Genomic DNA, 72089 nt, shown 5'->3' on the forward strand with positions numbered 1-72089 from the left:
ACCCTGGAGATTTTACCTCCTGGAGCTATCCAAGAAAGGATGCTCCACATTCACGAATGCCAGACAATAGAGGGAACAAGCGCACAGTTAATAAGGGGATTGTCTAAAGAGCCCAGTTAAACTGTGACTAACCTCATTTGAACATTTGTCCTCTCTAAATCTCCTGTTTGAAAGTAGAGCTGCAAAACTGAAGGTGGAGCCTGATGAAAGGTATTTGGGTCGTGGGGCTAGATCCCTCATGCACCGCTTGATGCCATTTTGGTGGTAATGAGCCTTTTCACTCTATTAGTTTCTGTAAGATCTGATTGTTAAAAAGAGTCTGGCACTACCCTCTGCCCTCTCTTGTTTCTCTTTCACCATATTATCTGCACACACTGGCTCCCTTTCCCTTTCTGCCATGCATAGAAGCTTCTTGAAGCCCTCAAAAGAGGCAGATGCTGCCTCTATGCTTCTTGTACAGCTTGCAGAACCCTAAGCCAAATACACTCCTTTTATTTATAAATTACCAAGTCTCAGGTACTTCTTTATAGCAATGCAAATGGCCTAACACAGTGATCTTCCCCAGTTTAGCTCCCAGATTACTGGCATTCTGCCACTCAGCATCTGGAAGAGAAGTAAAAGATTCCTCTTTGAATTAACTTACCATAAAAGAACAATGATATCTAGAGATTCTCCAATGAAATAGTAATTTATTTGCCCAGTGATTCTCAGTGAAATTATCTGCAAAGAAAACTTCCAGTAATTTCCTCTGTACCTTAATTTCTTAAGAATAAATTAAAAGGCAAAGAGAACTTGAGATTTTGAGGGAAGTCTCCAGCATAAAAGTCAGATACCAGTAAACAAATTGGTAAAACAAAGAAATAATTGCTTCAGAAGCAATATAGAAAGCAGAATAAAACATCAAAGTAAGTTATTCCTATACATACACATTTGTATATAGATTGTTATATTTAAAAGAATTAAGAAATAGGGTAATTTTTTGGTCTCCTCTAGCCATAATTGTTTGAACTACAACAACAGCAATGCTCAAATAATATCTTTGTTAGCTTATCAAGTAAATGAGAGGTAAATTACTTCTCTTTCATTTTGGTTAAATTAGGCCTGCTCTGTACTTTCTTGTGTAACTAGACATCAAGCAGTTGTTAAGGATCTCATTTAATTCTGCTAAGAGCTTCCTTCTAAAGCAAAACTCTAGTATACTTGTAAACAATATCCTGAGTCCTTTGAAGCAGCTTCTCTTGTTTTCTTTTTCTTGTTAAGAAAAAGAAGTCCTCTGTGTTTTTGACAGTGCCGTCTTTACTCAGATCGCTTTATTTTATTTTATTTTTTATTATTATTTATTTTTGAGACGGAGTCTAGCTCTGTTGCCCAGGCTGGAGTGCAGTGGCACCATCTCAGCTTACTGCAAGGTCCACCTGCCGGGTTCACACCATTCTCCTGCTTCAGCCTCCCGAGTAGCTGGGACTACAGGCGCCTGCCACCACGCCTGGCTAATTTTTTGTATTTTTAGTAGAGACGGGTTTCACAGCGTTTGCCAGGATGGTCTGGATCTCCTGACCTCGTGATCTGCGAGCCTCAGCCTCCCAAAGTGCTGGGATTACAGGCTTGAGCCACCGTGCCCGGCCTACCTCAGACCTCTTTAACTTCGCTTTCTCAATTTTCTGTTTAATAATTCTTCACAACCTGATTTTTGATGGAATATTTTAGAACCAATAACAGTTTAAATACTGTTAAGTTGTATATGTGTTCACAATGTCACAAAGCTTGCCTGTTAGAAACTTCATGAGTGACATACATAGTACAGATCTCATTGTCTGATCCTTTCCCCAGGTTTCTGGATAAGTTAGAAACAAGCCTGAATTAACCAATGATTCTCAGTGATTCTGCCGATTTTAAATATATAAGCCTCGGCTATTATAATTTTATAACTAAATTTTATCACATCTAGCTCATTGATAGTGAATTCATCTTAATAGGCACTTGGTTGAATTATCTTTAATCAAACTATATTTATTTTTGTGATTTCATTTAATCAAAGAGTAAAAGAATAATTTAATGTTTAGATTAAATTCTTCCATGATAAATGGTTACGCTGTTCAAATATGAAGTTGCTGGCCAACTGTCATGGCTGCTGGGTGTTCATAGAAGTGTATATCATCTGTCTGAAGAGTCTGGGCTTTGTGTTCTGCTATGTTTTATAGCACTCAATCACCATGGGGCTTAGTAATCAGAATTTGGTGTTTATGGCTAAAACTTGAACAGCTACCTCATCAGAAGGAATGAAAGTACTTCACCTTGAATCTAACATACAGTCATTAATTACAAAGCAGATGTATTTTTAAAAACAATGAAAGAAGTAAGGAAAATAATTTTTATTATATTTAAAGCCTGAAGTTATTGTCTAATTCTCATCACAGTATCAGTTTTTACACGATTTCTCTTCTGAAGTTTTGGATTTTATGGTCATTTAAAATTAACAGTTTAAAATTACATCCAAAATATCCAAAGCATGAGTTGCTCTACAATAATTTGTGTTGTCTGTAGTTTCCATTTTGCTATCTTGCCTTTCCCTTGACATTTTGTAGATTTTGCATTATTTTTAACTTTTTTTCCAGGAAGCAACACTAAAGAAAAACACTGCTGGTGTCAAAATTCCAGCTGAGTTTTATTCACTTTGATTTACCCCATAACTAGACTCAGTGTCTACAAGCAATGGGAACTAGCGAGTTGAACAGTTAGCTACTGAATATTGTCCCTGAAGCTACTTTTCTCCCAGTTGTTTCTTAGTGTTATGATTATCAGAACAATTACTTCTTCTTTCATAGCGTATATGTAGCAATATCTCAATCCCTGTGGCACAAATATTTAATACAATGATCTTGGGGTGGTAGAATTTTATTGCTGAAAAAGTATAGCTTCTGATCATGTTCCTAAAATAAAGGCATATGTTATCTATGTAACATCTTGCGTGAAAGCTACAACAGAGGAAGCTTACATTTTATAACAGGACTTCTCAGGTTTTCTTTTGGAATATGTTTTTAGTAGATGAGAAAAAAAATTTTGAATTTGTGTTGTGATTACCATGTAGAAACAGGATAGACTCTCCGCATCCAAAGTTTGGGTCAGATTTCAATACTGGTCATGCCATACATGCACCAAGAAGATATGAAAAGGTTTAGTACTCAGAAAATGAACGTTTTTCAGAGAATAGAGTGGCTCTTAATGGACACAGAATGGCTTGAAAGAGCAGATAAAGGAGACTGGCTTGGGGTTTTTATGATGGTAAAGGTAGGTGGACTGGGGCAAGGTTTGTCTTAGCAGGATTTATGTGGTTTAAATTTCTTACCAGTGCCAACAGAAGGAGCACTGGGCTTTCTTATCAATTCGCCCAAGTTTAAGGCAATAAGGGAAGAGGGATGGTTATAGCTTAAAAGCTTCAGCCGTCAAATTGGAGGCAGACTATTTTAATTCGCTTATATCATTCTGTTCTTTATGAATATTTGGTCTTAACTTACTGATTATACTTGGCAAAGTTTCTAGAACTCTTATTAGTTGTTGACTAGAAGTGACTTGTTTGTAAGGTAGGGTGTTAACATGGCTTAGGGACTAGAAATAAATGCTGTGCAAGTTGTTATCTATAATGATGCTTATTTGCCTGTTTTAATTTATTTTCTTTTTATACTTTAGGGTGTTTCTTTATTACCTATGTTGATATAGAGCAGTGTTTTCCAGACTTTAGGCATGACTAAAAATCACCTGGAAACCTTGTTAAAACAGAGAATACTACATCCCATTCCCAGAATTTTTGATTTAGTAGGTCTGAGGTAGGTCCCCAGAATTTGCATTTTAAACAAGCTCCTTTGATGATGCTGATATTGCTGGTCCAGGGACTATATATTGGGAATGTCTAATTTACAGTTTTTGAATTTTAATAATTTTTCTCAGTATATTGTCTCTTTGAGGGTGCTCAGCTACTTGGATATTATTGAATAATGAGTTTTGGTGTTTATATTAAAAGACAAAAATATTTTAATGAGAGTTCCAGCTACAGAGTTATTTTATTATTTTCTAGTATAGATGTAGCCTACACGAGTATAGACTACTAATTATTGCTATTTTATTTTAATTTATTGCCACTAAAATAATTACAGCTTGATAAATTTGTGACATTGGGTAAATATTCATAAAAATGTATGTGACCTGTGACATTTTCTCTGGAGGGCATGGAGAAGACTGAGTAGGTAAGTTGAACTAGTAGCTCTTAACGTATAGTGGCACTGGGTAAGTTCCATTTTAATTGTAATTATTGTCTTCCTTCTTACCACTTTTGAATTTGGTCTTTAATTTTAGTACTAAAATATTGGATACAGTGAGGCAATGTGATAGAATAGAAAGAGCATATCACTAAGTAAAGATAGATTTTAGACAAATTTTGCCACTAATTAAAGTGTGATTGTGGGCAAATTATACATGCTATCTGAATCAGTTGGCAAACATTCCTGAAGAGGCCAGAGAGTAAACAAATATTTTAGGCTTTGTGGATTATATGGTCTTTATTGAAACTACTTAACATTACCACTGTAGAACAAAAGTCCTAGAAAATGTGCAAATAAGTAGACAAGGCTGTGTTTAAAAAAGTGTTATTTGTAAAAACATAGGCGGCTAGATTCAGCCCATGGGCTATAGTTTTACAAACTCTGATTTAAGTATAGGTTTTTTCACTTGTGAAAGGAATAAATTGAACTAAATAGCGCTTAGTTCCTCTCTAGAAGCAAAAATCTTGTGATTCTGTGACTTGATGAAACTTGCTCGTTGCTTATTTCATTTTATTTTAAAATTTTTAAAAATTTTATTAAATTTTGCAAGTATATATTAGGTGTATATATTATGGGCTAAATGAGATGTTTTGATACAGTCATGCAATGTGTAACCGTCACGTCATGGAAAATCAGATATCCATTCCCTCAAACAGTTATTGTTTTACAAATAATGGAATTGTACTCTTTTAGTTATTTTAAGACATACAATTAAATTGTGATTGACTGTAGTCACCCTGTTGTGCTATAAATTAGTAGGTCTTTTTATTCTATTTTTTTGGAATACATGAACAATCCCCACCTCTTCCCCACTCCCTCACTACCCTTCCTAGCCTCTGGGAACTATCCTACTCCCTATGTTTATGAGTGCAATTGTTTTGATTTCTAGATCCCACAAATAAGGGAGAACGTGTAATTTTTGTCTTTCTGTGTCTGGCTTATTTCACTTAACATAATGATCTCTAGTTCCATTCATGTTGTTGCAAATGACAGGATTTCATTCTTTTTCATGGCTGAATAGTATTTCATTGCATGTATGTACTACATTTTCTTTATTCATTCATCTGTTGATGGACACTTAGGTTGCTTCCAAATCTTAAATATTGTGAACAGTGCAGCAATAACATGAGAGTGCAGATATTGCTTCAATATAGTGATTTCCTTTCTTTTAACTATATATCCAGCAGTAGGATTGCTGGGTTATATGGTAGCTCAATTTTTAGTATTTTGAGGAACCTGCAGACTGTTCTCCATAGTGGTTGTACTAATTTACATTACCACCAACAGTGTACAAACATTTCCTTTTCTCCACATTTTCACCAGCATTTGTTATTGCCTGTCTTTTGGATATAAGCCATTTTAACTGGGGCGAGATGATATCTCATTGCAGTTTTGATTTACATTTGTCTGATTATCATTCATGTTGAGTACTTTTTCATATGCCTGTTGCCATTTGTATATCTTCTTTTGAGGAATGTCTCTTCAAATCTTTTACCCATTTCTTGATTGTATTATTAGATTATCTTCCCATAGATTTGTTTGAGCTCTTTACATATTATGGTTATCAATCTCTTGTTAGAAGGATAGTTTGCAAATATGCCTTCCATTATGTGGGCTGTCTCTTCACTTTGCTAATTGTTTACTTCACTATGCAGAAGAATTTTAACAGTCATGATGTAATTTGTTCATTTTTGCTTTTGCTGCCTGTGCTTATGGGGTATTGCTCAATAAATTTTTGCACAGATGAATGCCTAGATATTTTCCCCAATTTTTTGTAGTAGTTTTATAGTTTGAGGTCTTAGGTTTAAGTCTTTCATCCATTCGAATTTGATTTTTTTTTTTTGTATGGTGAGAGATAGGCGTCCAGTTTCATTCTTCTGCATATGGATATCCAGTTTTTCCAAAACCATTTATTGAGTCTTTTTATTACAGCTTCAGTCTTGACTTGTTGTCTTTTCAGATTTTGGATTTTTTTATGGTTTGGTTTTGGTAGGTTATATAGATGTATAGAAATTTGTCCATTTTTTTCTAAAACTTCCAATTTATTGGCTTATAGTTGCTCCCAGTAGCCATAATAATTCTTTGAATTCCTGCTGTATCAATTGTAATGTCTCCTTTTGAATTTCTGATTTTTTTTGGGGGGGTCTTCTCTCTTTTTTCCCTTAGTTTGTCTGGCTGAAGCTTTGTCAATTTTTGTTTAACTTTTCAAAAGAACATCATTTTTATTGATCTTTTGTATTGTTTTGTTCATTTCAATTAACATTTCTTTCTTCTCTGATATTTATTATTTCTTTTCTTCTAGTTTTGGGTTTGGTTTGCTCTTGCTTTTCTACTTCTTTAAGATGCACTGTTAGATTATTTGAAGTTTTTTCTCCTTTTTTATGTAGGCACTTACAGCTATAAACTTCCCTCTTAATACTGCTTTTGCTGTATCTCATAGGGTTTAATATATTTTGTTTCCATTATCATTTGTTTCACAAGATGTTTTAATTTCCTTGTTAATTTCTTTGTTGACTCAGTGGTCATTCAGGATTATGTAGTTTAATTCCAAGTATTTGTATAGTTTCCAAAATTCCTCTTATTATTAATTTCTAGTTCTATTTCATGTGGTCAGAGAAGATGCTTCATAATATTTCAGTACTTTTGAATGTTTAAGACTTGTTTTATAACCTAACATATGATTTAATCTTAAGAATAATCCATGTGCTGAAGAAAAGAATGTGTATTCTGCAACCATTAGAGGGTATGTTCTGTAAATATCTATTAGGTCCATTTGGACTATAGTTATTAAATCTGATGTTTCTTTGTTGATTTTCCATCTGGAAGATCTGTCCATTTATGAAAGTGGGCTGTTGAAGTCTCCAACTATTATTGTGTTGGAATCTATCTCTCTTTTTGGCTGTTCAGTGTTTGGTGCATATATACTTAAAATTGTTATATCTCCTTCCTGAATTGACTCTTTTATCACTATATAATGTCGTCCTTTGTCCTTTATTATAGTTTTTGTCTTGAAATCTATTTTTTCTGATACAAGTATAGTGACTCCTGCTCTTTTTTGGTTTCCATTGGCATGGAATATCTTTTTCTATCCCTTTATTTTCAGTCTATGTGTGTCTTTATAGGTTAAGTGTGTTTCTTATAGGCAACAGATAAATGGGTTTGAATTTTCATTCATTCAGCCAGTCTATGTCTTTTGATTAGAGAATATAGTCCTTTTACACTCAATGTTATTGATAAGTAAGGACTTCTGCCATTTTTTTATTTGTTTTCTGGTTATTTTCTGGTCTTCTCTTCATTCTTTTTTTCCTTCCTCTGTTCTTTTTTTGTGTAGGTAATTCTCTCTGGTGAAATGATTTAGTTTCTTGCTTTTTATTTTTTTTTTGTAGCAGTTATATTTTTTTTTTTTGGTTTGTTACTGTGAGGCTTGCACATACTATCTCATAAGTCATTATTTTAAGCTGATAACAACTTAACACTGTTTGCATAAACAATCAAAAATAAAACAAAAACTACACCTTAATTCATTCTCCATCTTGTAAACTTTTTCTTGTTTCTATTTATATCATATGGTACTGCTATGTCTTGATAAGTTGTGGCAGTTATTATTTTTGATTGGTTCATCATTTAGTATTTCTATGTAGTATAGAGTATACACACCACAGTAACAATGTCATAGTATTCTGTGCTTTTCTGTGTACTTACTATAACCAATGAGTTTTGTACTTTTGGGTGATTACTTATTGTTCATTAATGTCCTTTTCTTCAACTGAAATACTATATTTATTATTTTTTCTAAGACAGGTCTGGTGTTCATGAAACCCCTCAGCTTTTTCTTGTCCAGGAAAATCTTGATTTCTTTTCATGTTTGAAGGATATTTTCACCAGCTATACTATTCTAGGGTAAAAGTTGTTGTTGTTTTTTTCCTTCAGTACTTTAAATATGTCATACCACTTGCTCCTTTTCTGTAAGGTTTCTGCTGAAAAGTCTGCTGCCAGATGCACTGGAGCTCCATTGTTTGTTATTTGTTTCTTTTCTCTTGCTGTTTTTAGGATTCTTTTTTATCCTTGACCTTTGGGAGTATGATTATTAAATACCTTGAGTTAGTCTTCTTTGTGTTAAATCTGCTTGATGTTCTTTAACCTCCTTGTACTTGGATATTGATATCTTTCTGTAGGTTTGGGAAGTTCTCTGTTAATATCCCTTTAAATAAACTTTCTACCCCTATCTCTTTCTCTACCTCCTCTTTAAGGCTAATAACTCTTAGATTTTCCCTTTCAAGATTATTTTCTAGATCCTATAGGTATGGTTCACTTTTTTTAATTCTTTTTTTTCTTTTGCCTCCTCTGACTGTGCATTTTCAAATAGCTTGTCTTCAAACTCACTAGTTCTTTCTTCTTCTTGACCAATTCTGTTACAGAGTCTGATGCATTCCTCATTATGCCTAATGTATTTTTTCAGCTCCAGAATTCCTGCTTGATTCTTTTTCATTGTATCAATCTTTTTTGTGAAATTTATCTGATAGAATTCTGAATCCATTTTCTGTGTTATCTTGAATTTCTTTGAGTTTCCTCGAAATAGCTATTTTGAATTATCTGCCTGAAAGGTCACATATCTCCGTTTCTCCAGAATTGGTCCCTGGTGCCTTATTTAGTTCTTTGGTGAGGTAATGATTTCCTGGATTGTCTTGATACTTCTAGATGTTCATCTGTGTCTGCTCATTGAAGAGTTAAGTATTTATGGTAGTCTTTGTAGACTGGGCTTGTTTGCAGCCATACTTCCGGGAAAGGCTTTCCATATATTCAAAAAGACTTGGGTATTGTGATTTAAACTGTATCTGCTTTAGGGAGCACCCCAAGCCCAGTAAGACCGTGGTTCTTGCAGACTCAGAGTGGTACCATCTTGATGGTCTTGGACAAGATCTGGGAGAATTCTCTGGACTACCAGGCAGAGACTCTGATTCTCTTCTTTTACTTCTCCCAAACAAATATCTCTGTTCTGAGCCATTTGAAGCTGGGTGTGGAGTAACACAAGCACCACTGAGGCCACCACCAGTATAACGGCACTGAGTCAGATCTGAAACCAGCATAGCACTGAGTCTCACCCAGGACCTGCTGTAATCACTCCCTTGCTACTGCCTGTGTTTGCTCAAGGGCCTAGGGCTCTACAGTCAAGCAGGTAGCGAGGCCAGCCAGGCCTGTGTCTTTCTCTTTGGAGTGGTGACTTTCTCCAGAACCCAGGCAAGTCCGGAGGTGCCATCCAGGAGCTAGATTAAAAACCTTAGAAGTCTACATGGTATTCTATTGTACTGCAGCTGAGCTGGCACTCTAAGCACTAGATGCAGTTCTTCCTACTCTTTCCTTCCCTTTTCAAAGGCAGAAGAGTCTCACTCTATGGCCACCACCACCACAAGCCCATGGGGAGTACTTCCAGATTACTGCCCAGTGCCAAGTTTCTCTTAAAGCCCAGGTCTCTTCAGTCACTTTGTGGTAAATGCTGCCTGGCCTGGACTCACCCTTCAGAGCAGTGTGTTGTCCTCTGGCCCAGGGCAGGTCCAGAAATGCTTTCAAACAATCACCTTCACTAGAGGAAGACAAGAATGAAAGAAAGAGGGAATCGATGATTACAAAACAACCAGAAAACAAATAACATAATGTCAAGAGTAAGTCCTTAATTATCAGTAATAATATTGAGTGGACTAAACTCAAATTAAAAGTTATAGACTGGCTGAATGGATGAAAAAACAAGACCCATGGATCTGCTGCCTACAAGAAATACATTTCACCTATAAAGAATCACAGAGATTGAAAATAAATGGATGAGAAAAGATATTCCATGCCAATGGCAACCAAACAACAGAATTCCATATACTTATACAAGACAAAATACATTTCAAGATAAAAACTATAAGAATAGACAAGGAAAGTCACTATATAATGCTAAAGGGATCAATTCAGCAAGAGAATGTAATCATTTAAAATATATACACACCCAACACTGGACCACTGAGATAAATAAAGGAAATATTATTAGAGCTAAAGACAGAAAGAGGCCCTGATACAATAATAGCCAGAGACTTCAACACCCAAAATTCAGAATTGGACACATTTTCCAGACAGAAAATCAACAGAGAAACATCAGACTTAATTTGCGCTATTGGCCAGGTGTGGTGGCTCACACCTGTAATCCCAGCACTTTGGGAGGTTGAGGTGGGTGGATCACATGAGGCCAGGAGTTCAAGAGCAACCTGGCCAACATGGTAAAAGCTCGTCTCTACTAAAAAAAAAAAAAAAAAAAGTATCCAGGCGTGGTGGTGTGCGCCTGTAATCTCAGCTACTCAGGAGGCTGAGGCAGGAGAATCACTTGAACCCAAGGGGCAAAGGTTGCAGTGAGCCGAGATCATGTCACTGCACTCTAGCCTGGGTGACAGAGCAAGACTCCATCTCAAAACAAACAAACAAAAACCCCTGCACTATAGACCAAATGGACCCAATAGATACTTACAGAACATTTCATCTAAGACCTGCAGAATACACATTCTTTTTCTCAGCACATTTGTTCTCAAGGATAGAACATATGTTAGGTCACAAAACAAGTCTTAAAACATTCAAAACATTGAAATGACAACAGTCATTTTCCCTGACCACAATAGAATAAATCTAGAAATTAATGACAAGTAGAATTTTGGAAACTGTACAAATATATGGAAATTAATCAATATGATCCTGAGTAACCAGTGGGTCAATGAAGAAATTAAAAAGGAAACTGAAACATTTTGTGAAACAAATAAAAGTGGAAACACAACATACCAAACCCTATGTGATACAGCAAAAGCATCCCTCTTAGGATGCTTTTATTTATAAGGGGAAATTTATAAGTGTTTACCTCAATAAGGGGAATAAACTTCAAATAAACAATCTAATAATGCATCTTAAAGAACTAGAAAAGCAAGAGCAAATCAACCCCAAATTTAGTAGGAGAAAAGGAATAATAAAGATTGGAAAAGAAATAAAATTGAAATGAACATCGCACAAAATATAAATTAAACAAAAACATGGTTTTTGAAATAAACAAAAATTGACAAAGTTTTAGCCAGACAAACTAAGAAAAAAAGAAGATCCGAATAAATAAAATCAGAAATGCAAAAGGAGACGTTAATACTGCAGAAATTCAAAGGATCATTAGTGAGCAACTATATGCCAATTAGTTGGAAAATCCAAAAGAAATGAACAAATTTCTAGATACATACAATCTATCAAGATTGAACCAGGAAGGAAGCTAAATCCTGGACAGACCAATAATAAGTAGCGAGATCGAAGCCATAATAAAAAATCTCCCAGTAAAGAAAAACCTAGGACCTGATGGGTTCACCGCTGAATTCTGCCAAACATTTAAAGAAAAGTAATACCAATCCTATTCAAACTATTCAGAAAAATAGAGGAGGAGGAAATACTTCAAAACTCATTCCATGAGGCCATTATTACCCTGATACCAAGACCAAAGACATATGAAATAAAAAACTACAAGCTAATATCTCTGATGAATATTGATACAAAAGTCCTCAACAGAATACTAGCATATTAAATTCAGCACTACATTAGAAAGATCATTCATTGTGACCTAGTTGGATTTATCTTTGGGATGCAAGGATAGTTCAGCATATGAAAATCAATCAATGTGATACATCGTATCAACAGAACGAAGGATAAGAACCATGTGATCATTTCAACTGATACTTGAAAAGCATTGGATTAAATTCAACATCTCTTCATAAGACAACCTCTGAAAAAACTGTGTATAGAAGGAATATACATGAACGTAATAAAAGCTGTGCGTGACAGACCCACAGCTAGTATCATAGTGACTAGGGAGCAACTTATAGCCTTTCCTCTAAGATCTGGAATGTGACACAGATGCGCACTGTCACCACTGATATTCATCATGGTACTGCAAGTCCTAGCTAGAGCAATTAGACAAGAGAAAGATATAAAGGGCATCCAGACTGAAAAGAAATAAGTTAAATTATTCTCGTTTGCAGATGATATTGAAGCAGGATATTTCCCTGATGTCTTTGCAGGACTTGTAAGAGAGGTGCCTTGTTTACTCAGCCTGCCACTCTCAACTCCTTCTTGGAGGGAGCACATGAGTGGGCAAGACTGGAATACACGTGCATCAGTGCTGGAATCAGCCTGCTGCCTTGGTGCCAGTGGGATCAAACTCCATTCACTTGGACCCACTGCGTTTCACCCCTCACAGGAGGGAGCATGCAGGTGAGCAGGTGCAGGAACCAGAGCAAGCACTTTTGGTTGCCATCAGGAGCAAACTCTATGCAGGCCTTCCGGCAGCATCCAGGCGGGGTGCTTGTGACTCCCAAAGCCCCAGGGGCCATGTTACCATGCTCCTTTAGCTTTGTCATCTGCAGACGGCTTAAGTGTTTACAGCTCAGTGGGTCCTCTGCCCTTTTGTTGAGGCAACTGGTCTCTGCCACTGAGCGCAAAGGGCTAGTGTGACAGCCTTTTGTATCTGTGCTCTTGGCTCCTGAGCTCTTGTCCAGCATCCAGGGGAAATGAGGTTGCACAAACAAATTGAAGGATTGTAAATGTGGGGGATTTTATTGCCAATGAAAGTGGATCTCAGTGGGAAGGGGAGCTGAAAAGGGGACGGGGAGGGTGTAGGCAATCTTCCTCTGAAGACTGACCATCTCTGGCCAGATTTTTCCCTGAAGTTATGCCATCAGGCTGTCCCTCTGAAGTCCAGCTGCTTCTCTCTGACATCCAGCCATAGTCACTGATGTCCAGCTGCGTCTTCCTTCTGCTGGCTGAATCTGGGGTATTTATAGACACAGGATGGGGTGAGGCAGGGCCATGGGTGGTTTAGGAAAAGGCAACATTTGAGCTGGAAAACAGGGATAGAAATTCTCACTTTGGGCCATGGGTTTTAGGCTTTTTGGCTTGAAGGTCAGGCTTCACCAGGGACCCGCCCTTTTCTGCCTAGAATTTCTCTACCCCCTATCAATGTGATTTTATATTTGGAGAAACCTAAAGACTCCACAAGAAATGTATTAGAACCGATAAATTCAGTACAGTTACAGGATATAAACTGAACATACAAAAGTGAGTAGCATTTCTATAGACCAACAGTGAACAGTGTGAAAAAGAAATAAAAAGTAATCCCATTTACACTAGCCACACATAAAATTACCTAAAAATTAACAAAGAAGTGAGAGATCTCTATAATGAAAACTATAAAACACTGATAAAGAAAATTGAAGAGGACACCAAAAAAATAGAAAAATATTCCATGTTTATGGATTGGAAAAATTGGTATTTTTAAAATCTTCATACTCCCTAAAGCAATCTACAGACTCAATGCAATGTCTATGAAAATACCAATGGCATTCTTTACATAAATAGAAAAACAATCCTAAAACTTACATAGAATCACAAAAGACCCAGAATAGCCAAAGCTATCCTAAGCAAAAAAGAAGAAAACTGGAGTAATCACATTACCTGACTTCAAATTATACTACAGAGCCATAGTAACCAAAACAACATGGTACTGACATAAAAAAAGACACACAGACCAATGGGACAGAATAGAGAACCCAGAAACAAGTCCACACACCTAGAGTGAACTCATTTTTGACAAAGCTGCTAAGAACATACACTGGGGAAAAGACAGTTTTTTCAATAAATGATGCTAGGAAAAGTTGATATCCATATGCAAAAGAATGAAACTAGAACCCTATCTTTCACAATATACAAAAATCAAATCAAAATGGATTAAAGGCTTAAATCTAAGACATCAGCCTATGAAACTACTACGACAAAAAATTGGTGAAAATTACGAGGACATTGGTCAGGGCAAAGACTTCTTAAGCAGTGCACTACAAGCACAGGCAAACAAAGTAAACAGGGACAAGCAGGATCACATCAAGTTAAAAAGCTTCTGAACACCAAAGGATACAATCAACAAAGTGAAGAGAGAACCCTGACAATGGGAGACAATATTTGCAAACAACCCCTCTGACAAGGGATTAATAACCAGAATATATAAGGAGCTCAAACAACTCTATAGGGAAAAAAATCCAATAATCTGATCAAAAATGGGCAAAAGAGTTGAAGGGACATTTCTCAAAAGATAATGTACAAATGGCAGACATACGAAAAGGTGCTCAATATTATTGATAACCAGAGAAATGCAAATCAAAACTACAATGAGATATTGTCTCACCTCAGATAAAATGGCTTTTATTCAAAAGACAGGCAATACCAAATGCTGGTGAGGATGTGGAGAGGATGTGGAGAAAAAGAAATACTGTTGGTGGGAATGTAAATTAGTATAAACACTATGAAGAACAGTTTGCAGTTTCCTCAAAATACTAAAAATTGAGCTATCATATGATCTAGCAATCTCACTGCTGAGTATATATCCAGAAGAAATGAAATCAGTATATCAAAGAGAAATCTGCACTCCTATTTTTGATGCTGCACTTTTCACAGTCTGTAAGATTGGGAAGCAACCTAAGTGTCCATGAACAGATGAATGGATACAAAAATGTTGTACATATATTTAATAGAGTACTATTCAGTCATAAAAGAGAATGAGATGCAGTCATTTGCAACAATGAGGATGGAACTAGAAATCATTATGTTAAGTGAACTAAGCCAGGCACTGAAAGTCAAACATCACATATTCTCACTTATCTGTGGGATGTCAAAATCAAATTAGTTGAACTCATGGACATAGAGTGTATAAGAATGCTTACCCAAGGCTAGGAAGTGTAGTGGGAGATTTTGGGGAAGGTGAGAATGATTAACAGGTAGAAAAAATAGAAATAATTAGTAAGACCTACTATTTGATAGCACAATAGGGTAACTGTAGTGAATAATAACTTTATTGTATATTTTAAAATAAATACTGTAATTGGATTATTTGTAACTCAAGGGCTAAATGCTTGAGAGGATAGATACCCTCTTCTCCATGATGTGCTTATTTCACCCTGCATGGCTGTGTCAAAACATCTTATGTACCCTGTAAATATATATACACCTACTATGAACCCACAAAAAATTTTAAATAAAAAACTTTTAAAAAAGAAATGCCTTCCAAGATCCAAGTCCTGCAATCGGGGACCCCAAGAGCTCACTTGGTGCTCTATCCCCCAGTGGCCAAACTAGTACCTAAGATGCAAGAGAAAGTCCCTTTTATTTCTCCTCCTGCTTTTCTCAGGCAGGAGTCTTGCCCCATAGCCACCACAGCTGGGAATGTACTGAGTCTCACCTGACACCAGCAAGTCTCAGACTCTCACCAAAAGCTCTCAATGTAGTACCTGGATATCCCTGCTGGTTTTTCAGAGTTCAAGGGTTCTTCAGAAAGCAGGTGATGAATGCTGCCAGGACTGGGCCCATCCTTTCAAGGCAGTAGGTTCCATTCTGGCCCAGGGTATGTTTAGAAATGTTGTTCAGGAGCTAGAGTCTGGCACAGGGGCCTCAGGTCTCCGATTGATAACCTGTCCTGCCGCGGCTGAGCTGGTAGCCAATATGCAAGACAAAGTCCTCCCCACTTTTCCCTTTTGCCTCCTCAAGCAAAAGGAAGGGGTCTCTTTCAGAGCGGCAAACTGTGCAGCCTAGAGTTAGGGAAGTGGCGATGCCAGCGCTCTCTTAGCAGCTCCAGCTGGTGCCTCAGTAGGTCGTGTACCCCCCAGTCTACTCCTTCTGGGTCCAGTTTGGCACTAGGACTCACCTAAGTCTTGCAGTCCTTGTGGCCTAGACTGCCTTTCATGTTTATTTAGAGCCTTACAGCACCTTAGCCCACAGTGGCGAGGCTTGTGGGAACTCAAGTTCAGGCCAGCGGGATCCGCGATTCTCCTCCGACTAGGACTGGTTTAAATGCTTCTTCCATGGATGGGCATCAGCTGAGATTTTTCTGGATTTCTTTTCTGCTATGCTAGAACAGCGCTGATGTGATGCCTCACAATTACTATGCTGTCTCTCCCGCAGCACATGAAATGCTCTCTGAAGCCCGTTGCTGCTGTTGTGGGTGGGGGAAGGGTGTCCTTGGCTCTTCAAGACTGGTTTTTGACCTTTGCAGTGCCTCTTTCGGTGATACAAAGTTAAAACCAGGTACTGTGACTGCTCACCTGATTTTTGGTTCTTATGAAGATGCTTTTTTTGTGTAGACAGTTGTTAGACTAGTGTTCGTGGGGTGGGAGTGATGGGAGGAGATGATTGTTGGAGCCTTCAGTTCTGCCATCTTGCTCTCACTGCATATTGACTCTATTCTCACTCAAGAGAGACAAGCACTGACATAAAACTCCCTCTTTGCATAAATTGCATCACCCAATGGAAGGGTAGATTTAAACATTTTTCTGATAGAGGTAAAGCCTTATATTCTAACTACATCTAGCCTGTTAGACAGTAGTAAAGGCTAAAAGAATAATTACTAGAAATTATTCTAAGCAGACAGTATATATATCATCAGAAAATAATATTTTATTGCTTATACATTTTTAGCAGTAATATAGTTAATATTATTATATTGTTATAACAATATAGTATGAAATAGTGGGTTCAAATAGAAACAAAGATTAGAATTTGGAGTAGAGGGTCCTTTTTATGAATAAGATAAATTTTGGATAAACAGCAATGTTTAAAGCCTGGAAATGAAAAACACAATTGGCATTTGAGCAAGGAGAAGAAATTGGAGGAATTGAAACCCATGCTTCAGGGTTGATCCCAGTGTCTAGATTGTGGATTTATTAAGAGGTGGCACACACATGGAATTTTACCTAGAGAATAGACTGACAGACAAGGGACCAGAATTTAGAAAGAACTGAAACAACTTCTCAAGTAAATTATTATGGGGGAGTGGAGAGTGGAATGAAGGCCTGGGATACAACTGTTGGATCTTATATTATTATATATTATATTACAACTCTTATAAGAGTTGTTCCCTTTCTCCCTACATTGGTTTTGAGCATCATTTTTCATATGGCACATAAGGATTAAATAAATGCTTGAAAGAATAAGGAGATGACCAACACAGAGATCTTATGAGCTTTGAATAGTAGGCAGAGAGTTAGGTGCTCTGAGTTTTATCACAATTCTAATACCCCCATGTTTATTCCCTACCAGACTTCTCTACTCTTGGCAAAGTAGGCTTTGTATTGTCTATCCACCCTTTCCTCAACATCTGTCTCTGCTCTGAATTTTTAATATTTACAACTTAGATTCTTACAACTGTAAATGTAATGAGGGCAGAGATACTCCTTAAAAGCGGTTTTTTGCTTTGTTTTGTTTTTTGTGATGGAATCTCACTCTGTTGCCAGGCTGGAGTGCAGTGGCGCGATCTCGGTTCACTGCAACCTCCTACTCCCTGGTTCAAGTGATTCTCCTGCCTCAGCCTCCCGAGTTGCTGGGATTACAGGCATGCACTACCATGCCCAGCTAATTTTTGTATTTTTAGTACAGACAGAGTTTCACCATGTTGGCAAGGATGGTCTCGATCTCCTGACCTCATGATTTGCTCACTCTGGCATCCCAAAGTGCTGGGATTACAGGTATGAGCCGCCACGCCCAGCCAAAAGGTTTTTTTTTTAATTTTAATTTTTTATATATGTCCCCTGTATTTAGCATAAAAATTAGTACTTAATAAATGATTAATGCTTTGGAAAAAAATTTTAAATTATCTCAAAAATGAGTAAGTAAAAGATGCAATTTGCCCTCTCTGTCTAACATTTCCTGGATTTTCACCTTGGCTTTGACCTGAACCTCAGGTTATTATCTACAATGAAAAACATAAGACCATCAGTCCAACTTGTTATTCTTTAGGGAATCTTCCTCTACACACAAAATGTAAATACCTGTTTTAGTAATTTTAGTTAAAACATACAGTGTAAAGGAAGGCTTTTAATCTGATGTTCCAGTCAGCTTTAAAATAGGAATATGTTGTGGAGTAAAAAGTTCCAGTTTTTTCTCAAAGTGGGACAAACTATGATCAGATTTATGTTAGATGACAAAACTCTTGAGTTTGCTATGTAAATTTATTTCAACTAAAGTGTGAGATAATTACACATATAATTTATTTTTCAAGATATAAGAATCTCAAATTGTAATTCCACAACTTGGCATAATCTACAATAAGAGCATAAGAATTGTTCTGGTCCCATCAAAGCAGGTTTATAGCTATGAATGTTTGGTATTTCTGTAAAGGTAATCTGTGTAAATAACAATATCAAATCAATCAAAGTGTCGGTTTACTGTATATTTTTTAAGATCGTGGGTTAAAAGAAGAATTTGTTCCCTTTTTGCTTCTTGCCTTACTTCTCCAGGCTCAACAATGTTTTGCCAGAAAATTCTTTCACACGTAAAAACATAATCCTTTTTTTTCTGACCAACATTTTTCTGTGTTTACACATTGCCAAAAACATATTACATCCAACTAATTTTTATATTATACAATGCTCTTCACAGTATAGATTCTACATCTGTGTTTATTCTGTCTCCTGGTACTTCATAACTGAAGAATGTTAAACTGCTTCTCTTCAACAAATAACACTCTCTTTCAAAATTCCTTTCCAATGCGCATACTGTTTCTTCCTGTTGAAATGCTTTCCATATCAACAAGCTCAGGCATTTCTTAGACATTCTTTTCATTTTAGCCCATTTCATTTCAATATTAAAATTTTGACCTCTTTGCAATATTCTCTTGACGCCCACAAACAGATTAGGCATTCCTTTTCTTCTTTGCTTCCACAGTCTTAGTGCAAATAAATATCCCAAGTAAACATCCTGTACTGTGATTATTTTAATATAATATACTAAAACTGAAGATCTTTCTTTTAGTAGTTTATGTTGTGAGATAATTCATTATGGTTATATCATATTCCTGCATGGTCCAGGCCTTCTGAGCAAAGGGTGCTGTTAAGAATTTTGCATACCAGAAAGCCTTGGAATCTAGAAATTGTGTCCTCCTAAAGATAAAATCTCTTTCTATAGAGATGCCATTTCTCTTTCCCCCATGAAATGTATTTAATGAGTAATCTCTGTCTTTGGAGAGGAAGATGGTCATGTGTCAGCAGTCTGTAACTAAGAGGCTCTAAATTTTAGGGTCCCTCCCCTGTGAGGCAAACTTACTACATCCACAGGTTAACATCTGCCTTCATCCCATTGCCCTACGGAGATAGCAGCACTGGGAACTGTGACTAAGACATTGTTCTTGCTGATGATTTTTACTGTAAAAAACTGTGTTTCGGCGGGGCGCAGTGGCCCACACCTGTAATCCCAGCACTTTGGAGGCCAAGGCGGGCAGATCATGAGGTCAGGAGATCGAGACCATCCTGGCTAACACGGTCAAACCCTGTCTCTACTGAAAATACAAAAAATTAGCTGGGCATGGTGGTGGGTGCCTGTAGTCCCAGCTACTCGGGAGGATGAGGCAGGAGAATGGCGTGAACCCAGGAGGCGGAGCTTACAGTGAGCCAAAATCGCGCCACTGCACTCCAGCCTGGGCGACAGAGCGAGACTCCGCCTCAAAAAACAAAAACAAAAACAAACAAATAAACAAAAACTGTGTTTCTGACTGAGGGTTTATTCTGCAGCATATGTATATAAAACTGTGGAAGGCTAACTAGTTACCTTGCCAGCAGGATAAAACTCAGAACCTTCACAGTATTTAACTTTATAAGCTTAGAGCTTGGGATAATGCATGACATGTAGTAAAAGTTTAATAAATATATATTTTTTATAAAATGAATGAATAATTGGGCTAGTCAGTGAAAGGTAGAGGAAGATTTTCATTGATGTACCCAGTATTAGTATATATTGTGAATGATGTTGAAACTGAGCCTAAAGATTACTGATGTCCTATCTAACATACCCTTCTTGTTTATCTGCACTTTTCATTGTCTTAAAGATATTTTGTAATTCTGTGCTGAAAACCAATTGTAATGCAAATGATTTCTTATCAATATAAAAACAAATAAAATTTGTCCTGTGGATATTGATCAGTTCAACATCTATTTGTAAATTCATGTCAACATTGTCGATTGCCTAAATTGACTACAGTATATATTGCCTACACATATACATTTTTTTGGATTTTCCTTTGAATTGGTTTTAGCATCTTATCGGTTTTGTCACTAATTAATATGTTAGATAAAATCTTAGACATGTATTCATTTACGTAATAGTTGTATTAAGGTCATAATTTTATCTTGTTTTATAAACATGATCCATTAATACCAGTAATGTATTCTTAACATCATGAAGTGTGCAATGTGTGTACGTGTGTGTGTGTGTGTCTGTGTGTATGAAAGAGCTTTTCTATTTTGTTGTTTAGGACTTTTCCTCATTTTCCTTTCTTTGGAATTTTCCAAAGCCATAAATCGCTGAATGTCTATAATCATTGCAATATTTTGATTACTCTGTACTATATTTTAGTATATTTAGTAATTTACAGATTTTGCAGCATTTACATGATGCTAGAGAAATAGTATATAGTGAAGGAAACCAGAACATGCCACCCCAAAATATGCTGATTTAGCATACTGATCATTTTGAACTGAAGGCACTGGAAGAATAGCAGTTGCAGAAGGAAGTATCTTACCTGCCCTTTCCTACATGTAGCAAGCCATAAAAATTCTTGTGGGAAGGATGGCTCCCTTGTACTAAGGTGAGAAAATAACTCTTATCAGCTCAGAGATGGTACTAGAGGAATCTACAAACATTACTCCATTAATTTCTTCCCATATGTTTATCTTCCCACAGTTTCTCACCTCTGTGAGGCTAAAAACTGCTTTCCTTTGTCTTGCCACTTCTCTAAAATTACTGTTCTTTGTTGAAGATGCTATATAAGCCGAAGTTCTAAAACCACTGGTTTGAGTTATTTTTCATTGCAGTTTCTCCCATGAGATGTGCACTGCAAACATTAATAAACTTGCTTGTCTTTCTCTTGTTAATCTGTTTCGTGCTGCAGAGGTCTGTTCCAACTTAAGAGGGCTGAACAGAAATTATACATCCTCCCAGCAATCATAAGGCAGACAAAAGAACCTCCAACCCTGGCCAACCTTTTGCATTGTAATATAGAATAATACAGGTTTTGTAAAATAAATAAATGAATATTTACTTTATAAAGGGGAATCTGAGTATAGCCAGTATGAGGAGTGTCTTGGTAGAATGAGTCATACCCATGCTGTGACATGACTGAGCACGCAGAAGGCGTGAACACTTGAACAGCTGCTGAGAGTGTTCACACGGCTGGCTGCAAATCTTTTTTTTTTTTTAATTATTATTATACTTTAAGTTTTAGGGTATATGTGCACAATGTGCAGGTTAGTTACATATGTATACATGTGCCATGCTGCTGTGCTGCACCCATCAACTCGTCATTTAGCATTAGGTATATCTCCTAATGCTATCCCTCCCCCCTTCCCCCACCCCACAACAGTCCCCAGAGTGTGATGTTCCCCTTCCTGTGTCCATGTGTTCTCATTGTTCAGTTCCCACCTATGAGTGAGAATATGCGGTGTTTGGTTTTTTGTTCTTGCGATAGTTTACTGAGAATGATGATTTCCAATTTCATCCATGTCCCTACAAAGGACATGAACTCATCATTTTTTATGGCTGCATAGTATTCTGTGGTGTATATGTGCCACATTTTCTTAATCCAGTCTATCATTGTTGGACATTTGGGTTGGTTCCAAGTCTTTGCTATTGTGAATAGTGCCGCAATAAACATACGTGTGCATGTGTCTTTATAGCAGCATGATTTATAGTCATTTGGGTATATACCCAGTAATGGGATGGCTGGGTCAAATGGTATTTCTAGTTCTAGATCCCTGAGGAATCGCCACACTGACTTCCACAAGGGTTGAACTAGTTTACAGTCCCACCAACAGTGTAAAAGTGTTCCTATTTCTCCACATCCTCTGCAGCACCTGTTGTTTCCTGACTTTTTAATGATCGCCATTCTAACTGGTGTGAGATGGTATCTCATTGTGGTTTTGATTTGCATTTCTCTGATGGCCAGTGATGGTGAGCATTTTTTCATGTGTTTTTTGGCTGCATAAATGTCTTCTTTTGAGAAGTGTCTGTTCATATGCTTTGCCCACTTTTTGATGGGGTTGTTTGTTTTTTTCTTGTAAATTTGTTTGAGTTCATTGTAGATTCTGGATATTAGCCCTTTGTCAGATGAGTAGGTTGTGAAAATTTTCTCCCATTTTGTTGGTTGCCTGTTCACTCTGATGGTAGTTTGTTTTGCTGTGTAGAAGCTCTTTAGTTTAATTAGATCCCATTTATCAATTTTGGCTTTTGTTGCCATTGCTTTTGGTGTTTTAGACATGAAGTCCTTGCCCATGCCTATGTCCTGAATGGTAATGCCTAGGTTTTCTTCTAGGGTTTTTATGGTTTTAGGTCTAACGTTTAAGTCTTTAATCCATCTTAAATTAATTTCTGTATAAGGTATAAGGAAGGGATCCAGTTTCAGCTTTCTACATATGGCAAGCCAGTTTTCCCAGCACCATTTATTAAACAGGAAATCCTTTCCCCATTGCTTGTTTTTCTCAGGTTTGTCAAAGATCAGATAGTTGTAGATATGCAGCATTATTTCTGAGGGCTCTGTTCTGTTCTGTTGATCTATATCTCTGTTTTGGTACAAGTACCATGCTGTTTTGGTTACTGTAGCCTTGTAGTATAGTTTGAAGTCAGGTAGCGTGATGCCTCCAGCTTGGTTCTTTTGGCTTAGGATTGACTTGATGATGTGGGCTCTTTTTTGGTTCCATATGAACTTTAAAGTAGTTTTTTCCAATTCTGTGAAGAAAGTCATTGGTAGCTTGATGGGGATGGCTAGCAGAAGGCAAGAAATAACTAAAATCAGAGTAGAACTGAAGGAAATAGAGATACAAAAAACTTTTCCAAAAATTAATGAATCCAGGAGCTGGTTTTTTGAAAGGATCAACAAAATTGGTAGACCACTAGCAAGACTAATAAAGAAGAAAAGAGTGAAGAATCAAATAGACACCATAAAAAAATGATAAAGGGGATATCACCACCGATCCCACAGAAATACAAACTACCATCAGAGAATACTACAAACACCTCTATGCAAATAAACTAGAAAACCTAGAAGAAATGGATAAATTCCTCAACACATACACCCTCCCAAGACTAAACCAGGAGGAAGTTGACTCTCTGAATAGACCAATATCAGGCTCTGAAATTGTGGCAATAATCAATAGCTTACCAACCAAAAAGAGTCCAGGACCAGATGGATTCACAGCCGAATTCTACCAGAGGTACAAGGAGGAACTGGTACCATTCCTTCTGAAACTATTCCAATCAATAGAAAAAGAGGGAATCCTCCCTAACTCATTTTATGAGGCCAGCATCATCGTGATACCAAAGCCGGGCAGAGAAGACACAACCAAAAAAGAGAATTTTAGACCAGTATCCTTGATGCACATTGATGCAAAAATCCTCAATAAAATACTGGCAAACTGAATCCAGCAGCACATCAAAAAGCTTATCCACCATGATCAAGTGGGCTTCATCCCTGGGATGCAAGGCTGGTTCAATATACACAAATCAATAAATGTAATCCAGCATATAAACAGAACCAAAGACAAAAACCACATGATTATCTCAATAGATGCAGAAAAGGCCTTCGACAAAATTCAACAACCCTTCATGCAAATCTTGCCAAAAGCAAACTTACCTGCAGACATTACGAAGTTATTTACCTCTAGTTCCCTTCAATAAAAGACTGGAAAAAATATTTTTCACAAATAATTTTGCTCAGGACACGAAATTAGTGAGAAAGTCCTTAATTACTATTATTATACAGATTTATTTTCCCATTCATGAGAAATCCAATCCACTAAAAAATCAAAATTGACATACACAGAATAGTTATTATGGTACAAAAAACAGCATAACAATAATCACCTTAAAAAAAATAACCAAAAAATGAAGTTATAGACTTAGATTTTATCAGCTTTTTTTTTTTTAACTGATATTCCTTACCTATTTCAGGATCCAATTTAGGATCTCACATTGCATCTAGGTGTGGTGGCTCCTTAGTCTCCTCCAGTCTATGACAGTTCCTCAGTCTTTCCTTGTCTTTCCTAATCTTGATACTTTTGAAGAGTACTGGTCTAGTATTGTAGAATGTCCCTCAGTTTGGGATTGGTTAATATTTTCTCATGATTAACTCTACACCTATGCACAGTATCTCCTTATTGGGAAGAAAAGCACAGAAGTGATATGACTTCAGTTCATTATATGAGACAGTGCATGATGATTTTCTTACTGGTGATATTAACCTTGATCGTTTGTCTACAGTGGTATTTGCCAGGTTTCTTCACTGTATGGTAAATATTGCTGTCTACAATTAGAAAGATAAATATTTTAAGAGAGCTACTTTGAGTCTATGCAAATATCCCGTTTCTCATTCAGTTTTAACCCACTATTTTTGGCACTCATTGGTAGATCTTGCCTGCAGCCATCATCATTGAGGATTTCTAATGCTGATTTTCTGTTTCTGTAATTTGTTCTACATGTTTTCATTATAATTCTCCTCTAAGGGTTGCCCTTTCTCGCATATTTATTCATTCACTTATTTATGAATATTTAGTTAAAATCAGAGCTATCAACATTTATTTTATTATTCAAGTGGTTCCACCTTTGGCCATTGGGAACTTTTTCAGGTTGGCTCCTGTGTCTTTCAACATATTCCATTTTTTAATTTTTGGCCTTTCTTTACTTTCTAGCACTGCAGTGTACTCCAGGATTTTCCCTGTCCCAGCCCTGGAATGAGCCACTTCTCTAGAGAGCCTTGGTCCTTTTATTTTGGGGTATGACAGCTATACTTTTTTAAAAACTTGCAAATATGATAAATTATTCTCTTCAATATTTCATGCAGGAATTTTCTAGTATTTCATAAGTGAATGATTTTCTTGAGAAATTTTTGTATGGTCCCATGAAATTAGAAAAAAACTATAAATAGCATACTATAAATGAGAAGGTAATTGATTTCATGTGTTAGTCTTCTGTGAGGCAATGTAATTCTCAGGAACAAAGGCAATAAGAAAAGAGAGAGAAATTCTGAGTCTCCAGAAAGTCAGTGTTTATTGAATTCTGACTTATAAGGAGTACTATGAGAAGTGCTGCAATAAGTAAAATATGTGGCCCCTGCCCTAAAGAAGCTGTGGTGTCACAGTGAGACAAGGATGAACATTTAACAAAGGACCGAGTTCTAAAGTATGAGGGATCATATGGGTCACACATTACATTTTATTCCAGTGTTTCAACATTATATTTCTCATTCAGTTACTCTTATTAGATCTTGTCTTATGCACAGGAAAGCTCACTCTTTTTAAGCACCAACTAAAATTCAATTCCTCCATTATTTTTTCTTTTGTGTTGTTTTTTAATTCTTTAGCTATGTATTGAACACCTACTGTGTGCAAAGAAAAGTGAAAGCAAGATAATGTCACAAGACAACATAACAGCAAATTTAGTTATAAAGCTAAGTGGCTTTTATTCAAAATTCATGATTGAAGCAGCATCCATTCTACAAAATAAGAAGAAAGTGTTCCCTGGTCAATAGTAGAAGAGTGCATTTTATAAGTTAGACCCTAAGAAATGAAACTATAGAAAAAAATGGATTGGATAACATCAGGTTACTTTTTTGTCAAAGCTAAAGCAGAAGTGACAAACTGATCTGTTTTGGGATCTATGCTTCCTTAAATTTTCTGTTTGATTATGTGGTATTTAGCATGAGTGACTCCTTTTTGATTTGGTCTGGTCTGTTGGGGCTTAGTACAGGACCTCAGCCTAAAACAATGACTTCCCATAATTTTTGTTTAATAGTAGTAAGGTAACGAAAGTGTCTTTATTGATTTTTAGGAATTTTCAGCTCATAGAGATCAATCTTCTCTGTCCTCCCAAATCCACAGTTTTGTTTCATTTTTGTTTCATTTTCTAAATTCTGTAAACACCTATGCACAGTAATAAATCTCTGAGAACGGGTGTAGAATTTTCTGTCTGCATTGTTTTCTAGTTAGTCCATGTAGGTTTACTTCATTACATTCTGTTAGAGTTTTGATTTGCTTTAGTGAAAAGTCTGTTTCGTCGACTCTTTTATCCTCACAGCATTGGCCAGTGGTATTTAGATAATAGATGGATATAAAATGTGTATTATCATTGTCAACATCAAATGCATTTAGTAGGTAGAATACAAGTCTCCTGGATTCAAAGAACTGCCCTACTTTTCTAACTGCTTAAATGTTGATAATACTTCATAGGTTTGCTGTGAGGATGAAATGAGCTCCTACATGCAGCATTTAGAAAGAAACTTGGAACATAGTAAACACTTAATGTTATTAATTTTTAACGTGTGTTTATGAGTAACAATATTATGTGTGATAAAGAGCATGGCTTTATTTACTATGCAACGGTTAGCAATGAAAAAGGAGAGTAATATATTCAGATTTGGATAATTGAGTTTTAATTAAGGACCAAATGCCGTTGTCACTCTTCTTGACAGTCTTCCTGTTTCTGTTCAACATTCCTACACAAATTTATTTTTTCCTAAGCAACATTTAGAGAAATAATTGTTTAAATATAATTGTTTTAAACTGTTAGCCATCTCTGAGCTCTATCCAGTTAGTGAGACTTCAGTGCTGTTAGAGTCAACAAGTGGCCATAAAATGCCTTCATCCCACATGCTTCCTCCTTCCACAAGAGTTTGGTGAGTCCTTTGTGCAATGCAAGTGTTCATAGATGCGCAAAGTTGGATTCAAGCTGAAATGTTTTTAAATTGTTATGTAATGCTAAGAATATACAAAGAAATACTTATAAAACATACACAAAGTATGAAGAACACCTATTTATGACCTAATTTAAATAAATAATAAATTACCATTACTTTGAAGTCATTTGTGTATCCCTTCTCCATCAGCAATAACCACTTCCCTGAATAAATTCTACTTCTTAGTCCTGAAAAAGAACAAAGTTGAAACACTATAATACCTAATGTCAAGGTTTATGAAAGTTGCTGCAATTAGCACATCATGGTATTGGTGAAGTAATGGAAACATAGACCAATGGAACAAAATAGACAGCTCAAAAATAGAACCACTCTAAATAATAAACTGATACTTGGTAGGCAATTCAATAGAGAAATAATAGTCTTTAAACAATTTTTGCTAGAGGAACTGGAGATGAACACGCACAAAGGAGGGGCCTAGACACAAATCTTCACCTGATCTTAGCCAAAAGGTCGAGAAGCGATAGTCACAAATCTTATACCTTTCACACACACACACAAAAATGGTTCAAAGCACAAAAGTATAAAACTTAAAACAAAAACTAGAACATCTAGGTAACATGGGTTTGATGATGAATTTTTAGATACAACATCAAAAGCATGATAGATGAAAAAATTGCTAAGTTGAATGTTATTAAACTTAAAAACCTCTCCACAAAAGTTACTGTTAAGAAAATGAAGACAAGCCACAGACTTTTGTCTGTTGCAATTTGTCACTGGGAAAATGAAAATTAAGAAGACAATGGGGCCGTGAGCGGTGGCTCACGCTTCTAATCCCAGCACTTTGGGAGGCTGAAGAGGGCGAATAATTTGAGGTCAGGAGTTTGAGACCAGCCTGGCCAACATAGTGAGACACATCTCTACTAAAAATATAAAAATTAGCTGGGCGTAGTGGCGTATGCCTGTAATCCCAGCTACTCAGGAGGCTGAGGCCGGAGAATTGCTTAATCCGGAAGACAGAGGCTGCAGTGAGCCGAGATCATACCACTGCACTCCAGCCTGGGCAACAGAGTAAGACTCCGTCTCAAAAAAAAAAAAAAAAAAAGAAAAGAAAAAACAAAAAACAAAAAAGAAAACAATGAACTGCTGGGCACAGTGGCTCATACCTATAATCTCAGCACTTTGGGAGGCCAAGGTGGCAGATTGCTTGAGTTGGAGACCAGCCTAGGCAACATAGCAAAACCCCATCTCCACAAATAATAAATAAATGCATGCATACATACATACATACATACATAAGAAAGAAAAAAGAAAAAAAAAAACTAGCCAGTCATGGCAAAGTGTGCCACTAGTCCCAGCTACTCAGGAGGCGGAGGTGGGAGTGTCACCTGAGCTAGGGAGGTCGAGGCTGCAGTGGGCCCTGATTGTGCCACTGCACTCCAACCTGGGCAACAGAATGAGACCCTGTCTGAAAAAAAAAAAAAAAAAAAAAAAAAAAGGAAAAAACGGTAAAATAATACGTACTCATTAGGAAAGCAAAAATTTTTAAAAACTGATAATATGAACTGCTGATGAAGAAGTGGAGCAATAGAAACCCTTGTTTATGCTGGTGGAATGCAAAATGGTACAGCCACTTTGTAAGACAGTTTAGCACTTTCTTTTTTTTATTTCCAGCTTTTGTTTTAAGCTCTGGGGTACATGTGGAGTATGCGAAGGTTTGCCCCATAGGTAAATGTGTGCCATGATTATTTGCTGCACAAATCCCATTCCCTAGGCATTAAGCCCAGCATCCACTAACTATTCTTCCTGGTGTTCTCCCTCCTCCCAACCCTCACCCTCCAAAAGGCCTCTGTGTGTATTGTTCCCCTCCATGTATTCTCATCATTCAGCTCCCACTTTATAAAGAGAGAACATGAGGGGCTTGGTTTTCTGTTCCTGCATTAGTTTGATGAGGACGATGGCTTCCAGCTCCATCCATGTCCCTGAAAAGGACATGATCTTGTTTCTTTTTATGGCTACATTGTATTCCATGGTATATATATATCACATTTTCTTTATCTAGTCTATCATTGATGGACATTTAGGTCGATTCCATGCCTTTGCTATTGTGAATAGTGTTGCACTGAACAAACGTGGGCATATATCTTTATAATGGAATGATTTATATTCCTCTGGATATAGACCCGGTAATGGGATTGCTGGGTCAAGTCATATTTCTGCCTATAGGTCTTTGAGGAATCACCACACTGTCTTCCACAATGGTTGAACTGATTTACACTCCCACCAACAATGTAAAAGTGTTCCTTTTTCTTTACAACCTCACCAGCGTCCGTGGCTTTTTGACTTTTTAATAATAGCCATTCTGACTGGTGTGAGATGGTATCTCATTGTGGTTTTGATTTGTATTTCTCTAATGATCAGTGACGTTGAGCTTTTTTTCATATGTATAATGTTCATATATATAGACATGATGAATTGAAAGATTTAACATTAGTTGACTTATGGCCCTTGGTGCTTCCCTTCTGGATCCACGCTCTTGTTTCAAGAAGTCACACTTCTCCAGGGCTTCTCCCAGCCAAAGAGAGAATATGGCTGGGGTGCTCCTGCCAGCCTGTTTTTGTTAGACACAGATATAGCTAATGGCAGACTTGAATCAGGGACTCCTCTTTGGCCTGGCAAAACCTTTTTTTTTTTTTTTAAATAACTGCACTTAAATCTAAGACTTTTCCTATGCAATTTTCTTTCTTTTCCTTGTTCCTTCAATTGTATGAGCAGTCATCATGGCTCATTTCACCTTTTCTTGCTCTCTCTTCTTTATCTTTCACAGACATTTTCTCCCCAATCTATTTGCACCTGTAATTCCATTTTGGCATCTGTTTCTTAGAGGACTAATATGTTTTATTTTCTATCTTCTTATGTTTCTGTTTCTCTCCTTTTTGTTTCCCTCAACTTATTTTTCTTATTACATCCTTTACCCCCTCAACTTCACTGGAAGTTACACACTCTGTTTCCATATTTTTAGAAATGACACTTAAAAATTTACCATACATAATTATAAAAGCTAAATCATTTTAAAACTCAGTAAGACATTGTTTGTGTTGTTCTTATTACTTTGTACATAAATATTTGTTCAGAGTTATCCACATATTCATTCAATTGGTAATTTATAGTTTCACTATATCTAACTGTGGATTTTTGTTATTTATTTATTTATATATTTGTTTTTATTTACATTTTGATTGGTTTCCTGAATCTGTGGTTGGTGGCATTCAGCAGTTCCAAAACATTCACATCAAATATTACTTCCAATCAATTTTCTTTCTTTCATCTTTCTGTAATTGTTTATATTTTATTTTCTCTATTTTCCATGTATCTTAACTTCTTCATATTTCCCATCTCTTTATCTTTTGGGGCTGCTTGATGATAGTTACTGTAGATTTATCTTCCAGATTATCAATTATTTAGCTTATTTTGTTCACTCAATGTTCTTTTAATCTTTAAATATAAATTACTGTAATTTTTATTTTTAGAAGTTCTATTTACGTATATTTTTAGTCAGCTTGGTCATTTAAAAATGATTTCTTGCATTTTGTTTATATTTTCCATGCTGTCATATTGTGTTTAGCATATTCAACATAAATTTTATGGTATTTATCTAATAATTTCAACATGGATAGTCTTTCATTATGGATAGTGTTTATAGGACTGAAAATGCTGTTTGTAGTTTCTCTCAGTCATGGTGCCTTATTTCATTGTGTATTGTGAGTTTTATCATAATTTCATGTTTGTTTAATCTTGTGGAAATTACCTGAGGTCTTCATTTGTAGTGGGCATGTCACCTTCTGCCTTGATGACCACTAGATGAAGATCACCTCCAACTTAATTCTCTGCCTGAAGCCCCCTCAGGCCATCTAGATAATATTTCAACGGACTATAATATCTTTGAAGGTGAGATTATAGTTATAATTTTTCAAAGGAAATTCCTTTTTTGTAACTGTTGAGAACCAAGGCAAGGATTTCCTCATTTGAGGAAGGTCATTCGTTTCTTTTATGTTCATTCTTTAGATCTCATTTACTGAGAGACCTATTTTAGAATGTCCTGTGCTTTGGCTAGCTTTTTGTTTGTTTGTTTGTTTTTGTTTTCTGCTGCCCAAAAGGAAATGAAAACCACAGCTCCAGTTTTATACCATAAAGATCAGTTTTTGCTCTGGATTTCTCCTTGGACTTTTAGCCTCTGGATAGATCTTACTAACTCGCCGGCACACATCAGGGCATCTACGCATGCATGTGTGTGGGTGTAAAACATCCAAACCAACATTTTCAGTTGTTTTCACTGGGCACGTCTTCCAGGCTGTTAGCACATGATAGTGTGTGATATGGAAGTTTCTAATTATTTTTTTGTGTAAAGTGGATCCGTTTTCAATTCAAAAAGACATCAGCTCAGCTGCCCCAAAGCACTGATCCATTTTCCACTCAGGGAAGACAAACAATAACAACAACAACAACTGAAATGAGGCTGTTGTTACCAATTAGGCATCAATTAGGCATTGAGAACAACCAAGTTTCTAAAATATTAGGACCAAGATACTAGATTGCAAACTAACCAGGTTCTCTTGCTGCTGTCTACTCCCATATACTGTTTACATAGAATTGTAGGCAACACCATGTAATGTTGACTTTGAGAATCAGCTGTGTTATGAAATATGTGTTTTTCTTTGCTCTGGACATCTTTGTGCAGGAATGGCTTCATTCCACTTCATTCGTCTGCAATATTTTGGTTTAAAAAAAACAGATTTGAGAGGTAACCATTGTGGATAGGTCTTTTGTCTTTGTCTAAATCAAGGGAAACTTGCTGAAATGATCCCATGCAATAAATGAATATTAAATTTCCAAATACTTGCCGAATTTTCTTGAAATAACAGAAGAGAAAAGGTCAATATGGATGAATACTATTTATTAAAGACCCCAAGTTCTTTCTCCTAAATGTCTCATAGGCATAAGATAAATATGTATAATGACTTAACTTCAGTGAGAAGCCAGGGGATACTCTGAGTTGTTATGGCAAAAATATGTGACTCTATCTATAATAAAATACGCATTTTAACAGGCATTATTTCAAATGAGTATTAAAAAACACACTTCATTAAGTTTTTATTCGGTTATGATTTCTTTTTTTAAGGGCTATGTTCAGTCTTTAAGATTGTCATCATGAAATTTTAGAATAGCAAAGGACTTTGTAGGCCAATGTTCTCCATATGTACCTGCCTAATTTTTAGAATTAACTGGAGAGACTTTAGAGTATTCAGATTCCTGCCCATCCCCCTAAATTATTGAAACAATGGAGAAGGGGCCTAGGAATCTGTAATTTTAAACAATTTCCCAGTAAATATTGGTGAAGGAATTAAATTTCAAATCTAGTAACCTAACTTTATTAATCCTATTATTTTTTACGACATGGATGAAACTAGAGGACATTATGTTAAATGAAATTAGCCAGGAATAGAGCATATTTGTCTTTGACACAAATATTGTATGATCTTACTTATATGTGGAATTTAAAAAGTCAAACTTATGAAAGAAGTGAGTACAATGGTAGTTGCCAGAGGTAGGTGGGGGTGGAGGTGAGGGTTGGGGGAAAGTGGACAAGGAAAGAGGATTGGTCAACAGTTACAGTTAGATAAGAGGATTAAGTTTTGGTGTTCTATCGTACAGCAAGTTGACTATCATTAAGAATAATGTGTTGTATATTTCAAAATAGGTGAAAGAGAGGATTTCTTTTTATTGAGACAAGGTTTCACTCTGTCACTCAGGCTGGAGTACAGTGGCATTATCATGGCTCACTGCAGCCTCAACCTCTGAAATGATCCTCCTACCTCAGCCTCTTAAGTAACTGGGACCACGGGTGTGTGCCACCATGTCTGGCTCATTTTTAAATTTTTTTAGAGATTGGGTCCCCCTATGTCAGGAGAGGCTAAAGAGGATATTAAATGTTCTTACCACAAAGAAATGTTAAATATTTGAGGTGATAGCTATACTAATTACCCTGATTTGATCATTTCACAGTGTATACATGTATCAAAACATCAGATTGTACACCATAAATATGTAGGACTATTATTTGTCAATTAAAAAATAAAATTAATCTAAAAAGAAAAAAACTAAAGACTTGGGTTATCTGCAGAAGCCATGTACTGCTCTTTCTATTGCACTAAAATGATACTCATTCATTGCTACGTGGCTATAACGTTGTTTCTGGTACGTTATTGATGCAGTATATTTTCTTGACCCCTTTGTGGGAGTCATGACAAGAATGCCTCATTTACTCAGGCCACCTGCTCATCCCCTTGCGGAAGAGAGTTTGCGAGCAGATGAGTGCAGGAACAGGAGCAAGCAAGTGCAGGAACCAGCTGCTTTGGCACCAGCAGGAGCAAACTCCATGTGGGTCCTGCAGATGGGAGGTGCCTGTGACCCCAAGGCCACAGAGGGTGTGTTACAGTACTCTTTTAGCTCTGCCATTTGCAGACAGCGGTGTGTTATCAGTTGAGTGGGCCCTTTGTTTCATCATGTGGGCTGGCTGCCATCTGCCAGTGAGGGCAAAGGACTAGTGTAACAGCCTTTTTGGGTACTGCCACCTAATGCATCCCAAATTCTTGTCCAGTGGCCAAGAGGAATGAGGTCACATGGATAAACTGGAGGATGGTGAATGTGGAGAATTTTACTGAGTGATGAAGACAACTCTCAGCAGAGAGGGGAGCTGAAAAGGGGATGGGAAGGGAAGGTCGCTCTCCCCTGAAGTCAAACTGCCTCTCTTTGATGTCCAGTTGCCATCTCTGGAGTCAAGCTGCTTCTCTCCAACATCCAGCTGATTGTTCCTGACATCCAGCTGCTTCTATCCTCTGCTGGCTGGGATCTTTATAGGCATAGGATGGGGGCAGGGTGGGCTGCTAGTAGTTGTGGAAAATGCAACATTCGATTGGTTAAAAGGCAGTATTCAGAAAGAACAAATTGGGAGAGACCGGGCACATAGGGATGAAAGTTCTCACTTAGGGCCATGGGTTTCATGCTTTTTGGCTTGAAGGTAAGGTTTTGCCAGGGACCCTCCCCTGTCTGCCTAGAATTTTTCTGTCTCCTGTTGTTATCCTTACTAAAACAGGCATGTACAGTAAGTGATTTCAGAGAAATGGAATTAACTATATCAGTAAAAGTTGAATTTAAGCAGCTTTTATTATTACAATATTAAGTCTAATTTATCCCATATTAATTCTTCAGAATATTAAAAAGCAAAGGATGTTAATCAGAGTGTTCAGCGTTCCCCTTAACTAGTGAACTCTGACTAGGAGATTTATTATTTTCAAACTATTGTAAGAACTGGTAATTATAAGAATTGTAAGAAGGTAAGACTCCCGGGAATTTAAATATCTTCTTATTATCATCTTAGGCTTTACTGACCGTAGTATGTACGTAGAAAGAACTATTAAAATGCTTCAGTTTAAATTACATGGAATAAATTTAAGTTATAATTTAAATGGCCTTAAGCTTTGAGTTTAACTTATCAATATTTTAACTTATTAATATCAATATTTAAATTTAATTTATTAGCATTTTGTTCCATTCATGGATACAGTCGATTTTGTATAAAAATGGAAAAATACTTTTTATTTATTCTTTGATAAATGCTTAATTTCTCAAATTAAACAGATTAACATTTAAAAACAAGTATGATTTACTAGATTTAATACATTTGAATTTTGTAAAAGCATTTCAAATGGCTGACAGGCAGACATAATAACTTCACGTGCAAGTTCTCCCTAGGTCTTAAGCAACCCTTGTGAATCTAATAATTCAATCTGATAGATAGATCAGTTCCTCTTATTTTGTTAAGTACAGTTAACCCACATAATCAAATTCTTTTACACTTGCAAAATTAAACTTGAAAGTCTAAAATCATTTTAAGAACAATATTAATATTTCAAAATTAAGTAGATGAGTAAATGAGACTGATCGATTATCCAAAAATGTGAATGCTATTGTTTTTATTTACTTCATTGTCTCTATACTATTTACAACCGTTTTTGATTTGTAGTCACTGATTGACTTAAAAAGGAGTAATTTTACTAAATTGAGCAGGTTGAAGTTACAGGGTGACAAATTGGGACAGCTGCAGTGTTATCTCGAAGTCAAAAGGATTTCATTGAGGATCTCTTTCTGGATATTGCATACTGGATTCTCCTTCAGCATATATGAATATAGTCAGTTCCTTTCGTAACAGAATTCTGACTACTATGCCAAGTAGGAATTCTAAACCAAGATTTTATATGGAATTAGTTTCACATCCACCCAGTTTCTCTTACCCTTTTTTAATGGACTAAATTATTATCTTTGTAACCTGAGTGGATCTTGCATTTCTTTCCTGTTTTTTCTGTCAATCACTATTCTATACTCTTCAATTCCAACTTAGCAGTCGTTTAAAAATTGTGACTTGGTAGGGTTGTCAGGTAAAATACTGAACAGCCAGTTAAATTTAAATTCCAGATTAACAGCAAATAACTTTTTAGTACAACTATGCCTCGTGAAATATATAAAAAGATGATTCACTGTCTCTCTGAAATTCAAATTTAAGTCGGTGTTCTGTACTTTTATTTGCAAAATCTGGCAACCCTAATCCTTGACACAGATATTCCAGAAACTATTGCCTAAGTTTTACTTTTATTAATAAGTTTTATTCCCTCACCTTTTCTGTAGACCCTCTGAGGTTAAAGCCGTGTCATTTTTTTCCCATCTCCTTCAGGCAAGGCTCATAGACTGGATTAGATGCTCAACAAATATTTGTTTTATAGGCTTCCTCTGAGAATCTGAATGTATCATCCTCCAAATCAGTTTGGAAATATACAACTGTTGTGCTGTCTTATATGAAGCTCTAGAAAAAACCCAAAGAAAACATACAAGACAAGCATTCCCTGGAAGGTATAATGTGACTACAGATCTTCTCATTTAGCAACATCATGTTACATGGAGGATAAGTACCACCCTTTATTTCAGCAAATGTACCTAATTGGAGAAGGCTGATGTTTTTCTTTCAAATGATGAGCTTTGCGTATTCACATGTTACATTTGGCTTATACAATATTGTTACTGAGAGAGAATTTAAGACCTGAGCAAGGAGTTAAAAGTCATGTTTTATTAGCAGGCTTGCCCTGCTAGGGCTCTCCCCTCTGCTTTGCCCTCCCCAGTGTAAATGCATGCAGACTATCTAGTGGCTTTGATTCCTGAGTGGAATTTATATGCTTGATTTAGAAGAGTAATGTCAAGGAGAGTGATCTTTAGAATGCATTACAGACAAAATGCAGGACAGTCAAGGAGACAGTCCCCAGAGTTCCCCAGTGCCTATTCTAAGAACAAGAGTAACCTTAGAATTAGAATTTCAGCTTTGGGGAGCTTACTGATTTTACCCTTGTGCGATTTGAAGACTCTTCAATGTTCCTAGAATTACTTCTCTTGAGACTTTAGATAAGAATTGGAGGAATGGCCTGGGAGTAAATATTCTTTGTAAGAAATAACCCCAAATCATTATGACTATGATGAAGGTGTATGGAGTGATAACTCACAATGTGGATAAAGGGGGCTGGGATGTTACCAAGACATAAAAGATCCCCACCATTATGGAACTTATAGTATAGTTAGAAAGATCAAAAGTATATATTAGGAAGAGTACCTAATTGGAGAACACAGTCATTGTAAAATAATATTAAAAATTTAGGAAACAATTTTAAATTAGTCAAACTTTATTCATGAAGATACAACCACAGTTAACAAGTTTGGTGCAATTATCTTGCAGTTATATATAGATAGATAGATAGATATAGATATATATATATGTAATCATCTAACACATACCATTATGTAGTTTCCATTTGTACCTCAAATTCATTTGTACATAAGTAAATATAAATACATATTTTTATATGAACTATTGCATACTATCCATTTTTTATCTTCCATAACTTATTTAACTGATTCTATGTTGTAGGACATTAGAATTGTTTCTTTTTTTCTTAATTTATAATTAACCTTGCAATTAATATCCTCTAAACATATTCCATGCATTTTCTTTATATAAATTCCTGGTATATACACTTACATTTTTTCAGATACATTTCAAATTGCCTTGCTGAAAGTTTGCTGCCCTGGGTAATGCTGGCACCACCAGAGTATAAAAGACCCTTTCTCCACAAAGAAAGATCATATGTCAGAGAAGGGAGAAAATCCTGTGTCTGTGAGTGGAATGGAAAGTTTTTAAAGAATATGGAAGTTAATTTGAGATTGAAAATAAGCATTTCACAGGAAAAGAGAAAACACTGTTGGTAGTATTTCAATATTCTTTTAAATCACGTATAAGTTGAAAGAACTCTAATGTATAAATAAGAAAGATGCCTCATGCTTGCGTTTACTACTGCAGGATCACACTTTCCTCAATCATTCTCCTGGGACATCCATCTATCCCGCATTTTCAAACTCCTGCACACAGTTTCTGAGAAGGAAAAATGTCCTTTCCTCTCGTATTTCTATTTCATCTATGTCTTCTATTAACCAAATCAATTTAAATGACAAAAAGTGTCTTCTTATATTAAGAGGAATAAAATAATGTTATCAACTCAAATGTGGCTTCCCTCCACACTCTCTTAGAGTAGAATTTTATATCCACATTGTGCACCTTGCCCCTGCAGTTTCTCCTCCCTTGCCTGTCAGCTGTGCAGACTTCCCTGATTTCTCACACAGAGAAAAGGCCATAAGGAAAAGGAAAAGGGTCACAGTGGTGAATAAGTTTTCCTCCTCTCATTTACAAGGTTCTCTTCCCACTACAGGTTTTCTCCTATTGAGGGCCAAATATTTGTGCCAGGTGGTATTTGATTGGAAGGAAGAACATGAATAATTTTTAAGCCTAAATAAATTTGCCTTTGCAGAGTCCCCTTTTGTACCAAAAATGTGATTACTGGTGAACTGGTAAAGAGCCTATGCTTTCTACTTGTAGTATATTCAGAGTAAGCAGAGAAACAGACAGCCTTTGCTGCTCTTTTGCTATTTTAACAAATTGCCTTTTGTATGCATCTAGGCAAATGCAAAACTCCTCCTTTTGCCATGATCAAAACCTAACAACAAAGGCCTTTTGATTGACTAAGTTTTTCAATTTCTAATTAGCAAATTTTGTTCTTACCTTTGTAGACACCATAAACAAACCCTTTCACTTGGAAGCTAAAAAGCAAAGATCCTTTGAATCTCCAAGTTATGACACATACTAAACAAAGCCAGGCTAGGTTTTGATGTTTTCTGTGGTTTAAACTTATGCTGTAAACAAGAAAAAAATAACACCTCAGCCATCAATTCCTGAATCTTACAAAAGAAAATTAACCCCTTTGAAGAAGGACTGCCATTTTCTTCCTAGGACAGGCTTTTCATTGTAGATAAATACTATGTTATTAAAAACAAAGAAGGAAAGAAAGAAAGAAAGAAAGAAAGAAAGAAAGAAAGAAAGAAAGAAATCGCAACAAGAGCTTCTGTTTATTGAGGATAACTGTTCAAAACATATGGCATAGGCTATCAATATAGATGATAGAGATAGAAAGATTGGCAGAAAGATAGATGATAGATATTTTTTCTAGAGAACTCATAACAACTCAATAGGTTGACATTTATTAAACCCCACTTCACAATGAATAAACTGAATATAAAAAGTTTTAAAAACTTGCTCATGAGCAAACAGTAATCAACATAGTAAACATTTGAATCCAGTTGTATTTCACTTTAACACCCTTGTCCTTCCTACTATCCACACTGTAATATTATAGAATAAAGTATAAGACAGAGACTTCAACTTTCAAATAACTAAAAGAGTTTGTTTTCCTTTGGGTAATTTTCAAGTACAGTAAGTAAATGTTAGTGGAAGAAGTTAAGACACTGTTTAACTTTTATTTGTTAAAAAGGAAAGCATTCTGGAGTTTGGAGTTTGCCTACGTATTAGTCCATTCTCATGCTACTAATACAGACATACCCAAGACTGGATAATTTATAAAGGAAAGAGGGTTAGTTGACTCACAGTTCACCATGGCTGGGGAGGCCTCAGGAAACTTAAAATTCATAGAGGAAGAGGAAGCAAACACGTCCTTCTTCTCATTGTGGCAGCAAGGAGAAGTGCCCAGCAAAAGGGGGCAAAGCCCCTTATAAAATCATCAGATCTTGTGAGAGCTCACTCACTATCATGAGAACAGCAGCACTGGGGTAACTGCCCCATGATTCAGTTACCTCCCACTGGGTCCCTCCCACGACATCCCTCCCACGACATGTGGGGATTATGGGAACTATAATTCAGGATGAGATCTGGGTGGGGACACAGCCAAACCATATGACCTTATCAGTGACATAGAACAATTATATACTTTTGACAAAGAGATTTTGGTAAAATTTATATTTTAAAGTGTTGACTCATCCTATAAAAAATTTGTCCCAAAAAGTAGTGAGGATGTTCTAGATGAAGTCTTGGTAACAAGAAGCAACTGGAGAATCTAAGAGATACTTCTCAGGAAAATATGAGATTTGATGACAGATCACTTGTGGGAAGTAAACAGGATGATATAACTAAATATGAGTTTTCTATCTTGAAAATCTAAAAGAACATGAGAGCCACTATTATGACTCAAGAATTGACAATTCAGAGAGTGTACATCTCCACTGAAGGGAGTCCTTGATAGGGAAAAACTTGGTGCTTAATTCCTTAGGGCAGTAGGGAAATATTATTTGGCATCTAATTACTTAAAATTTGAAAAGAGGCTGAGATTACTGTCAAGTCTATTCATTCTAGAATAAAAGGTGAAAATTGCAGTGTTCTTATTCATAAATATTCTGGCTTTAAGGATTAAATCTGTAAGAACTGGAAACATGAAATTTGCTTAGATGAAAGAGAGTTACTTTCTAATTGAAAATCCGAGTTTACACACTCTATTGTACTTTCATGAGGTGAGAACTTTTAATCCAATCAATGAGAGAAACCAACCTGTATTAGTCAGTGTCTTAGACTTTACTTCTCAATTAGAAATTGTAGCTTGCCCTCATTTATTTAGATAAATCTCCAAGTCAAACACTTAACATAGGTTTGGTTCAGGAAGGCACAAATCCACCTACGGTTTGTTTGCCTCTTTAATCCACATTTTTGAGAAGACGACTCTAATGCAGTGGTGTCAATCATCTTTGAATTACATTAGGTGAAATAAAAAGAAAAAAAATGTGATGGTCAGATCACATCTCATATTCATTAAATCAGAAGCTTGGCTGATGATGTTAGGACATTGGAAATTTTTAAATGTTCCCCAGAGGTTACTGATACAGTTATCACCTGTCTAAAGACTTTTTGGTCAATACAGATTGCATATATGTTGGTGGTCCCATAAGATTATAATGGAGCTGAAAAAGTTCTATTGCCTGGTGACATTGTAGTATACATCGTAAAGTTGTAGAATTATGCATTATTTACATGTTTACGGTAATGCTGGTGTAAACAAACCTACTGTGCTGCCAGTCATATAACAGTATATCCTATGCAATTATATATAGTACATATTTGATAATGATAATCAACAACTATGTTACTAGTTTATGCATTTACTATACCATATGTTTTATTATTTTAGAGTGTACTCCTTCTACTTATGTATTTTTAGAAGTTACCTGTAAAACAGCCTCAGGTAGGTCCTTCAGGAGGTATTCCAGAAGGCATTCTCATCATAGGAGATGACAGCTCCATGCTTGTTATTGCCCTTCAAGACATTCCAGTGGGATAAGATACGGAGGTGGACAATGGTGATACTGACGATTCTGACCTGTGCAGGCCTAGGCTAATGTGTGTGTTCGTGCCTTAGTTTTTAACACAAGTGTTTAAAAAGTAAAAGAAAAAAATTGAAAATAGCAACAAACTTACAGAATAAGGGTATAAAAAATATTTTTGTACAGCTGTACAATGTGCATTTTTAGCTGTGTTATTTTAAGAATCAAAAAATTTTAAAATATAAAAATGCTTTAAAGTAAGTTTACGGTAAGCTAAAGTTAATGTATTATTGAAAAAGATTTAAATAAATTTAGGAAAGGCTAAGTTTGCAGTGTTTATAAAGTCTACAGTAGTATAGAATAATGTTCTAGGGCTTCACGTTCACTCATCACTCACTTACTCACCCAAAGCAACTTTCAGTCCTTCATGCTCCATTAATGGTAGTTAGCCTACCAAATGGTGTGCCATTTTTTATCTTTTATACTGGTTTTTATTGTACCTCATCTATGTTTAGATATATTTATTTACACAAATACTTATCATTGTGCTACAGTTGCCTACAGTATTCAGTGTAGTCACACACTGAACAGGTTTGTAGCCTAGAAGCAATAAGTTATACCACATAGCCCTAGGTGTGTAGTAAGCTATACCATCTAGATTTGTGTGAGTATACTCTGTGATGTTTGTGCAATGAAGAAATTGCCTAATGATGCATTTCTCAGAATATATCCTCGTTAAGCAACAAATGATTGAATAAGCAAAGTTGAAAACCACAGCTTTAAGGAACTGCCATTTTGAAAAAATATATACTCCCTTCCTGCTTTTATTATTTTAAGGGGAATTTATTTATTTGACCACTTTATTGAAGTATAATCGACACATAAAAATCTGTACATATTTAATATATACATCATGAGCTTGGGTAGCAGCATACACCTGTGAAACCACCACCACTATAGAGGACATAAACATATTCATCACCTCCGAAAGCTTCCTCCCACCCCCTTTATTATAAACAATCTGTGGTTTGGGGGAACTTTTTGGTAAGAACACTTAACATAAAATCTATCATGTTAGCAAATTTTAAGTACAAAATCTAGCAGTAAAGTATTGTTAGTTATAGGCACTATGCTGTACAGTAGGTCTCTAAAACTTGCTTATCTTGTATAACAGAAACTTCATACCCTTTAAAAATCACCTCCTCATTTTCTCCTCACTCAAGCCCTTGGCAACCACCATGCTGCTTGGCTTCCCTAAGTCTGACTATTTTAGATTATACATTTCTATGGTCTAAACATTTGTGCCTGCTCCTTGAATTCATATGTTGAATCCTGACCCCACAGGTGATGGTTTTAGGAGGTGGGGCCTTTGAGAGGTAATTAGATTATAAGAGCAAGGCCCTCAGTATTGGGATTTGTGCTCTTTTAAGAGATCCTAGAAGCTAGCTAGTCCCTTCTACCACGTGAGGACACAATGACAATGTGCCATCTATAAATAGAAAGTAGACCCTCACAAGACATGGAAATGGCCTATGTCTTGATCTTCGACTTTCCAGCCTCCAAAACTCTGAGAAACATAAATTTATATTGTTTATAAGATACCTAGTCTATGATATTTTATTATAGCAGCCTGAACAGACTAAAACTCTCGTGTAAGTAAGAGACAAATACTCTCTGTGCCTGGCTTACGTCACTTAACATAATGTCCTCTAGGCATTATGTTGTTGCAAATGATAGAATTTCCTTTTTTAAAAGGCTGAATAATATTCAATTGTAAGAATATATGACACTTTCTTAATCTATTCATCTATCGATGAACATTTAAGGTTGAATTATCTTGGATATGGTAAATAATTTTGCAATGAACATGGGAATGCAGATATTTCAAGATTCTTTCAATTCCTTTGAACATATACACAACATTGGGATTGCTGGGTCATACAGTTTTTCTAGCTTTAACTCTTTCATTAAACCCTGTATGTTTCCTCAGCATATTCCATTACGTTTTCCATAATGTCTTTACCAGTTTACATTCCCACCAACAATGTGTAAGGACTCTCTTTTGCCCACATTCTCACCAAATTTGTTGTCTCTCTCTCTCTCTCTTTTTTTTTTGTAAAATAATAGCCCATGTTAACAGTTGTGAGATGATAAATCATTGCAGTTTGATTTGGATTTTCCTGATCATTAGCAATGTTGAGCACTTCTTAATATATCTGTTACATATTTGTATGTCGTTTTTAGACAAATTACTCAGGTCTTTGCCGATTTTTGTTAAGGTTATTTGGTTTTTGTTTGGGTCTGTTTTGCTATTCAGTTGTATGAGTTTCTTATGTATTTTGTATAGTAACCCTTATCAGATAGATACGTGTTTTGCAAATCTTTACTTCCATAAGTTGCCTTTTCATTTTGTTGAATGTTTTGTTTCCTGGGCAGAAGCTTTTTATTTTGATATGATCCTACTTGTTTATTTTGGTTATATTGCCTGTGTTTCTGGTGTCATATAAAAAAAAATTGCCAAAACCAATGTCAAGGAGATTTTCTTTTACATTGTGTTCTGCTAGTTTTCTGGTTGCAGGCTTTATGTCTACATATTTATTCTACTTTTAGTTGATTTCTGTTTATGATGTAAGATAAGGGTCCAATTTTAATGTTTTTGCACGTAGATATTCAGTTTTCTCAGCACACTTACCAAAGAACTATCATTTCTCCATTGTGTATTCTTGGTATCTTTGTCCAAAATTAGTTGAGTATATAAATGTAAGTTTATTTCTGGGTTTTTTATCGTTACATTGGTCTGTATGTCTGTTTTTGTGTCAGAATATACTGTTTGTTTATTATGGCTTTGTAATATAATTTGAAATCAGGAAGTGTGATGCCTCCACCTTGGTTCTTCTTGCTCAATATCGCTTTGACTATTTGGGACTTTTGTAATACCATATGAATTTTAGAATTACTTTTACTTCTTCAATAAAAAATGTAATTGGAATTTTTATAGGGATCACATTTGTTTTGGAGAAGACATTTCTTTCCTCATCCATTACTAGGTTCATGACTGAGATCCTTGTAGCAAAAGGTAGATTAACAAGAGAAAAGCATAACAAATATATTTAATAAAAGTTTTATGTGACACAGGAGGCTTTGGAAAGGAACACCCAAGGTAACAGGGAGAACTATGTATTTTTGCAAACAGTCATGCAGAAGTATGATTAGAGAGCAAAATAATATGATCTAATGGTAACAAACTGAAGGGAACTCAGAAAGGCCTTTCTCTTAAGATTCTTCTTGGTGTTTCTATGCCTTCATTCCTTTTCTCCAGGTATAGGGAGGACCCCTCTAAAAAGACAGTCTTATGACCTACTTTAGAAAAGGGTTAAAGAATTCTTATGTGGCCAACTTCAGGGGGAAACAATGCAACAAGGTCAGAGAGACTTTTCTTCTTCTTCTGTTTTTTCAGATGCCAAGGTGCCATGTTTTGGGGTAGCATGTCCTGAACCGTATTGCATTAGATCTCTAGGTTGCTTTGGGCAGTATGGACATTTCAACAATATTAATTCTCCCAACCCATGGACATAAGATATGTTTCCATTTATTTGTGTGTACTTTAATTTTTTCATCAGTGTTTTACAGCTTTCCATGCACAAGTCTTTTATCAACTTATTTAAATTTATGCCTAAGTATTTTATTCTTTTTGATGCTATTATAAATGGGATTATTTTCTTAATTTTTTTCAGATAGTTCATTGTTAGGGTATAAAACATAACTAATTTTTGTATATTGATATTGTATTCTGAAACTTTATGGGATTTATCTATTCTAACAGTTTTTTGGTAGAGTCTTTTGGATTTTCTATTTATATGACTATGCCATCAGAAAACATATTTTCACTTCTTCATTTTTAATCTGGATGCCTTTCATTTATTTTTCTTGCCTAATTTCTATGACTGAGCTTCCAATACATGATAAATAAAAGTCGTAAGAGTAAGCATCCTTTCTCTTATTCCTGATCTTAGAGAAAAACCTTTCAGCTTTTCACCATTAATTATAATGTTAGCTGTGGGCTTGCCACTTAGGCACTTTATTATGTTGAGGTACAACCCTTCTATACCTAATTTGTTGAGTTTTTATCATAAAAGAATGATTAATTTTGTCATATGTTTTTTTCTGCATCTGTTGAAATAATCATATGGTTTTGTCCTTCATTCCATTAATGTGATGTAGCACACTTATTGATTTGCATATGTCAAACCATCCTTGTATTCCCAGAATAAGTTGTGCTTGATCATGGTGTATAATCCTTCAAAGGTGATTTTGAATTTTGTTTGCTGTATTTTGTCAAAACATTTTGCATCTATGTTCATCAGGAATATTGGCCTGTAATTTCCTTTTCTTGTAGTGTTCTTTGCTAGCCTCAGAATGAATTTGGAAGTGTTTCCTCCTCGTTTTTTGGGAAAAGTTTGAGAAAGATTGACATTAATTCTTCTTTAAATGTTTGGTAGAATTCCCCAATGAAACCATCTGTCATGAGCTTTACTTTGGGGAAAATTTTTGATTGCTGATGCAATCTTCTTACTTAATATTGTACTGTTTAGATTTTCTGTTTCTTCATTGTTTAGTTTTTGTACGTTGTATATTTCTAGAAATTTTTCCACTTCTAGGTTATACAATGTGTTGGCACATAATTGTTCATAATAGTCTTACGATCTTTTTTTTTTTCCTGTGGTATCAGTTGTAATGTCTCCGCTTTAATTTATAATTATGTTCATTTGAGTCCTCTATCTTTTTTTCTTAATCAAGCTTTCTTAATCTAGCTTAGTCAGCTTAATCTTTTCTTAGTAGTCTGGCCTTTTGGAGGAGCCTATGAGCTGGTTAGCAGGAATGACAGCAGGTTATTGAGAGCAAGGGACTGGCTGCTGTGCACTCCTTCGCTGTCACCTTGCTCCTAGATGTTCCTCATGATTCAGCAGTGCAAATCCCCTCAGTGTTCTGGGTGGGGAGAGACAAAAGTAGGTCTCCTAGGCAATATCCTGCAAGTCTGGGGAAGCAGAGTTATTGCATTTCTCTCACTTTCTCCTGTAGAAGTAACGGTGAGCCAAGTGGGCCTCTCTTGACACAGAGTTGTGCTGCCTTGAGGGAGGAATGATGCAGATAAAGTGAAGCTGATTCCTACCTTCTTAATGCGTCCACTCTCGGATTTCTTTTACTCCACTTATGTGCTGGAACCTCACGCAGACTCAAGCACTCTCACAAAGGTATTCTTGCCCATAAGTGGTTATAAAAATCAGTGTTTTTGCATGGGACTGGGAGCTAGGATCTCCCATTTCACCATCTTGCTGATGTCACTCTCTGTCTCTGTTTTCTCCTAGTCAGCTACCAGTGTTCTAAATATATTAAAGATTATAAAATAACGCACTATAATAATGCACTGTATATTCCTGAGCCTAGCACATTTTCTCTATATGCTCTCCTTTTCTTCAAATAAAATTTTCACCCTTCTTTTTAAACACTCATGGCTGTATAGTTAATTCATTTTTATTTACATTTCAACATTCAGGTACCATGTTTTGTTTTAGAAAATATTTATTATGGAGTTTTATGTTTTGCAGAATTGAATCAGCACTGTGGATTCATCAGCAGGTAGCCCCCACCTCCTGGGATTTGATTGGTAGAAACATGTTTTCCTATGGAGTTCTGCCAATAGCATTTGTGTACAACAAGGAAGGCCAAGTCTCAGGAAGGGTCTGGGTTGGATGACATGACAGACACTTTGGCAGAGCTTTCATTATTTAGCACATTGTTGTGAATTATTAATAAAACTCCATTGTCAGGGTCTAGAAAAGTTAAAATGGTACTGGTGTGTCTTGCAAATGCTCAGGTTTAATATATTATTAATTAGATTGTAAAAGAATATAATATGCAAAGTGGGAAATGGTCAGCCAAGGCCAACTGTGGCAAACTTTACTTGATAATTTGCATGTTGTAATATCAGATGTGGAAAGTAATAGATTGGGAGTGGTTGGCCTTGCTACATAACAGAGAATTTCAGAAACACAAACTCTAAGAAAGCAACAGGTGTTAGTCTGACCTTCAGAATGATTTCATAAGGGGCTCTTTTTAAAAGATGTTATAGCAGACTGATATGCCAATGTGGACTTCTTATTTACTAACCATATTTTCTGATTTCTCTAATTTCTTCCTTTTAAGAGAAGACACAGAGTACCATTATATAAATTATATCTATATATATATACACACACACACACATATATGTACACACACACGCACACACACACACACACACACACACACACACATATATGACCTATCGTCATCCCAGGTCCACATCCATCCTTAAAATTATTATGCTCAATTTAAACTCATACCATTTCCCCTAAAATCATTTCATAGTCTCCTATCTTAATAATTGGATCCCTATGCATTCACTTTTGTGAATCTATGCTTTTAATTCTATGAAAATTTACTTCTATGAATTAGTTATCTCTGCCATCTCTCTTTCCTTTAAACTCTATATTCAATTCATTGCAAGTTTCTTTATAACTTTTTGAATCTCTAAATTTTATCTACTTCTCTTTATTTTCACTGCCTGAACCTTTGTCCAAGGTATTGTCCTCTCTCATCTGGACTGCTAAAATGCTTTCCATAATTTTCTCCCATATCTACTCTGCCATCCTGTTACTGAGTCTCCATACTGCAGCAAAACCTATCTTATCAAAATGTGTCTCTGTTGATTTCATTGTCCTATGGGTTTAAGCCATTTTCATGGTTTCACATTGTGCTAAAGATAAAGTTTCAACAGGACCTAAGAGGCATGTATAATCTGATCCACTTCTGTGTCCTTGGTGTCAACTGGTACCACCTATGTCTTCCTTTACTGCCATGACGCCAGCTTTCATTCTGATCATGTCTTTCTTCAGTAAGAACATTGTTCCACAAGCTTCAGTACTGATTTAAAGAATTATTTTCTCAGGAAAGTCTTTCCTTTAACTCAGTTTCCTTTCAATATTCCATAAAATTCATTGTTTTCACTGTTTTGTAACTATAAATTCACCAGTGGTTATTTGATTAATGTTAGTCATTCCTAGTGGATCTAACTTGTTCACTGTTGTCCACTCAGGGCCCAGCAGAGCATGACTCATGTTAGAGAATCAGAAGTATTTGTTGAGCAAATAAATGTATAAATGATTAAATAAATAAATAACTGTTTGGAAGATAATTCAAAGTCCCAAAACATAAGAGACTATTTAAATAAGGTTATATACATTTTATGCCAAGATTTTAAAATAGCGTATTACATTAAGAAATTAGTGCCATCTTACAAATCTTAACAATAAAGGATGGTAAATATTTGTTTTTTTTCCTGTCACGCTTGTATGCTAAGTTAAAAAATATGTAACACATTAGATAAGTAGACTATCAATGCCATTTTATAAATTTCAAATTAATAAAGGGGAATAAATACTAGTTTCATTTGCCATGTCTTATACAAGAACATTTTTAGTTTCTCTGTTCTTAGCATTTTAAAGAAATGTTATTTACTTATGTATTTTTGCTTTTTTGGTACCTAAAAACCTAGCTTTTTAACCTACAACTACATGTTGCATGCTTTACTCTTTTTCATTCACTTGATATTTTTGCACTTTTATCAGGCCATCCAAGATACCAGTTCAAACAATCCTTCCACTTTTGTCTATAGTGTGAAATTTGGCTTTTTAAATACCAAGTAAATTACTGATGGCTTAGTTATTTTTACCATGAATAGCTTATAACAGAAACTTTTGGAATCATTATACTTCTTGTTTCCTTTGCAATCGTTTTTGACCCATGTGCTTGCAAGGGCCTATACATTAAGATACTGACACATGCAATTCAACACTTATTTATAATATGTCACTTAGTGGAATGCAATATTAGGCAAGAAACTTGCTAGATGGTAATATGTTGATAGGAAAGAATGGCCAATTGTCTAAACAGAAAGATTTTTCAGGTTGGCTGTTACTTTATTGTATTTACCATGTTCTAGATCTAGAACCATCCAGTAGAACTTTCTGCAATGATACAATTATTCTAGTCTTTGTTATCTAAAAACAAGCATCAGTCAAACACTTGGAATGGGTTTGATATGACTAGGGAGCTACATTTAAAAATTGTTTGATTTAAATTAATTTAAACTTAACCACATATAATAGCCAGAGTGCATATCTACTCATTAATCTTGCAGCATCCAAAAACGAGTTTTTGTAGATTTACCAACATTGTTTATGAAGCTAGCCTGACTGCTATCTGGTAATTTGGCAGTATTCAAGCATCAATAGTTAGCAAGTGCTGGAAAAGAGAAATAACCAGGAAGTTTAGTCACTTTGTGGCCATACAATCAAGGCTGAAGGTCTGTGGAGGCTGGGAAAGCCTACATGACTCTAGCCCTTAATCAGTTAAATAAGAAAGCTTACCCCAAATCAGCATAAGTAAAGGAGTGTGTTGAAGAACCAAGCATATCATGGTGTAACATGCGAAGTGAGCCTACATGCAAAGTGACCCTTGGCAAGACAATGTAACATATGATTGTGTCGTTAGAAAATATAGGGAAAAATTCAGCTACGCTGAGTCCACTACAAACAAAAGAACTTGTGAGACAAAGCCAGGATATCATTGAGAAAGGGAATGGGCTGGGACCAAGATTGTTAAGTAGGTATAATAATTTGCTAATTTGCAAATGATGAACAAGGTCTAATATCAGCATAACTACATAACTTCATTTATTTTCTAAGGAACTAAAAATATACTAAGTCAAATTATTAATAACCAATACTACCTTTTGGTTATTCTTTTCAGAGTTCAAGCCATAATAACACTAAGCATCTTTTAAACTTTTGCTGTAGCCAAAACTCTTATAAGTTCCTTAAATTTTATCTTAATTAATTTCAAAATAATATTATAGTTATTGTTTAAAGTTTACAGAGAAAACAATAGAAACAAAAAGGCAGTGACTTCCTAAGCCAAACCTTAAGGAAGAGTTACAGGCAACATTTCAGTCTAGGCTGTTTGCTTCCAGGGCTGCTGTTCTTAACTACTATTAGATTCCTCCTACATTATGACATACTTTTTATTTAATGTTTGCACTTCTAGGACAGTGTCTGTTACAGAGTAAGTATACAATAAATGGTTCTTAAACCTGTCAAAGTCTTAAAAGAATATGTTAACTCACAAAATGACATTTTAAAGATAGAATCCTACCAATTATACAAAATGGAAGTATTAAAGAGGTTCTCCCGCCATGCTTTTTCTGAAGAGCTAGGGTCTCACTCTGTTGCCCAGGCTGGAGTACAGTGGCAAGATCACATAGCTCACTGCAACCTTGAACTCCTGGCCTCAAGTGATCCTTCTGCCTCAGCCTCCCTAGTCACTGGGATTTCAAGTGTGAGTCACTCCACTTTGCTCTCGTCTCCATTTTTTAAGAACAAAACATTTGACTTGAAAAACATGAGCATTGGCTATACAAAATGATAACAATATCAGCCAGTATATTCTACTGAGTAAAACCTATGTACCAGACCTAAAGTCCCTCATACATTTTTTAAGCCAACAGCTGATTCTATAAGGTGTTATTATTCCCAATTTTCCTGTTGAAGAAATTGAATCAGATGAAAATTAAAGTGGTTTGCCCAAATCAAAAAGCTAGTTAGTGAAAAGAGTCTTGATTCAGCTGCTATGAATTGGAGTCCAGAGCTTGTTCTTGGACTGACCTGCCATATTTTCACAATTATGCATATAAATGTGAAAACATTTGGACATATCTATTCTAAATACTCATTTTTGGCTGAATGTCTAATTATTTAGGATTTCTTTGCATGTAGTCCTTTTTTATCATCTTCAAAATCCCTCTTTCCTACTACTCCATGCTTTCTAAAATACCTCTCCATGGAAGCCCTTCATAGTTAACCTATGCTCTCTTCGCTTTAAATTCTCCCTTCTCTCACCTGCCACAAACATCATGAATTTCTAACATCTTTGATCCTCTGTGATCTCAAATACCACATATTGGAAATCACATCTGATGAGAAAATGAAGGCCATTGTTCATTGTTTTGCCCGAGATCACACAGCTATTTAAGAATAAAAGTTAGACTAAAATATATTCCTATAATTCCCATACTTGGATTGTTTCTCACATGATATTTTACCTAAATATATCTTGTTCTTTTTTTTTGGTCAGCACATATTTTTTAATTAACAAATAAATTATAATTATCATTAGATTATCTTTTCTATTTCCTTCATATTTCTAGTCTTCGCTTTTAAATTCTCCCCTCAAAAATATACACTCAGTGCATAAAACTCAGGGTTCGGTATAGTGTTGTAAGGTCATATAGACTGCTTAGCATATAAAAAGACAGGAATTTTGACATAATTTTTAGTGTAGAACTTCACCATGGAGATCAAAGACTTGTACTTATGACATTTTTGCAACTGAGATTTTTAAAAATAAATTATAAGATATTTCACTGTTTTTTAAATCAAAAATAGTTTTCTTCCAGATAGAAAATTCTTTAAGTTTTTTTTTTTTTTTCTGAGTTCTCTCCCAGCTCCCGTTTAAAATCTATGGGAACATTTCTATCATGTTATACTAGTGGACTAAATCTGAATATATACCCAAAGTAATTTCAGGGAATAAATTGTATCCCTAAGGCAGCAGTATGCAACACAGGCCTGTCAACTATTTTTTCACTGATTTTATCTCCCACTGATTGTTGAAATTTCAAAGGAAACAACTGAAGGTCAGTCGATCTGGTATATAGTGGCCAGTGCTAGCTACAATTTCTATGAGATTTGAATCTGCCACATGGTAGTTACCTACATCACACTAATGTACTTCCTTCATAGAAACAATACTTTCCTGGGTTAATAAATGATGTCTGTGGATCAAATAAACTCAATTCGAATAACTTAATCAGACTGTTAGTGACTACAAGGGAGAATCCTCATAGGTTTTTCTCTTTAAAATTTTAATAGGTTTTAGAGCCGTTCTAGATTCATAGATAAATTTTATAAACTTTTCTAGAGGAATGCAGTTCTTTCCATAAATAAGAGGAAAAGCTGATTGCTTTTCCCCATCTCACTGTTTATTCCTTAACTGTCATAAGCCAAAATTCCAAATCAGAGATTATCAAAAGTATATATTTCAACACATGCCAATATTATTGAAATGATCTCATGATCTTATATATGGTGGAAATTATATTCTTCTAGTATAAATTTTAACTAAATGAAAAGAAAAATTAGAAAAAGCAGAAAATTAGACTTTATTTTCTTAAATTCCCCCCACCCAAAACAGACAATGCCATATTGTCAAACACAACTAAATGCTCTGGATTTAGACTCAGATTCATTTCTATTACAAGAAAGTATCTTATTTCGTCACAAAATTCACAAAAAACCCTTTCAAACAAGTTAAAATATATTCATTGGATTTTCAATAGTTCTCTAAAAGTCGGACTTCTTTCCATCTTTATCTCTGCTTCTTTCTGTATGTTGACCTCGTTATTTCTGATTGGTATCTTAAAGTACCTGGAAGTATGGCTACTAACAGTTCAATTCTTAAAAGCTTCATCACCAGAAAGAAAACAATTCTCTATCAACAGCTCAAATAATACAATATTGAGAAGAAACACCAACTGCCAATAATGGTTTGTGTGCTTCACAGAGGTGGACTAAACAATGGCCAGAAGAAGAGTTCTGTGACTGATTGGCTGTAGTCATTAATAGATAGAATTTATTCATTGAGTCATGAATAGATAGAATCTGTTCATTGAGTCCAAGGTGACAGCCAGGGAGGTAGGCTCATGTAAAAAGATGGCCATTCCCATTTGAATATTTGATAGGGGAAAGGAAAGCAAATTGTAGTAAAACACAGCCATCTCAGGGACAATCAGAGAAACAGAACACTAATTGAACTTATATCCATAGTATTTTGTAAGAATGTAAAGTAATTGTCTTCTCCTTCCTGGCAATTTGTTTTATTATACCTATGAATATGCCAACATGGAGAGGATGTATTGCTTTTACTGAAGTTTGCTTATACTTCACACTACACAACAAACTGATGTGGGTTTTAACTAAATCTATATATTAAATTAGGTTGCCCAGTTGTGCACGTTTGAACATCCAGCATATTGGTTTTCCCCATCTCACTGCTTAGTCTTTAAAACTCCCCACCTCCAGCCTGTTTCATGTGCATTTTTAGGAATGCCCCATGGATATTCTTAACCAACTGCCATAGTATTCTACATACAGGGAGCATAATTTAGCTTTCTTTCCTCCAGTGATCTGTTAATGGATTATTTTTACTGAAATCCATATAAAGTACCATTTTTCTTCTGCACAGTGGAATAAAAGAGTAAACAGAAAATCAAAATAAATTCATGATTTTGACTGTATTCTTTACACCATTCCCATAGAGATCTAAGTAGCCCCAGGGAGGATATATTGAGCAAGGAAATGAATAAAACGTTAAGTGTTCAAAAAGAACTCTTAGATTTAGAGAGCCTCTAGTCTTCATTTTTTCTGGACAAAAGCATGTCAATCAAAACTTCTTTGGTGTTAAATGAAGCAACTTTTCTCTTCTCTGGTCCTGTATCTACCATGGTCTCCAGTGTTCTACTTTTCCATGTGGATTATGAATGGACAAAAGTTAATCAAATGGTGTTCACTTAATTTCACAGATAGGTTATTGGAATCTGCAATTTTTTCTTCTCATCAACGTCGTAACTAGATGACATTAAACAAAAGGATGTTATTCTATCCCTTCACTTAATGTCTCAGTTTTCATGAGCCTATCAACAATGTAAAGTGAGAACTTTTTGTACTTTTAAAGCTGGAAGAATGAATTTAAAAATCTCACTACATTTGAAGAAAAATTCCATTTTCCACTTAGGTAATCCCTAGTGAAGTTCTCTAGTTAGTCTTCAGCTGGCTTGTTTTGACAAGGAAGGGCTACCCATTAGGCTGTAGGTGATGTTAGATCCCTCAATTGAGTTAAATTCTTTCATCTTGCTTTGGAACTGCTTCAGATGAAAGGCTGCATATGGAATGCAAAGAAAAAATGCAACTCCACTGATATATTTTGATAACTTAGGAGGAAATTAAAAGTCCCTGAAATGAAGACAAATGTGGTCATTTTGACCAAATCTACACAGGCTGAGTGACATAAAGAATTGTGACAATTCTTTGCATCATTTAAGTAAAAATGTTTTTCTTTTGTAGCTTTTAAATTCTATTTTCAAAGGCCATTTAATGACATGGGAAATATTGTATTTTTTGAAATGAAAAGAATAATGTTAAAACTCTATTAGTTTGATTCCAATTTTCAGAGATATACAGAAGCACAAATAAAGATGAGAAGAAAAATCCACCAACATGTCACTGGTTATTGTTAGGGGACAAATTTAAGAATGATTTTCATTTTATTTTTGTAATTGCCTGTATCTTCCTAAATATCCTGTAGTATAATGGCTAAAAGCTTGGGCATAAAGTCTCAATTATCCAAGATGTAAGATTGATAAGTTCTAGATATCTGCTATACAACATTATCCCTATAGTTAACAAAACTATATTGTATATATAAAATTTTATTAAGAGGGTAGTTCTTAGGTTTAGTGTGCTTACCACAATAAAATAAAATTTATTAAAAAATAACCTAGGCTATAGAGTTAGAAGGACTGTGTTTGAATTCTAATTCAGCCTCTTACTAGTTAGACGATATTGAAGTTGCATTTTCCTCATTTTTAGAATGGCAGTATTACTAGAAACATTCAGAGCTGTGAGAAAATGAAATAGTGTAAATAAAGCACTTAATGTTACATAGTAAGCTCGGTAAATGTTAGCTATTTGGCTATTTGGGTTGTAATTGTTGATTAAAAAACAGTTATTTTTCAATTTTTTTTGTTTACTAATAAACATATATATTGTCAAATCTAAAATCATGATGACTTTAATCTCTGGGAAATTATGGTATTTAATATTTATTAAGCTCCAAGAATGCTGCTAAAAGCTCCACTGAATACAAGACTTCCATTCCTGTATGAAAGAAACGTGTAGCTGGGACTTTAGATTGAGATGGTGATAGTAAGATTTTTTAAAATCAATCACTATAAAAAGAATATTCGATGGAAAGCCGTTTTACAAGGAGCAAAATGCCCTATGAAGATGGTGTACACTGTTCTCATTTGTTTCAGAAAGGAGAAAAACATGTCACTCACATTTCCAGAAGGACATGAGGTAGCTTGACAATCTTTTATATAATTAATTCCAGATTTGCAAGGCACAATGTCTTAAAGATGGAAATGGGAAAAGTTAGAGATAACCTGTGTTTTGGAGCTGTAAATGATTCATACTAACACACATCTAACCTGGCCAAGGCCTGGATGACTTACAACATTGTGAGTCTGAAAATGGCTGGGGAGAAAATATTAATCCTTTTTGGTAGTTCATATTCCAAAGTATCCCTTTTGCTATGTTTGGATTTCAGTTTCTAATACTTAAATAGGATTGTGGCAAACAGTTGTACTTATTAACATTTTTCAAATCTTAAATTTTTTTTCTGTGAAAAATAAACATGTTCCTCATACGCTGTATTCCTTGTGGAAATTTGGCAAGAGAATTGCTACTTTTAAATATCTTTGATTAAAGATTTTAAGTAGATGATATTGCTCTGTGATTTATCCCTCATACACTGCAATTATGTAATATTGACTAGAGACAAATATTTATCTGACATTGGGTCAAATATCATGAACAAGTGAAAATGACTTGGTAATTCACTGTCTTGGTTAATTCCCTGTTACATTGCTGGTTAAACAGTTGCTATCTTTTTTTACAATGCAATAAATACCAAATTGACCAGATGTGTTGTTTTACTTTACCCTCACATTGCTGGATTATTAGATAAATGTTGTGAGCTGTAAAACTGTGCCTGAAAAAAAGGCTGTGTCCAGCTATTTTGGTCAAAGTAATCTATTCATTACTTCTTGTCTTTTGATACTCATTGTAATTTTTGTGGAAAGCTGGGCATGATGTACTGGATAAAAGGAACTTCAGCAAACAGGCCTTTAGTGGTGTGGTGGTAAAAAGGAAAGTGTTCTCTAGACCTGAGATTAGGTCTCAGTCTGTGCCCCTGGGCTGTGAAACTCCACAAAGTGCTTCTGAGTTTTTCTCCTCCTTAGGTGGGACAGGATGGTTAGAGTGGGCCAGAGTTGGGTGTCCCCTGTCTCAGCTCACAGTGGGTTAGACTCTGATAATACTCCAATAGGCTATGCTCTGGTAAAATAGTTTCTTTTGAGGGCAGGACTTATTAAGAAGAGCAGAAGGTTCTGGAATATTTAAACACACATACATCTGCCCTTTTCCTGCCAGAAACAGGAGGAGATTTTTTTCCCGTCTTCAACTATAAGAACCTGGTAGAGCTCAGGAAGGTAAAGCTCACAAAAGTGTGGGTGTGCCCTGCCCACTAGGACTGGCCCTCCCTGTGGTTTTTAACTCTCAGACTTGTCAAGCCTGAGCTTCTAGCAATTTGTCAGTTACAGGTTAGGTTTTTCTTTCCCAGTGCTGGGTTCCCACAGAGGTTTCTGCTTAAGGCTTTCCACTCCAATCAGTTGTGATTCTTGTACTTGCCTTACTGTTTCTCCAGTTTGGGGCACAGCAGCTTGCCCTATGACCTCACTTCTCTCACGGATCTAAGAAGAGTTGTTTTTTTCAGTTTGTTCAGTTCTTTCCTTGTTGCTTGGATAGAATGATGACCTGTAAGCTCCTTGCATGCTACACTGGAAACCAGAAGTCTATAGTCATTATTTTTAAAAATTGAAAAAATACATATACATGTTAAAAGAGTCAAATGAGGCTGTAAAGCTTGTAGTAAAAACCAGCAGTTCTCTCTTCCATCCTCCTGCCTCTGAACTCTCTAGATTTTCAATTCCCTGAGAAAACAATTTTTTGCTCTTTAAAATGTTTCTTCTTGACTTTAACTCCATTCTTCTGAATTATTCACTTAGAATGATATTTTTAGTTTTAAAATTTAGATTATACCTGTTAAATTTTTAGTATTAAAGACACTATCTATTGGCTCTGGGAAATGTGCAGATTTAGCTCTCAGAGCTTCAACACCACCACATTTTTAACTCCTACTCCCCACTCCTTAGGAGTCAATATAGTATAATCTAATTTGATTCAATGAATTATGTTTAGCCTATTGTAACTTTGTATACATATACATCTGAGCAGGGTATGTAGGGAGCTATAATTGTATTTTATTATTTTGACAAAATTTTTCTCTTCCAGGGTTAAAAAGTTGCTTTATTTTTACTTCTTTAATTATTTACTAAGTTTCTATTCAAATGTTTGTTTTTCAAACTCTGTAACAGAATTGTGCATGTGATCTGAACGTGAACAAGCACGGCAATTTTATTATTTTATTATAAAAAGCATGTGTAGGCCCCTCTTTACTACTGCAGCAAGGCAAGCTGATTTACCCTGTTTACTGGCTAACACAACTGACATCATCATGGATATTCTCTTGATCCATGCCATCTTCTTTTATTTACAAGTGTTCTTGGGTCTATGTGTGCAGTTCTTGCTCATTACTCTGAACCATGGTGATCGTGGAATGTTCATTCACATTTAAAATGAAGCATACAGAGATGACTAGAAGTTCTATTAATACATGAGAGTTTGACTTGAATGTCAGACTTTATAGTAATTAGATAAGACTCAGCTGCTTTTTGGCTGACTACCAAATTTTAATCTCTGTGTTTGTTTTCCGCCCTTTGGCCCACTTTCTCTGACAGCCAGCATTCTGAGAGACAAGTGGTAGAAGATACCTGGAAGTCTCACTATTTTACATTTCTATGTTAATGTAAGCACTGTTTCCAGTAAAGTGAATTCATTGCCTTTTTCACGTTTGCCTTTCCCATGTCTGATGTCTTGGCGTTTCTTCTTCTAGTGAGTTGTTTACCTGACTTTATTTTTTCACCTCCCTTTGATTTGAAATTATCCAAATAACTTGATTTTTTTTCTTTATTTTTCCTTCTTTTCTTTCTCTTTATTTCTAAATGTATTTCTTTCTTTTTTTGGTCATCAAATAGTTAAAAATCCAAGACAAATTGAAGTCATTAGTTGGCTTGAAAATATCTCAGAGTAAAAGTAATTTAGGCTGGTACGTTATTCAAAAGCAACAATATCAGTAAAATATCTAAGAATTCTCCTTTGAAAAATAATGTAACCTCTATTAATGTAGCAATTCAATTTTAGCTTCCTAATTAACTTTAATTCTAAAAGTGGTGAAGTGCCTAAAGCTTCAAGGATTAAAAATGCTGTAATTGTATATTTTTAAAAAATACAATAATTAACTTTTAATTTATTAATGCATTTTTTATGACAGAGCCACTTTATTTAACATCCAGAATATATTTAGAATCTTTTCTTCTCAAACAAAAAACAATATTTTATTATAAATAAATGACTTGTTTTATTTTAAATTTTAGTTAATGCTCTCAGTTTATAACACTGAAATAAAATTCTCACTGAATGATTTAAGAGGTTAACTTTATATTTTAATTCACTTGGAATTTGAGATATTTGATTACTTTTTTTAAAGAACAACCACATTTTATTATCATTATTTTGGGGCTTATAAAAGCCTGAATTTCAGTGAAGATGCTATTATTATTAAAGAAGCAAGCCGCTTCTTTAATACAATTTCAGTGGTTCTCAGACTCAGTCTTGTCATTGGAAACTAAGATAATATTCCCCAGTTAGGAGAAAGTGCCATTAAAGTAAAAGTTTCTGATTGCAATTTTCCTTAGTAAAATTTCAGGAAAGAAACATTTTTTTTGGCACTCATAATGTCCTAGGATTGTGGGTTTCTGTCCACTCTTCCTTAGACCCAATTCCTTTATGTGCCCAGTAGGTCTTTAATTTCAAAATATGTGGTATCCACACCCTGGTAACTATCAGCTGTTGCCAATTCCTCCTTAGAAGCTTTCTTTGTATAATCTCTTCTTTTCCATTCCTCTCTCCTTGCCTTATTTTCATTGCTCATCATGAGACTGCTCACCTTACTTGCTGATTCTATTCTTGTCCTCTCCAAATCAATTCCACATTTGCTTGCTATGGAATCTTCTTAATAAAATCTTATTAAATTTACTCTCTTAAGAAGAAAACAATTTCTTATGTCATTCTTAATACATTCCATGTTAAGCATAAATTCCCTAGCACTACTTGAGATATCTTTCTTCCATTATAGCTATATTGATGTTCCCATGATTCTTCCAAACCTTACCCAAGTGTCAGCTCCCAGACAATTTATATTTCTTGCATAGGTTTTTGTTGTTGTTTACAGTTTAATCCGTAATCAATGTTCTCACTCTGAGCTATCAATAGAAAAAATTTCAGGTAATATCTGAAAAACATACACTTTATTTATTCCCTCCATCCTCCCCTCCCTCCCTCCCTCCCTCCCTTCCTTCCTTCTCCCTTCTTTATATTTCTAACTTTTGTCTCTCCATCCTTATCATTCCAACTGTACTCATGCCACACAATAGTAGATTGGCAATATTATTATATCCTATTTTCTGTTGATACTAATTTTCTCTCTTTATCTTTTAGCGATTAAACTTCCTGAGTTTGGGCTGAACACATGGTGTATTAATTTATTCTTGCATTGCTATAAAGGACTACCAGAGACTGGGTAATTTATAAAGAAAAGAGGTTTAATTGGCTCACAGCTCTGAAGGCTGTACTGGAAGCATGCCTGGGAAGGTCTCAGGAAACTCACAATCAAGACAGAAGGTAAAGGGGAAGCAGGCACATCTTACATGGCTAGAACAGGAGGAAGTGAGAGCACAGGGAGGTGCAACACACTTTAAAACAACCAGATCTTGTGAGAACTCATTATCATTAGAACAGCAAGGGGGAAGTCCACCCTCATGGTCCATTCACCTCGCACCAGGCCTTTTCTCCAACATTGGTGATTATAATTTGTCATGAAATTTGGGCAAGGACAGATATCCAAACCATATTGTTCTACCCTTGGCCCCTCCCAAAACTCATGCCCTACTCATATTGTAGGATACAATAATCCTTTCTCAACAGTCCCCCAAGCATTGACTCATTTCATCATTAACTCAAAAGTCCACAGTCCAAAGTCTCATCTGTGACAAGGCAAATGCCTTCTACCTGTGAGACTATAAAATAAAAAACAAGTTAGTTACTTCCAAGATGCAATGGAGGTACAGCCGTTGGCGAAATACTCCTGTTCCAAAAAGGAGAAGTCGGCCAAAACAAAGGGGGTTCAGTCCCAATGCAAGTTCAAAACCCAGCAGGGCAGTCATTAAATCTTAAAGCTCCAAAATAATCTCCTTTGGCTCCTTGTCTCACATCCAGGTAACACTGATGCAAGAGGTGGGCTCCGAGGGCATTGGGAAGCTCTGCCCCTGTGCATATCCCATTGGTATAACCCCTGCAATTCCTTTCACAGGCTGGCATTGAGTGCCTGTGGCTTTTCTAAGACCATGGCACAAGCCATTGGTGGATCTACCATTCGGGGGTCGGGAGGATGGTGGCCTTCTCCACATAGCTCCAGGCAGTTCCCTGGTAGGGACTTTGTGTGGGGGCTCCATCCCCACATTTTCCCTCTGCACTGCCCTAGTAGAGGTTCTCTGTGGGGGCTTTACCTCTGCAGTAGACTTCTGCCTGGACACCAGTCATTTCCACACATCCTATGAAATCTAGGTGGAGCCTTCCAAGCCTCAGCTCTTGCCTTCTGTGCACCTGCAGGATTAACACAATGTGGAAACTGCCAAGGCTTTCCATTTGCACCCTCTGGACCAGGATCTTGGGATGCATCTGTGTCCTTTTTAGCCATGGCTAGAGCTGGAGTGGCTGGGACACAGGAAGCAGTGTCCCAAAGTTGTCTAGGGCAGAGGGGTCCTGGGCCTAGCCCACAAATTTATTCTTCTTTCCTAGGCCTCCAGGCCTGTGATGGGAAGGGCTGCTGTGAAGGTCTCTGAAAGGCCTTCAGAGATTTTTCCCATTGTCTTGGCTGTTAATGTTCAGCTCCTTTTTATTAATATTTATGCAAATTTCTGCAGCAGGCTTGAATAACTCCCCTGAAAATGGTTTTTTTCTTTACTACCACATGGCCAGGCTGCAAATTTTCTAACTGTTATGCTCTGCTTCCCTTTTAAATATAAGTTTCAGTCTCAGGTTATTTCTTTGCTCACTAATACGAGCATAGGATGCTAGAAGCAGCCAGGCCACATCATGAACACTTTCCTGCTTAGAAATTTTTTCCATGAGATACTCTAACTCATCACTCTCAAGTTAAAAGTTCTGCAGATCCCTAGGTCAGGGGCACAATGCCTCCAACCTCTTTGCTAACATATAACAAAAGTGACCTTCGCTCTAATTCCCAATAAGTTCCTCATCTCCATCTGAGACCTCTTTAGCCTGGACTTTATTGTCCATATCACCACCAGCATTTTGGTCACAACAATTTAACAAGTCTCTAGGAAATTCCAAACTTTTCCTCATCTTTCTGTCTTCTTCAGAGCCCACCACACTCTTCCAACCTCTTCCTGTTACCCAGTTCTGACATTGCTTCCACATTTTCAGGTATCTGTATAGCAATGCCCCACTCCCGGTACCAATTTTCTGTATTAGTTTGTTCTTGCATTGCTATAAAGAACTTTCTGTGACTGTGTGATTTATAAATGAAAGAGATATAATTTCCTCATGGTTCTGCAGACAGCACAGGAAGCATGGCTGGGGAGGCCTCTGGAAACACAGACACAGCCAAAGGGGAAGGGGAAGCAGGCATGTCTTACATGGCTGGAACAGGAGGAAGAGAGAGGAGGGGGAGGTGATACACACTTCTAAACAACCAGGTCTCATGAGAACTCATTCACTCTCATGAGACTAGAAAGGGAGAAGTCCACCGTCATGATCCAATCACCTTTCACCATTCTCCTTCTTCAACACTGGGGGTTACAATTCAACATGAGAATTGGGCAGGCACAAAAATCCAAACCATATCACATAGCCACCTTCATTTGGGCATGTGACTGAGTTCCAACCATTTTGATATGTGAAAAAGTAATATTTAAAATTTTTGGTTCACATCTTTGCCCTCCACTTTTTTTTCTTCCCTCCTGTGGGCCAAAGTATATAGAATTGATGCCTGTGATCCCAAAGATACCCATTACAAAGAGAAGAAAATCATAGAGGTGGTACAATTCAAATTGTAGCTTGAAGGCATAATTTTTAAAAATTTTTCTTGAGTATAATTTTCCCTCTATATATTCTTATATACACAGAGCACATCCACTTTAATATTTATAACAGTGTGTATTATTTTTCCAAATTCTTGTTCACATAAAAATTCATAATGTAATAACTTACATTGTTAGTTATGTTTATGGTAGAAATTGTCAGGAATTAAAGCTTTAATTCAAAGTACCTTGTCATGATGGATTTTCAAGAAATATTGGTCAGTAGTAAAGATTTATTAGGATAAATAGAATCATTCTAATAAGCACTTGGTACATACTTGCCACAGTTAAAATATCTTGTATTAAATTCTGAAAGCTACCTGTGATATTGTTACTATGTTTCTTCAATTTTATATAAGAGGATAGTGGCCCAGAAATAATAGGTAATTTTTCTAAGCTTATACAGTAAGAGGAAGCAATGAGATTTGAACTTGTTAACACTAGATTCAAAACCCAAACTCTTAACTACTTTAACTACTTTGCCTCCTCTGACACATAGAATACATAGAATACTTGTTTTTGTACTCTTTGAACTCTCTTCAGCTCTTGTTTATTCACGAGTTTTTCAAAGTTTCATTATAGGCACTCTTTACTTCTTACTATATTCTCTCTTTGTTTAAAATTACAGTTATGCAAGTGTGTTACAATCTATATAATAATCAATTAATTTTGAGCCAAGGTTCATTCTTTGAGCCAGTATCTAACTGTCTGAGGAAAATCTCTATTAGGATGTTTTAAATGAATGTTATAATTAATATATTAAGAACACATTGTTCCCTCCATTTCAGACAGATTCTGTTCCTTGTGTTCTCTGTCTCAGTTTATGTTATTGATATTCATCAGCTATGCAAACCCCACCTGTTCTAGGGGGTGGCCCTGCCCCTTTGACCTAGCATGGTACCACTTACTACATGGCTGTCAGAGAGGGTGACCCCACCCTGATGAACTGGGCAGAGTCACCCGGGCCACCAAAAGTACAGAGGCACACATGCCCTTTGAGACCAATTCTGCCCCTGTGCCTCCAATGGGAGTGGCAGTTTTGATGATCTTTAAATTACCTGCAGTGTCATCATCTCCTTTTCTTAAAGAATAGCATGTGTTCGCAGCCAAATAACTTTGTCATCCTGTCCTGTAGAATCTAAGAAGTCTGACAGCATCCCTTGATTTTTGTTTTATCTCCACCTTCTTTAGTTCAAATTGGCAATGTTTCTTCAGGGTTGGCTTATTATATCCATGCATAATACCCAGATTTATCTCCTTATCAAATGGTTGTTTAGTTTCTGAGTTCTCTGCAATATAGATAGACTGAGAATTTTTCAAATCCTTAAGTTCTGTTTCTTTTTTCTTAACAATTCCTCCTTCAATTCATTGTTCTCTTATTGCATTTTACTACAAACAGTAGCGACCAAACTGTTCCTTCAATGCTTTGCTTAGTAATTTCCTTAGCTAAATATCCACTTCCATCACTTGCAAGTTTTACCTACCATAAAACACTAGAACATGGATACAGAACAGCCAAGTTCTTTGTCACATTATAAGGGTAACCTTCCCTGCAGGTTCCAGTGCCATGTTCCTTATATCTGTCTGAGACCTCACCAGATTCACTTTTAATGTCTATATTTCTAGAATGCCTTTTAAAACACTTGAGGTTCTGCCCATTACTCAGTTCCAAAGCTGCTCCCATGCATTCAGATAGCTTTCACAGCAGCCCAAAAAATGATTATTAATCAGAGTTCTCCAGAGAAACAGAGTGTATTATAAGGGATTAGCTTATATTATTATAGAGAATCTGACATCCCATAGAATGCAGACGGTAAGCTAGAGACCTAGGGGAATTGGTGGTATAGTTACGGTCAGAGTCATAAGGCCTGCAGATCATGAAAGCTGATGGTGTAAGTTCTAGATCAAGTCCAAAGGCCTGAGAACTAGGAAGGCTGATGGTGTAACATTCAGTCCATGGGCAGGAGATGACTGATGTCTAGCTCAAGCAGTCAGTGAGGCAGAGAGAGAACGAATTCTTCTTTTCTCTGCCTTTTTGTTCCATTCAGACCTTCAGTGGACTGGATGAATTTCATCCAGGCTAGGCAGAGCAATCTGCTTTGCTCAAACAATTCAAATGCTTTTCTAATCCAGAAACACTCTCACAGATGCATTCAATTAGAAACAATGTTTAACAAATATGTAGCCCCCTGTCACCCAGTAAGTTTACACATAAAATTAACTGTCAGGGCGTGGTAGATTCTTTTGTGTGTTCTTGTATGTGTGTCTGCAAGAGCATCTACAGAAACATTTAGGACAGCAAATATTTACTGCAACAAAAAAACAGAAAAAAACAAAAAATGAGGAAAAAGCCAAAATCTTGCTTTGAAAAACATAATTGTTTTAAATAGGGACATTTTGCTTAGTTTACACAATTATGAATGGAATTTAAAGCTTTCTTTAAGTCATTAAAATAATTGAAATGCTCACTATCTGCTCTGAGGGCCAGGTTCTGGCAATGGGTTATTAACTTGGCACAGGTAATAAATAGGTTGATAACAAGATAATGACCCAAGGTGATGGAGGTGGAAAAAAAAAAAGCATTTTCCTGAAGTTTATGATGTCAGGACATTATTAAATTAATTTCTATTCCAGGAAAGTTTTGATGTTTTATTGGATTAAAGATTGCTTAAATGAAGCAACCCATAAATTGTTGCCTTAATGAAGTCATAATAGAAACACAGCCCATTTCTAAATGAATCTAGTACCATGTGATAAGTATGAAGTATTTCTAAATCAGTATCTGTTAGTAAATTGAAGATATGTAAAATAACAAAATTCTATTTCTTAATGCCTTTCTTGAACAAATGTGTCCCTACTTCTGTAAATAAACCATCAAGACTGAGGTTATGTGAAATAGGTTCTTGCTACAAAAGGTGGATAAAAAGGTAATAACATTTGCATGTGGAAACCAATTCCTTTAGGCCCTTTTGGATCCCAGGAATAGAGAGGCTTCTACTCATGAAAATAGATATTTAAAACTGACCTAACATAGGGCCAGTTGGCTTATGATGCAGCTTAGAAATTTTAACTTACAGAGTAGACATCTTCCTTTAATACTTTCAAAAAAGTAGAGATTGTGTCCTGGGAGGAATATATCTATATGGCTATTAAATTTTTTTGTAGTCTCCAAGTATGTTGAAAATATATCCCCTATCCTTTTTTAAAATAATCATTTCTATCTTCTCAAACATTTTGTGGTGAATTCCAATGAAGTTAGTGGCCTAAGAATGATATATCTTGAATATCAAAGAATGTCAGACAGTTTCTTTGAGCTGGAGAATCCCACATTTTTGAATAAATATATCCTACTTTGTATCTTTTCATTAAGGGTCACTTGAGAATATTTATAAAACTATATTTGTAAATAATGTCCATTATTTCCAAATGTAATGTGATTTTTATTCTAAGCCACTTGGTTATAATGCTCTGAACATTCCCTTGGAATAGATTACAGTCCCACAAGATTGGAATACAGGGAATGGTCAATTCTGTCTCAATTTTCTAAGAAATTTTACTGAGGAAGCTATTTTCTTCTTTTTAACCAAGAGTGTTGTTGAGGTGAGAGAGTTAGGAGAAGCAGGAAAAGAGTCAAGCTAAAAATACTTAAATAATGAGACAAAGTCCAGAAGGAGACAAAATAATTGTAGATTTTTATTCATCCAGTAATAGTATCTTTAAAGGTTGTCATAAAGGAAGTTAATTAAAAAGAACAATCTATCAATGCAGAAAGAGCACAAAAGGAATTTAGAAATGTTATTTTAGAAGAATAGTAGTGCAATGTGAACTGGCAGGTGAAAATGTTATTTGTGTTGCCTAGTGGTGATTGCTGACCATACCTGGGGAACAACAATCATTTTTACTTCATGGCCCATCTGTATTAAGCATCCATGTTGGGAAAAAGCCCAGGTTTTAATTTATTGATTATCACCAGGGAGATGAGACAAGTTAAAACAAAGTAGGACTGAATCAAAGAAAAAAAAATCACTATAGCACTTTACAAGACTTTGACCCCTGGATTCTAGTTCCAACTTTGCTACTTTACATAGAATGTGTCCTTAAGTAAGTAACTTCAGCTCTCTCTGTACTAATGCTTAACTTTAAAATAAATTACTGGTTTCAATGAAATCCTGAATAATTTCCAGCTTCAGTTGTTTAACATTGAATGTGTCTTGGCACAGGTTTTTCTATAATGTATCACCAGCAACTATGGTGATGACAGCTTTTGGAACATCCTTTCATTATTTCAAAAGGTAACCACTTTAGCTTCGTCTCATTACATCATAATTCCTTAGTGCTGGTTTAGCATTTATATTTAGTCGGGATTTGTATGTACTCTGACTCAGATTATAGGTTAAATAATGTTAGGAATTAAAACAATCCCATCAATAAAAATATTCCTTCATATCAATAGAAGAGAGAGCAAAAACACAACATATTAGTGTGTGAACATTAACATTTACATTATAAGGGAGTATTATGAATTTAGGACAAAATCCCACACATTTTATATAGCAAAGAAGAAGAAAGAGAAAATAATTCTCATATTCCCTTGATAAACCAAAAGCTGCACCTCCTGTTCCCTGTATCTCATGGGGAACTCCAAAGCTGCTTTAAAAGATAAATTGTTTTTTCTTTTCTCTCTTTCTCTCTCTCTCTCTTTTTTTTTTTTTTTTTTTTTACGGGGTCTAACTCTTTCGCCAGGCTGGAGTGCAATGGCCTGATCTCAGCTCACTGCACCCTCTAACTCCTGGGTTCAAGTGATTCTCCTGCCTCAGTGTTCCCAGTAGCTGGGATTACAGGCATGCACCACCGCACCTAGCTAATTTTTGTATTTTTAGTAGCGACCAGGTTTCACCATGTTGGCCAGAATGGTCTTGATCTCCTGATCTCATGATCCGCCCACCTTTGCCTCCCAAAGTGCTGGGATTACAGGCGTGAGCCACCATGCCCGGCCGAGGTAAGTTCTTATATATATCTACACAGTATTTTGCCCACCACTTTAGGGGTATCCCAACACTATAAAAACCAAAGATTAGGCTTAATCCTTGAAGAATTTACCTCAAATATACTGTTTCCAAGGAAATCCTCTGGAAAAAGAATGAGATAAATTGCTCTATTTGCCCTTTATAACGGACAAACTTATTTTTATTTTTACAGTAAATAATCTAATATGGTTTAATTACTTGAGCCTCAACGACAACAAAGAAGAAGAACATAGGTTCCTGGCTTTTTTTGTTTGTTTTTTGAGACTGAAACTTTTGGGGAAACTCTATGTATAGTCACATAGAATACAGTGCAAATAAAGTAATAACTTGACCCCAAACAGAAACTTCAATATAGGAATCAGTTATCGTTATTGCATAATGGTGCCACTGGTTATGATTGTCTTTGTTTTGCCCTCTTAAGTTTATGTTAATTACATTTGCTCAAGACCTCCCAGATATTGACATTATACACAAATTGAAGGAAATTGCATTTTCTCCATTGTTGTAATTCAGGCTGTCTAATGGAAATAAAATGTAAGCTACATTTTGAATTTTTAATTTTCTAGCAGCTACAATATAGAAGAAAAAAAAGAAACAGGTAAAATTAATTTTAATAATAGATTTTATTTAATCTGACATATCTAAAATATTGCCATTTCAGCATGTAATCAATATAAAAATTATTGAGCTGTTTTACTTTTTATTAACCAGGTTTTTATAATCTGGTGTGTGTTACACTGTCAGCACATCTCACTTCGTAGCATTCATGTTTGAAATACTCAATAGCCACTTGTGGCTAGAGGTTAGTATACTGAACAATGCAGTTCTATCCAAATAAATAAATAAAAACATGTGATGCCCGTTCTTTGCAAGGGTGGTACACATATGATTTTATCCTGTGATTTTTAAGTTATATGCCTATGGGATTACTTTTTTCAATTTCTATTGTGGTTTGTGGGTAATAATTACAAACACCCCTTCTTAGCCCCCTGTGTTCCAAATCAATTGAGAACATGACACAAATTGTATGTAATGTAGGTTAAAATACCAGCTTCAACTAAAAAAGAAAAAAAGCTGCATTGAGTGATGTGGTTTAAATCTGTGTCTAAACTATATTTCTTAATGTAGTTCCTTAGCTTTAATTTTGGGACTGCTGCCTGCATTGGGATGTGTAGAGAATAGTGAATGCCTACCCAAGCATGTTTCCATTAGAGGGGCTGGGTAAACTGAGGGCTGCAGGGAAGCAGAACCAGAAAGAGCCTTTTTGCATCCTCAACAATCAAATAACTTTTTCTCTCCTTTTGGAGGAAGAGATTTTGGAAAATAATTTTCCAATATTATTTCACCTTGGATAACAAAATGGACAAGGAAGTAGTAAAGTAGTCCAAAATTTTCAAAGGGAATTAGATTTTAATTATACTAAAGAATATTAAGTAACATGTAGTAGGAGGAGGTACACTAAAAAGCTTTTAACTAGAATTATGGGTGATTTTATTTGCAGTACTAAGCAGAACATGCAGATTTATGTTAGAAAGAGGTATGGTAAAAAGCATTTAACTAAAATTATGGGTGAGTTTATTTGATGTTTTGCCATACCATGCCAATTAAAAGAAGCAAACAAACAAACAAGCATGCACATAGCCTATCTTTCTTACCTGAGTTTCTGTGTTACCCATAGCACTCAGGAAATCCATCAGAATTTGACTAATTAGACTCTGAATATAAGTACCATGGCTAGATATATGCAGCTGGTGTGACTTAAATATTGTTGACCACAACTCAGTGAAAAATGACTGACATTTAATGCCCAAGAGCAGGAAAGTGGCCAAATCTAAGCTTATTTATTTTTTGTTTGTTTATGCTGAACAATCATTGACAAGTTGGGATGACTTAACAAATATTCTCCCATTTTGCCTCGTTATATGGTTTTCTATGTTTTAAAAGCAGCCTTCCAAATATGTCTGACTTTCCTCCTACATCATAGTAAATAATTTTCAAATCCATTCACTAATAAATCTGAAGTGGAAGGAAATAACATGGATTTGTTTACTATTTACTCTTTTCTCTTAGTTTCTAAGCTTTTCTGTTTTTAAAATAATTAAAAATTTTTAGTATGCCAAAAAAACAAAAAATAGGACCTGATGTCACTGAAGTCCAAAGTTGTCTGTTTTGAAAGATCATGAACAATTTAAGTATTGGAAAATTATAGTTTCCAATATTTCAATATCTTTGGAACACACTATTAGAGCCCTGCAAACCTGAAGCAATGAGTTCTGAGAGAGGAAGGTGGTCCCAGAGACCATGGAAATATGCTTTCTGGTGACAGAATTCTTGTAAGGGTTGACTTTGTCAGAATCATGTATTTGATTATGCAGTACCCTTAATTTATATATTTTTACTATCTCTACTGATTATTTCACACTTATTCAAAATCATTTGTTAGCATTTTCCCTGAAATCTAAATAAAAATATAGGTTGAGATATCTGGCTAAGTCTGAAATAAAGGCATAGACCTCTCTAAAACTGAAAAAAATACAGTGACGGTTGGCCAAGATGACTGGTTAGAAGCAACTGCAGTCCGCAGGCTGCTGTCTTTGCTATTTCACAGGCTTCACTGGTGATACCTCCAGGTACAGGAGGGACCAAGGCAACTAGAGTCTGGAGCAGACCCCCGGCAAACGGCAGCAGTCCTATGGAAGAGTGGCCTGACTGTTAAAAACAAACAAAAAGCAGCAACAACATTGACAAAAAGGACCCCACAAAAACCCCATTCAAAGGTCAGCTACCACAGAGATCAAAGCTAGATAAGCCCACAAAAATGAGAAAAAGTCAATGCAAAATCACTAAAAACTGAAAAAGCCAGAGTGTCTCTTCTCCTCCAAATGGCCACAACACCTCTCCAGCAAGGGTACAGAACTGTGCTGAGGCTGAGATGGCTGAACTGACAAAAGTAGGCTTCAGAAAGTGGGTAATAATAAACTTTCCTGAGCTAAAGGAGCATGTTCTAACCCAATACAAAGATGTTAACAATCATAATAAAACAATACAGGAACTGATAACCAGAATAGCCAGTTTAGAGAAGAGCATAACTGACTGCATGGAGCTGAAAAACACAACACAAGAACTTCACAATGCAATCACAAATATCAATAGCAGATTAGACCAAGCAGAGGAGAAAATCTCAGAGCTTGAAGACTATCTTTCTGAAACAAAACAGGCAGACAAGAATAAAAAGGAGGAAATAAAATCTCTGAGAAATATGGGATAATGTAAAAAGACAACACCTACAACTGACTAGGGTACATGAAAGAGATGGGGAGAACAAAACCAATCTGGAAAACATACCTCAGGATATCATCCAGGAGAACTTCCCCAACCTAGAAAGACAGGCCAACATTCAAATTCAGGAAATCCAGAGAACCCCAGTAAGATAGTCCATGAGAAGATCAGCCCCAAGACACATACCCCTCAGATTCTCCAAGGTTGAAATGAAGAAAAAATGTTAGGGGCAGCCAAGAGAGAAAGGCCAGGTCACTGACAAATGGAAGCCTTTTGGGCTAACAGCAGACTTTTCAGCAGAAACCCTACAAGCCAGAAGAGAGTGGGGGCCAATGTTCAACATTCTTCAAGAAAAGAATTTCTAACCCAGAATTTCATATCCAGCCCAACTAAGCTTCATAAGTGTAGGAGAAATAAGATCCTTTTCAGACAAGCAAATGCTGAAGAAATGTGTCACCACCAGGCCTGGCTTGCAAGAGTTACTGAAGGAAGCACTAAATATGGAAAGTAAAAACTGTTACGAGCCACTATAAAAACACATGTAAGCACACAGACCAGTGACACTGTGAAGCAACCACATAAACAAGTCTGCAAAATAACCAGCTAGCATCATGATGACAGAAGCAAATTTACACATAACAATATTAACCTTAAATGTAAATGGGCTAAATGTCCCAATTAAAAAACGCAGACTGGCAAGCTGGATAAAGAGTCAAGACCCTTTGGTATGCTGTCTTCAAGAGATCCATCTCACATTCAAAGACACATATAGGCTCAAAATAAAGGGATGGAGGAAAATTTACCAAACAAGTGGAAAACAGAAAAAAGCAGGAGTTGCAATCTTAGTTTCTGACAAAACAGACTTTAAACCAGCAAAGATAAAAAAAGACAAAGGAGGGCATTACCTAATGTTAAAGGGTTGAATTCAACAAGAAGAGCTAACTATTTTAAATATATATTCAAACAACACAGGAGCACCCAGATTCATAAAGCAAGATCTTGGAGACCCACAAAGATATTTAGACTCCCACACAATAATAGTGGGAGACTTTAACACCCCACTGACAGTATTAGACAAATCATTGAGACAGAAAATTAACAAAGATATTCAGGACTTAAACTCAGCTCTGGATCAAGTGGACCTGGTAGACACTTACAGAAATCTCTACCCAAAACAACAGAATATACATTCTTCTCAGTGCCACATGTGACTTATGCCAAAATTGATTACATAATCTGAAGTAAAACACCAGTCAGCAAATGCAAAAGAACTGAAATTATAATAGTCTCTCAGACAGTAGCACAGTCAAATTAGAACTCAAGATTAAGAAATTCACTCAAAACCACACAACTGCATGAAAATTGAACATCCAACCTGCTTCTGAATGACTCCTGAGTAAATAATGAAATTAAGGCCAAAATCAAGATGTTCTTTGAAACTAATAAGAATAAAGAGAAAACATACCAGAATCTCTGGGATGCAGCTAAAGCAGTGTTAAGAGGGAAATTTATAGCACTAAAATGCCTTCATCAAAAAGCTAGAAAGATCTGAAATC

Source organism: Pan troglodytes, chromosome 12, assembly GCF_028858775.2.
Source record: "Pan troglodytes isolate AG18354 chromosome 12, NHGRI_mPanTro3-v2.0_pri, whole genome shotgun sequence".
Taxonomy (NCBI): domain Eukaryota; kingdom Metazoa; phylum Chordata; class Mammalia; order Primates; family Hominidae; genus Pan; species Pan troglodytes.